Raw genomic sequence first — 70280 nt, 5'->3', positions numbered from 1 at the left:
AGTAATTGGAATGAGTCCGGAGCGTCTGAAACCCACGAGCGTAAATGGGGGGTGACGTTCCTCTCCCTCCCTGCACAGTAAGCTCTAGGGGTGGGGTTCATGGACTGACTTGGGCATATTGGCCACGTGTCTATTCCAGGATCCCAGGGCATGGGGGCGCTGCAGGGAAAGGACATCGCTTTCCCACCCATCCCATCGAGACACATGCCTGTTTAGTCTTTTTAGTCTTTTCTGGTTGCCAGCTTTGCAACCTCGCTGCAGACCTGATTGTTGTGGCATGATGTGGCCTATCTGCTGCTGTGCCATCCAGTCTAGAACTGTGTGTGTCCTTGCCTGGAAAATGATGGGTTGCCTCTCTAGAAGAGTGACAGCTTGGGTACCAAAGAGTTGATCTCTCCCATCGTGTTGTCGGTCAGCAATGCCGTGACCTTCTATTCTGTCTGGAAACCCTGGTTGCTCCCTCCTGCAAGTCTGAAGGTTCCAAGGGAACTCTTCTTTGGCCGTTACTTCAAACCTTCTATTTAGACTAAAAAGCATGTGAAGTCTCAAAACATGGAGCCCATTAAAACAGGGCTTAGCACATCCAGCTCTGTCCATGCTGGTCTCCTGCAGAACCCATCAGCCTAGGGAGCTTCAGCGTGGGAATCCAGTTGGCTTTGCTTGTCTTAGAGCAGGAGTTCTCCAGCCTGGGTTGCCAGAGGTCATTTGAATTCAACTTCCACCATCCCCTGCCACAGTGGCCTTCAGAGGTGATGATGGGAGTTGTAGTCCAAGAGCATATGGGGACCCAGTTGGAGAACCTTTGAGAAAGAAAGCAAGTCATGCTTTCCAAAACTACAGTGATTCATTGGGTTGATAGTGGTTCTGACTGGAAGATCTTGCCAGACTCCATAGGTAGAGGAAACGGTCTCTCCCTAGCCATAATGGGCCATTTTCCAGCGTTCTTCTCATTTCTCTCTCCCCCTCCCCTATAGTTTTTAATATTGGCTTCTCTTTTGCGTGTAGTAATTCTACAAAGCTGATGAATCTTTATATACCGCCTCTCAAGTTCCCAAAGCGGTTGACATAGGTATAAATTAAGTTCATTAACTCACTAAAAATAAATTTTATTGATTTACAATAAATATAATGTAGTAATTACACTTTTCTTCAGGTGGCAGGATACGCAGATTTGGATGGTCCAGGGACCGCCTCTGGGAAAGGAACTGTAAGTGGCTCTTAATTACCATCTGGGTGCAGTTTTGGGACAGGAATTGGAAAATCAGCTTGAACTGCTTAATGGTCTCAAGCGACAAAGGTAGCTTTGGACCTTCACGTTTCATTCTTTCTGCTGAGATGCAGAAAGCCCAGTGCATGCTAGATTCCCAGGCTGTATGCAGTGAGCACGTGAGACACGTGGAATAGACCCAGCTGTGACTGCAGGGATTCAAAGCCTCTACGTGGCCCTCCTCTGGACGCACCAAAGCCTTAATTCGACAGTGCTATGACTACAAACACTTATCTACCACCTTTCAATGGGATGCCATTGGGAACATCTGTCTGGCTATTCCAGCAGGTGGTGAAATAGCCACCTGGTGGTGGTGATTCCTGGAACTCTCTTCAACTTGAAATGCAGGTTGGGTAGGAGTGATGACACTGGGCAGATGGGTGTAGAGGAGGCATGGTGTTTCTCTCCCTCAGTCTAGACAACAGCTCCTTCACCCTTCTCAGCAAACAGGGTTTCTCCAGGCTTGGACCTGTCTACTCATCCCTAGGAAGTGGCCCTATCAGACCAGTGGTCCTTCCAGCTCAGTCTTTTCCATCCTGACTGGCAGCAGCTCTCCAAGATTTCAGGCAGGAGTCTTTTCCAGCCGACCCAAGCGGTAATCTTCCCCTGAGCTCCGCCCCCTCCTCCTTCCGGGTCAATATTGTGCCACACCCATCTCACACAGCAAGCATGGATGGTCCCCAGTTTCTGGAAGGACTTGTTATGCCGAATCGATTCTTGCAAGTATAGGTCCGCAAGAAAAGGTTGCAGCATATCCCTGGTATGCCTTGAGGCTGTGCAAGGAGGAAGTTTGAGACCCCCTTTCCCCTCAGAAGCAGAAGGGGTTGTGACTGCTGTGAGGGAGTATTCTGCAAGCGGAGACATTGCCTGCTCTTTCAGTTACAGCCTACTGTTCCCCTCTTTGCCACTGAGCCCCATGAGCTCTGCCCAGCTAGTTGCCTGTCAATTGCCTAGAGTCCATGAACATTCCGCTCCAGGGAGTTAGATTGGGGCAGTTTGGAGGAGTAGCCCCCATCTGGCTTCTTTTCCTTCAGAGTCTGGTGAGACGTATCTGCTGGTTATCTTGAATCCACCTTGCCCACAGGTATCCCAGTTGTGCCTCCATGAGGAGCATTGCATCTCTTTCCTAAACAGATATGTAATACTGCTGCTGCTGAAACGATATTTCTATGCCCCACAGGGCTCATCGAAGCTTGAGAAGCAATTTTAGATCAAGAAAAGGGAACTAGGGAAAAGAACCAAGAGTCAGTGCTTTCGGAAAGAGAAACTGCTGCCAGTCAGAGCTGGGCGGTGCTGGGCGAGACGGAATGTTAGTGTGTCTGCCAATCTGCTGTCTAGTTTGAAATCCCAATTGGGGGACATATACTGTATTTCGCCTAAACTGATTGCAAGTAGGTGACTTTTCCTTCTGTTTTGGCACTGAACACCCAAGCGATACTTCCATTGGAGGTCGCAATGTGGCTAATACTGAACATAAATAGGTATCTGGGATGTCCACAGGCATGTATTTTGTCATGCCACTGATATCCTGCCCTTCCGTCAGGATGGTGTGCACGGTTCTGCCTCCCCACTTCTATTCTGGCAACAATCCTGTGAGGTAGGTTAGGATGAGAGAGACTGAGTATCTGGCCAAAGATCACCCGGTGAGCATTAGGGCTGAGTAGAGGAGGATTTGAACCCAGGTCTCCCCTGATCTCCCCCAGAACTCTCACTATGCCACTGCTCGGGCTCTCAGTATTGGCTGCAGGAGAACAAGGAGGTGGAAATCCTGCTTTTTAGCAGGGCAACAGAGTAGTGGGTTGGCTATGCATTGTTAAGATTGGCTGGCATGAATTTTTAAAGTGTCGAATCTTGCTTCCTCATAGGGGCTTCTGAAAACTGCCTTTCTCCGGGGCCTAGCAGAGCTAGAGAAGGAGGTCCCACTCACTCCTACAGACCCACAGTCTACAGCCCCACAGCCCAGCCAGGTCCCACTCGCTCCTACAGCCCCACAGCCCTACTGCCCCACCCCCCAGCCAGGGACAGCCCTGCCTGCCTCCTCTGCACTGCTTTTCAGGGCTTCTCAATGTGACAGTTGGGACCTTTTCTGAAGGAGATAATGCACCTGAGCCTGACTCTGCCAAAGACGGGGTGCTGAGATTTGGGGGTCTTTGTTTTGGCCCTGAAAAGAGAAGAGGGGAAGAAAAGCATCTGATGCCAAAGTGCTCCAGTGTGGGCGTGCAAGGGGCGAAGTGCTCAAAAGCTGTTTGGCATTTTCAAACAGTAGTCAGGGTGGAAGAAAGCTCCCCCCAACTCCAAACCAGAAGGGCTGCATGGTGTCAGTCCCCTGGAAGAATGTTTTTTATGGCCTTGGTGACATATTGTACAATCAGCCTCAAAGGAGAGAGGAGAGGAAAGCTGGTCTTGTGGTAGCAAGCATGACTTGTCCCCTAAGCTAAGCAGGGTCCACCCTGAATGCATATGAAAGGGAGACTAGAAGTGTGAGCACTGCAAGAGATTCCCCTCAGGGGATGGAGCCGCTCTGGGAAGAGCAAAAGGTATCAAGTTCCCTCCCTGGCTTCTCCAAGATAGGGCTGAGAGAGATTTCTGCCTGCAACCTTGGAGAAGCCGCTGCCAGTCTGTGTAGACAATCCTGAGCTAGATGGACCAATGGTCTGACTCAGTATATGGCAGCTTCCTATGTTCCTATGAGACAGATACTGGAAGGAAATGTTTTTTTAGTCATGGATTGTATTCAAGAACATCAACAACAACAATAATGAATAGTGGTCAGGTCAGATGCAGTTCCATTATAGCAACAGCATATCGATACAAGTAGGAGTAGATGTAAACAAAGGAACAAACAGTAGGTTTGTACCAGTTAAGACTTGGCTATATACGAAGAAGAAATAGATGTAATAACATATCCCAGGCAACAGTTCTGTATCAGCAGGGCCAAGTGCATTTCTGCACGACTCAGATCTGCTCTTCAGTTTTCCAACAGACAAGCCCACGAAAAGAGGCATCAAAGAAGATCGTCATCAAGGCAGCTTGTCAACCTCTGAGGGAAACGCTAAAGAGATTCTAAAAGAGACTGATGGCCAACTAGGATGAAGAAATACAAGGAAAAAGCCTTCCACAGGAGCAATTGCTCTGGACCTACAGGTGCCTTAAATATGGGGAAGAGACCCCAGCAGGAGGTGTTTCCACAGGGCTGAGGTGGTCAAATGCATTTGCATTTTAGCAGCAGCAAATCAATACAAGTAAGAACACAAATACATACACAAAGAGTAGGTTCGCACAAGTTTATATATATCTCATTCCTATGCAATCATAAATTAAGCAAATAATACTAAATAATATAATGAAAATAGTTAAGTTAAGTACAAGTGTCACTATGGCCATCTTCTCCTCCGTTTGATCGTGCAAAAGAGAGAGGAGGAAAGGAATCAGGCCCTGCGGCTGGCCAGGGTTTTCTCTGCAGGCTTCCGCCCATTCAGATCCAGGAAAGCACTGATCCCAACCCCATGGCTTTCAGGCCCGGCCTCAGGCCTAGTTCCCACATCTCCATGGAGCTGACCAACCTGTACCTCTTCCCATGGCGCAGGGTGGGCTCTGCTCAGGTGAACAATTGCTCCCCCATCCGAGAACATTTCCCCCTTGTGGACAAAAGGTGGATCAGGGAGAAGCCACTCCAGAACCCTAGGCCAGAAAGGGAGACTCATCCGGATGCTGGAGGGCATGAACCATCTTGATGCATCGCGGAGGACCCCACAAGAGATTTCTGCCCTGGGCCAAGTGATTTTTTCTGCCTGTGACCCTGCAGAGCTGCTGCTAGTCGTTGATGCCAGTCCTGGTCTGGGAGGACCAAAGCTCCGGCTGTGCTTCAGATCCCCCACCCCACCCCAGCCTTCCTTTCAAGGTGGAGATTTACACATCAGGAAAGCTCTCATGGGAAGCACAGCCACGGTCCACTGATCCAAAGAGTTGCTTCCAGAGGAGGTGAGTGTGGCGGAAGAGCTGAAGGCAGCACACAACACACTTCTCGGAGGACTCTCCCCTGATCTCCTTGGAACGTACCCGGCCTCTCCTGCACTTCAAACAAAGTTACCTTGGGCCTTCTCCTTGATCCTATGGCCTTTTCCTCTTCCTGCTCTTCTTCTAAAGGTAGAAAAGAGAGAGACATGAGGATGTCATCCCAGACAAAGGATTGATGAGTGAAGATAGGTTTTAATGGCTGCACAAGGAGGAGGTCTTCCCTGACCCTGCCCTTTTTCAGAGGAGATCCTTCAGGAAAGACATGCTATCCTGTCTTGCCTCATGTTTCCCACACTGGCCATCTGCTGCCTCTGGGAAGCCCCCAGGCCAGAGGTGAAGGCCTGCCCCCTCCCCTGCCACAGCTCCCCTGCAACTGCTACTCAGGGGCATCCTGCCTCTGAGCCTGGAGGTGGCCTACAGCTGTCCAGACTAGTGGCCATGGATAGGACTGTCCTCTGTGAAATGGCCAGAGACCCCTTTAAAGCCCTCCAAGCTGGTGGCCAGCACCGCATCCCGTGGCAGAGAATTCCCTAGATTCATGATACACTGTGTCCAAAAGGACTCCCTTCTGCTGTTCCTGAATGAGTGGCAATCATTTTCATGAGATGGCCACTGGTTCCAGTCTAATGGGAGGGGAAGAAATTCTTCTCACTCTCCACGTTCTAGACACCAGGCATCATTTGATAAACCTCGATCGTGGCTCCCCTTCGTTGCCTTCTCCCCTCAACTAAAAAGCCCCAGATGTGGAAACTGAGCCGCATAAGGGAGGTCTCCAGCCCCCTGATCCTCTCGGTTTCCTCTTCTGCACCTTTCATACCTCCGGAATGTCCTCTGAGAGATATGGTGACCAGAACTGTACAGAGTATGACTCCAAATGTGGATGTCTCAAGGGGTGATGATATTAGCCGCTCTGTTCTCAGTCCCCTTCCTGGTGATCCTTTGCATGGAAATTGTCTTTTTCACAGCTGCTGCACACCGAGGCGACACTTCCCAAGAGGCGCTTCCTCCACACTTACTCCCTGGTCTTCACCAAGGCATGCAGACTTTAAAAATGCAGCAATCTGCACTTCTGCTTGGAAGGAACTGCTGTCCTCTTCCAAGGGGGCAAGATGTCCCCGAGGTGCCCACCAGACCAGCTCTCACCTCCTCCCCACTTTCCAGAGTGCTGAGGCCCTACTGGGGCCTGCCTTAGATACCCAAACGCTTCAGCAAAGAGGCAAAGCGCAGGGAAAAGCTTGTCCCAGAGAACTTAGTACTCCGTTTGGGGCCCACGTGATTCTGATTTCCTCACCTCATTCCGCTTCCAAAAGCGTTCCAATGTCTCAAACCTTCCTTTCTTTTTAGGGAATGCAGTTGTGGGGTCGAGGCCACAGGTAAAGCAGACATGTTTGGTTTTGGGGCCCTGGTGGAACACACGAAAGTGACACTTTGCAGTGGAGGCTGGTTTCAAGATTTACCAATCAAGAGCATAGTACAGAAGGAAAAACAAAAGCAAGGTGATATTCTCAGAGATTTGGCAGAATTTGAACGATTCATAACTCAAGTGCCGAGCACTTCTTGGGTCTTATATACAAACTGGAGATACGTTCTCCTGGATGGATACAAGGGCAGGAAGAAAGGTGTGAAGAGGGTCTACTGGGATCTACCAGGCAGCCGTGAGCTTCCCAAGCCATGGTGGAACATGAGGATGGACACGTTGGCTTGTAAAAGAGAAGTTGCTAGTACTCTACCCAGTCTAGGCTCACTCGTGCTGGAGGGGCAGTTCTTCCCACAGGGTGGAGGTGGTGTGTTTGTTCCAGCTTGCGCAAGCGCCTCAGGACTTTTTCTCGGCCCACCTGCTGCAAGAGCACTGCTCTCTGGTTTGGCCCACAGGACAGATTGGGGTGGTTAGGGTCTGTCTCCTGGTGGAACAAAAGAGCCATTTGCCAGCCAAGTCAGAGTCAGGTTTACACATCTAATTCATCGTTGTTGTTCTCACCACCACCACCACCACCACCACCACCACTGCAACAACCCTTGAAACCCGGAAACAGGGTTTCTGCTGGAGAAATAGGGGGATGGGGGGGGGGATTCCAAGCACCATCCCACAGGAGTAGAGAGCCCAGGATTCCCTGGAAAGGGAGGGTGCTTACCACAAAGTAGGGTCGGGTCCGTTCAGCCTTGGTTGTGGAAAGGGCTGGAGTTTGCAGTGGAGGCTGGTTTCAAGATTCACCAATCAAGAGCATAGCACAGAAGGAAATACAAAAGCAAGGTGGTATTCACAGAGATTTGGCAGAATTTGAAAGATTAATAACTCAAATGCCGAGCACTTCTTGGATCTTATATGCAAGCTGTTAGTGAAGTTTGGCTGAGTAGGGTGAAACTTGCAGAGTCTGTGCCTGCCTCCCACGGGTGTCTCCCCCTCTTCTCTGATGATTCCTACGTGACTGGGGCTTGGGACTGGCTGAGAGCTTGTCCGACCCAGTTGATGGCCATGATAACAGCTCTCTTGAAGCTCTGCTGGTCCTCCCCAGCTCCGCGATATTAACAATGGCATCATTTCCCAAACTCTACCTCTATGGCTTGAAGTATTCTGTGGGATGAGCTGCTTTGTCTGCCCCATTCTTCGGTGGAGTTTTTTGCAAATACCCATGGTGAGAAGGTTAATGACAACAGGTCAAGTAGTGGCCTATGCAATCCTGCCTTTCCGCACTTTGGGTCAAAGACATCAAGAAAAGGACACAGACCCACTTCTGAAATCTCAGCTCCATCATGGGAATACTCAACGTTCTCTCAGGACTGCTGTTTTCACAGTCCAAATCAGAGACTGAATGGTACAGGAATCCTGTTCTCCTTGGGGGGGTTGTGCATGTTTTTGGTGTTCTCCAAACAGTGTGTGAGTTGAGGGCTGGGTCGTCGGAGGGGAGGGTCCCGTGGGAGGTGGACACAGGCTTTAAAGGCATTTCCTCTGATAGCAATAGCAATAGCAATAGCACTTACATTTATATACCGCTCTATAGCCGGAGCTCTCTAAGCGGTTTACAATGATGTAGCATATTGCCCCCAACATTCTGGGTACTCATTTTACCGACCTCGGAAGGATGGAAGGCTGAGTCAACCTTGAGCCCCTGGTCAGGATCGAACTTGTAACCTTCTGGTTACAGGGCGGCAGTTTTTACCACTGCGCCACCAGGGGCTCTTTATGATCTGGGTTATTTGCTGGCTGAGTGTGCTGGGTAGCATGGCCCTGCCAGAGTCTGTGCCCACCTCCCCCGGGTTCATTTCCCTCTTCTCAGATCTAATTTTTGATGCATACGTGACTTCATAGTGGGCGGGCGCACAGCTCCTGAGACTGGCTGGGAGCTTGTCCTAGCAAGCTAATGGCCATGTTGAGTACAGCTCTGTAGTGTGTTGTCTATTGAACCTTCACAGAAACTCTACCAGAACCCCCTTGCACAAGTGCAATGGGGAAAGATCTAGCACTCCCTACATGGCCCAAGAATGCAGTCCACCCCTCGGTTCCAACCCCCATTCCTCTTCTATAGGAGACTTAAGCCTTGCATAAAATGCATGTGGATAGGTGTTGGCATGAGATGTTCAGATTCCTTAGGTGATGCTCACTCCCATGGCAAGATCTACGCAGTCTTGGGGTGAGCTGAGGCTCTTGGATCTGAGGCAGAAAGGTTCAGCACGGGCTCAGTACCCCGAGGACCAAAAATGCATTTCCGCAGATGGTGGCTGACATTCCGAGCAGGAGGAGAGCACTGGTGGAAAGACGCGGCACAAGGGCACAACTGTTGTGCTAGCCGGCCACTCTAACTAGCCAGCAAGAGATTGAAGCCTGCAGTGGACTTGTCAACACTGCTGAAGCAAGGTCTACCCTGCTGCAGTTTTTCCCTCCAGGGCAACTGTCCCTGCCCAGAGCTATCCAAGGTCCTAATCTGCCTGCTAGAATCTTGCTCAGCTGCCTGTTCTTCAGTGGCACTCCACATCACCCCAATGTGTCAGTCTAGTTCCAACCCTAGCAAATTGTTTCTTGGGCCTGTGTGCAGCTTTGGCTGTGATGCACAGCAGTGTGAAGCCCCACAGGGTGAAAAGGAGAGGTGGGATTCTTTTCTGATTAACTGCCATGTCACATAAGAAGTCCCCATAATTTAGATCCCGATAGCCCCACTTTACCGGTCCCCCTGGCACCAGTGGAATGGGTGGCAGATTTAGCACTCCCACCCGAGCCTGAGGATGCAGGCCATCCCTCGGGTTGCGACCCCCATTCCTCTTCGGTAGGGAATGCATCATACATACGAGCATAGGTCTCATCTTGCCACAGGGAAATTCTTGTGGCCAGTGCTCATGCTCAGGGAGAAATCCACACAGTCCTGGAGCGAGCCAAGGCTCTTGGACCTGCAACAGAAAGGTTCAGCAGAGGCTCGGGATGAAGATCCATGATCTCAGACGGTGGCTGCCATCCGGAGCAGCAGCAGAGCACAATCTGGAAAGATGCTGCACAAACGCAAAACTGTTGTGCTAGACAGCCACCCTAACTAGCCAGCAAGACGTCTAAGCCAGCCATGGGCTCTGGTCTCTCCTTCCGGTTCAATGGTCTCTGCCCGGAGCAACCCAAGGTCCTGATCTTCCTGCCATAATTTGCTCCCCCTCGGAGCTTCCTGAGGCAGTCAGGAAGCATCTTTTGTGTCCGGCCCCATTGACCCCCATGTGACTGTCTAGCCCTGACCCTATCCAATGGTGTATTGGGACGGTGCGCAGCTTCTGCCAAAGCCAAATACTCTGCACAGTCCCTCTGCGCCATGTGCGGATGACCATTCCCATAGTACAGTGCTGCCCTCTGTGCAGGACCAGGCGGTGTTTGTGTGTGCTCTCTTAAGAGAGAAGGAATCCCCTTGAGCCCCTATGCCATCTTGACTTTGTGTCAACTTCTAAAAGAAATCAAGAAAAGGACACAGACCCACTTCTGAAATCTCAGCTAAGTCACAGGAATGATCATGGGACTACTGCACTGACCTTCCCTAGATCTGGCCTAAGGCAGAAGATCACCTCAGCCTGACAAGGCTTCCAGGGCGGGAGGACATGCGAACCAACTGATGCTAGACAGACAGTGCCAGATGCAGCCCCCAGCCCTTGGGTTCGGGCCCCAATTCCTCTTCTGTAAGGAAGGTAAGATTTCATAGAACGTACGCTGAGAGGTCTTCTCATGTGATGGGCAGGTTTTTCTTTTCGCCATTGTCTACATTTAAAGTAACAGTCTGCCTGTGACAGACACTGAGTAAGCCAGGGCTCTTCCACCTGCAAGAGAAAGTTTCGGCACAGGCTCGGTACCCAGAGGGCTGGAAATGCATTTCCTCAGATGGTGGCTGACATTCCGAGCAGCAGTAGAGCACTGGTGGAAAGATGCGGCACAAGGGCACAACTATTGTGCTAGCCGGCCACTCTAACTAGCCAGCAAGAGATGGAAGCCGGCAGTGGGCTTCTCGACATTTCTGAAGCAACGTCTACCCTGCTCTGGTGTCCCGCACCAGTTGGACTGTTCCTGTCTGGAGCTATCCAAGGTCCTGATCTTCCTGCCCGAATCTTGCTCCCCTCAGAGCTGCCTGAAGCAGTGTTCTTCAGCAGCAGGCCTCCTTCACCTTATGTGATTGTCTAGACCTAACCCTGACTAATTATTTGCTGGCTTGCAGCTTCAGCCCAAGCCAAAAACTCTGCACAGTCCCCCTGGACCCATATGTGTGGATGACCTTACCCACTGTGCAGTGCTGCCATATGCACAGGCCACAGTGTTTATATGTGTGTGTGCTCCGCTAAGGAAAAAGGAACCCCCTTGAGCCCCTGTTCTATGTTGGCAGGCATGCTGGAACTTCAGCCTTCCCAGAGAGCTCTTCTAAGAGGGCTCCTTCTCTCTGAAAGGGCCCTGCCAGCACTGAGAAAAGAGCCAGGCCATGCCGAGGTCAGCACAGTGGGGAATGGTTCTCAGGCTGAAGGGTTTCTGCCCCAATGGCCCCTGCTTGGAACAGAGTCAAGGTCACTGCTCTGAGGTCTGGATTCCTCCTGATACTCTGAAGGCATTTCCTCCAACTTTGCTCCTATGCTCCGGGAAAGTACTGGGTAGGATGACACTGTCAGAGTCTGCACACGCCTCCCATGCATTCCTTTCCCTCTTCTCTGATGAGGTTTTTGACTGGTATGTGATTGGCGCTTGGGAGGGTGCAGAGCTCCTGAAAGAGGCTGGGAGCTTGTCCCACCAACTAATAGCCATGAGGACAGCTCTGTGGTGTGTTATCCATTGAAACTTCACAAGGTGCACACAAGTGTTGGCTTCTTGAATAGGGCCCTTAACACAGGCCTGCAGCAGCATCTGGGGGCTGAGCTATACTTCAAGGTGCACCCTTAATTCACAGTGTCTGCATACACTACCCCACTAGCCGACCCATTTGATCACGATTTTGAAAGGCTGCCCTGAAAGGATCACAAGTTCCGACTTAGAAAAGAATACTGACCAATGCATTGATTAGAGCTGAAGAGAACATTCTGGAGAATTATCTTATCCCATCTATTAAATGCATGGGTGAATATTCGATCAACCTATCCGTCATGTTCTTTCCCAAGCTATTTCTGTAATGTCTTGAAAAGAGAGACCTGTCTTACACAGAGTGTATGAATTGCTCCATGACCTGCAGTGGCAATGCTTACACAACCAAACAAAAAAGCTTCCTCGGGAGTGAGGGCGGGGTAGGAGGGCCGTGAAGATTGATCCAACCCAAGTCTGTGGGGTAAACAAGCTCTGATCGCAAGCCTTACACCAGAGTCTGCAAGTAGGCAATGGATAAGCCCAAGGAGCAGAGACATGCTCTGCACTGACAGACCCCATCGCTAGCCTAAGACTGAGGAGTACTTCATCCTGGAAAGTCTTCTACTGAGGGGGTCTATTCGGACCAACTGATGCAAGATGGACAGTGCCAGATGTATCAATGGCTCTCTCCACAGCATCCTTCTGTTGCTTTCCTTGCTGTGCCCTGGCACAGCTGTGATGCCCAGAAGTGGGGGGAGGAGGCATAGCTTCCGTCCTCCTATCCCTGACTCAGTGTTAGGAAGTCCCCAAACCTCAGTTACCGACAGCCCCACTTCAGCGGGACCCCTTGCACAAGGGGAATGGGAGAAAGATCTTCCATCCCTCCATGGCCCAAGGATGTGGCCCACCCCCCATGGGTTCTGACCCCCATTCTTCTGCTGGAGGGAATGTGAAGCTTGCATAAAACTTACGTAAACAGGTCCTGGCATCCGATGTTCAGTTTTTTTTAGAGGGACGCTTACGTAAATGGTGATAGTCCACCCGGACACGCAGATGCTTTCGTACCTGAGACAGAAAGATTCAGAACAGGCTCGGCACCCAGAGGACGCAACATGCATTTCCCCAGACGGTGGCTGACATGCAGAGCAGCAGCAAAGCCTTCCTCGAAGGATGCTGCACAACCACCCTAACTAGCCAGTGGGAGATCAAAGCCTGCATTGGGCTTGTCAACATGGCTGGAGCAACACCACTCCTGCTCTGGTGTCCCTGCCCGGAGATCTGCAAGGTCCTGACCTGCCTGAGGCCGTGTTCTTCAGTTCCTTGCTGCATGCCATGCCCTCCCCTCAGCTGTATCAGAAGGCAGAGACAGAAAGGCCCGCACCACTGAGAGGGGATGCCCCTGCGACACGGGAGTCCTGCGCTTCAAAGGGGTTCACAACTGTCTCTATCAAAGGAATGAAGTGTTCTGTAGCACATGTAGATTGGGCTCCTGTGATGTGGCTCAGCAGAAGGAGATGCTGTGACAATCCAGTGTCTTGGGCCAGACGCATTTCGACAGACACAGTCTTGGTCCACCCGGCATTAAATCGTGTGGCCAATCAGAAGCCTGGTCTTCCCATGTCATTATTTCAAAACAAGCCCTGGCCAGCCGCAGGGACTTATTCCTTTCCTCCTCTCTCCTTTGCAGGGTCAGACTGAGGAGAAGCTGGCCGCAGTTATTTGCTTGATTAGTTTGTTATTTTCTATTCCTACTTGTATTGCTCTGTTGCTACAGTGCAACTGCATTTGGACTAAGCATTGTGGAAACTCCTCCAGCTGTGATCTGCTCCCAAGATCTCAAGCAGCAGAAGCTCCAGAGGGGATTTGCTTCTGCAGGAGGGTTTTCCCTTCTGCTTCTTAATCAAGGTTGACTAGGGCAGAAATGCACTTTGTTCAGCTGATACAGAGTTGTTGCAGTATTGGATGGTCTGTTTGGTTATGACGGAGAATCCTGAACTGTAATCGGTGGTGGTTGCCGTAATGGTAACTTGTCTGTGTTTCTACCACTGGCAACAGGGATTCTGGGCTGGATTTCAATACCTTTGAGCCTGGGCAAGCACACAAGTCTTTCCAGAACGAAACCTGCTTTACTTGCACAGAAAGGATCAGCCTGAGGAGGTGGTCGATCAATGCTCTCCAAGGTGGTCTTTGTGGCTGTGAAGCAAAAAGAGTGAGAAACTGAATTTGTCCCAAGTCTAGGATTGATGTGAAACCTTCTTCATTTCTCAAGACATGCTCATGCCCGGGATATATTGTTACATATTGTTCTTCTTATATATCCAAGTCTTTACTTGTGCAAACCGACTGTTTGTTTGTTTACGTCTATTCCTACTTGTGTTGATATGCTGTTGCTATAACGGAGCTGCGTTTGACCTAAGCGCTGTGAAAAATACCTTCTGCTGCAATCTGTTCACAGTATTTAAAGCAGCAGTAGGTCCAGAGGGCTTGATTTGATCGTGGATTTGCTTGTTAAGGAGAATCCTGAACTGGAATCTGCGGTGGTTGCCCTCATGGTATCTTGCCTACGTTGCTGCCTCTAGCAATGGGCTTTTCTAGGCTGGATTTTAATATCTTTGAGCCTCCGCAACTGCTTCTGCAGAAGGGTTTCTCTGCCCACCCTCCTTGTGAAGCCTGCAAGTAGCACAAGGGGCGGAGCATTCTCTTTCCCCGCCCCATAGGCCACATTCAAAGCCTGCAATGGTCATTTGCGGGACGGGGGGGGGAGGAGATGAGGCTCTACATCCAGTCTAGGTGAAACAGCGCTGGAGGTTGGGTGCTTACCACATCGTCGGTGCTAATGGGTGCGGCCACTGTGCTGGGCGGGGCTGGAGCTATCACTGGAGGCAGAAGCTGTAGTGGGGTGGTGCTGCTGGTCCCAGTCTGGGTGGCGGCGGCAGAACTGGCCTCCGCATAGTCCCCTGGATTAAAGAAGAGGAAGACAGGCGTGCGGAGGGCTCCTTCTGTGCCCTGGACTCCAGAACAACCGGGGGGGGGGATGCCAACCCCTCCCCACTTTCACAAGCGTCAAGACCCTTCTGAGGTCTGCCTTCGAGGGCCCACATGGCTTGACGAAGAGAGTGGGTGGGAGACGACGCTAAGCAGCAGCCTCAGTTTCCAGCCTGGTGTCCATCGGATGCTTGGGGATGGCCCCATGGGGAAAGGAGTCGCTGCTGCTAGTCGAGGCTCACCATTACTGGAGCGGAAGTGCTTGCCACATCATTGGTAGTGCAGGGGGAGGCTGCAGTGATGGCAAGGGGCAGAGACAGTGGGGGCAGGGGCTGCTCACGAGGTAGACATGGTGCTTTGCAGCTGGGACTGGGAGAGGACAGATGGGGAGACACCAATCTGTGCCTGCCCACCCCCAATTCCAACAACCCCCAGGCCAAGGCCCCCTGGGCTCTGCTTTAGACAACACCCCCCCCACACACACACTTCTTTCTTTCCTTATTGCTGGCTCCTGCTGTGTCCCATTGAGTCCAGGGCTCTGTGAAGGGAAAATGTGGGGGTGGGTCAAGATCCCCCTTAACTGCCTGAAGAAACGCCTCTGCACTCATCTTCGGATTGGGAGCTTCCCCTTCCTCTTCTGATGCCCCCTCATGCAACTCTGTCCTGCCTTCCTAATGGCACATACGCCCTCTTGGCTCCCTGTGCAAGACTGGACAGGATTCTGCCCATTTCCAGGGATTGAACCTGGGACCTCCCTGAAACTCTGCTTCCCAGAATAGGTACTGGGAACTGGTAGTAGGGATTAAGGATTTCAGGGTCACCATGCACATTTGGAGAGAAGTACATGAAATGTACATACAATTCTTTTAATAATTTGTTTTCATAATTGTTTTATGCTACTGCTTTTATTTCTGTTTTATGCTACTGCTTTGATTGTTTTGTGTATTTTCACCTGTGCTGATTTTTAAATATTGTGTTGAATTTTGTACACCACCTAGAGATGTACATATCAGGCAGTATAGAAATATGATAAATAAATACATACATAAATAAATAGCACCAGAATGACTCCTTTTGATTTATAATACTAGAACAGTCTGGAAAAGGGTGGGTGGGGGTATTCGTGGTGCTTTAAAGCAAATTTTATAAAACAAAATAATATCTATAGAAAATAAATGGAGTCTACACCAAGTGTGAGATATTAATAGCAGCAACAGAACAAAAAACAAATACACTGAGCTGTACAATTAAGGCTGAAATCCTAGACACACTTACTTGGGAGAAAATCTGATTGAAACCAATGGTACTTACTTCGAAGTAGGCGTGCATAGAACGGATTGCATGATAAAGCCAAAAACCTACGAAAAGGACAATTTCAAATTAATCCAGGGGATTATTAATTCTTACCTAAGAATAGCGGGGGGGGGCATTCTCTTTACAGAGGCCGGCTGCTGCTTCCTTGAGCTTCAGGAAGAGGAAGGCTTACTGTGCGGAAGGGCCACATGGTTTCCGTTGTCTTGTCTGCCCCACTCCGATGCTGTCTGTCAGTGCGAGTGTGTGTGGAACGGAGCAGGTTTCTCTTCATTCTCTTCTAATATTGGATGACATCATTTTCTTTCCCCCTTTGTGACTTGACCTGCTTCACCAGCTTGTCATCAGGAGCAGGTATACCCACCCAAACCCTGTTGCGGTATCACACTTACTTGCAACCTAAGGGGAAGATCACGATAAGATGACAGACCAATATGCTACCATGTTTCCCCGAAAATAAGACAGTGTCTTATATTAATTTTAGCCCAAAAAAATGCACTAGGGCAATTAGCGGTACATCAGAAATTACTGCTAGGTCTTACTTTCGGGGTAGGTCTTACTTTCGGGGAAACAGGGTACGTACATTCTCAGTCAAAAAGTGAGTTTGTTTTGCTCTCGTTGATGCTCACTGCTGTGTAGGACAAAGATTTCTAAATAGCTCTGTGTGTGTGTGTGTGTGTGTGTGTGTGTGTGTGTGTTTCATTAACAGTTGAAAACCCAGGTTACGCCGCCTGGGGCTGAATTGTGGAGCTGCCACCAGGTCGGAAGAGCTGGACTGGAGAGAGATCAGCCGCGCTCCCAGCAGCGGCATGGAGACCTGGTTTTGCTGAGGGATGGGAGGAGAGCTCAGAGCGCCACTGTGGGGAGAGATGGGCGAGTGGGAAGCATGCGGCCATGTCCAGGTGCTGAGGGCAAATCTCCTGCCCTCGGCATGCCTGGGCTCGCTCTCAGGGCCAAGCTCTGGGAGCTTCTTGCGGGTGCTCTGGCAACTGCAGTGAAGTGGATATTGACCTCCCCTTAAGGAGTCATTTAGAACTAGGTTTTGCCTGCTTAGGAACACATGGAGCTGCCACATCCTGAGTCAGATCATTCGTCTCTCTAGCTCAGTTCAGAGACTGGCAGGGGCTTCTCCAAGGTCGCAGGCAGGAGTTTCTCTCAGCCCAATCTTGGAGATGCCGCCAGGGAGGGAACCTGGAACCTTCTGCTCTTCCCACTCACAGAGCTGCTCCATCCATCACACCATTCATGCTTGCTACACCTTGGAAACCTTAGTTTCAAAGAGCTACAGGGATGGAGCCATAACCCAGGGGTCGAGCATCTGCATTGCAGGCAGCAGGTCGCAGGTCCACTCCCTGGCAGTAGCATCTCCTCCACCCAGGGCTCGGAGAGACTCCTGCCTGCAACCTTGGAGAGCCACTGCCTGCCCGAGAAGCTTGACGGATGAATCGGGATGAGGCATCTTCCTAGGTTCCTCTCTAGATCCTGAAGTTTACCACTGCTTGGACAAGCCCCATAAGAAGACAACTTCCTCCTCTGGGATATGAACACCTGTCTGAGTTCACTCCCAGAAGTGCCTCTCCCAAGGCATGGGTGATCTTTCTGCTGGCCATTGGTCCCGCAAGCACAGCACTGACTGCTCTGTCTGGCAGTGGCTCTCAGGCCAAGCCAAGTCCTTCTGGGGCCTGCTTCCTGAAACCCTTTCACGGACAATGCCCGGGATGGACCCTGGCCCCTTCTGCAGAGAAGACACACCATCCGTGATGGAGCCATGGGTTTTCCTGGCCCCGGTGGGAGATGGGGGTGGCCACCTTGCCCTGGAAAAGGAGAAGCTGCTGCTACCAGTATGGGCAGACCAGTGCTGGAGGGGCAGAGCTTCCTGCATGATCCCGGGGAGCGCGAGGGGAGGCTGCAGTGATGGCGAGGGGCAGAGACAGTGGAGGCAGGCAGGGGCTGCTCAATGGATGGAGGTTGGGAGATGGGGGTGGCCACGTAGCAGTAAAGGGGACGGTCCAATGTCCACCTGCCCACCCCCAATTCCAACAGCACGCAAGCCAAGACCCCCTGGGCATGCATGAGACAGCCCACAGGCTTCAGCAAAGAGGATGAGTGCAGGGAAAGGTTGCCCCAGCGCACTTAGTTCTCAGTGGGGTGTGCTTCTGATTTACTCACCAGCTTCCTGAAGCTGGCCAAGATTTTGAATGGGCCCTCTTTCCTACGTTGAAGCCGATGAGCCCTTGGGTCCAGGCTTGGCCACTTCTCTCATTTCCGCGCCTGAAAGGTTCAACGTCTGATCTGTAACTGAAGGATCAAAACTGCATTGACCAATAACACATCAGTCTTTCAGGGAAGGTGAGAAATGGGGAAACCTAATCTCCAGATTGCTCGGTTTTCTATCATCACCCTGATGGTGGAATTCCAGCTACCGCCACAAGGGAGTTGCCAGGGATGAGCTTTGCCTACAAATCCCACCCTCCACTGTGACACCAGACAGGCTACAGGCTACATTATGACATCATGAGGTTCACCACTGAGCATCACTGGAAGCAGAGAGACAAGTTACTCATCCCTCTCTTCAGCCCATTCATTTCAATCCTCCATGCATGGTGTGCAAGGAGCGGACGGAGAGACATTTCCCTCCCTCTCTCACCATACTCGAACCCGGGGGGCCTCCCCTGAAACTGACAGCCAAGAAATGTAGGATGCCACTCCAGGCCTGGGAGTGCCACCCACATGCTGCAGAAGAGCAGGCAGCTGAATGGCGTGCAGGATCGGTGCCACGGTCATCCCCAGGGAGACCGCAGGAAGGCGAGTGGGGGAAACCTGACTGCAGGAGACGGGCCATCTCCCCCCACCCCCCTCGGCTTTTTACCAGGATGGGAAAGAGGGAGGGGCCTTTCCCAATGGGTGGTTCTCCTTCCTGAGCAGGGGTAGAGTGTTGCAGCAGCAAGAAAGTGAGCTGTCTGCCTGGTTTCCAGAACAAGCCCCAGAGAAAGGCTTAAGCTCACTTTCCTTGGGAGACCAACCAAAGAGGCACTTGGGGAGATCAGAATAGAACCGACCGACTCACACACAGGAAACAGAGCCCAGGAACAGGAAGGAGAAGAGAAACTCCTAGCTAGCCCCACCAGCCCAGAGGAAACTACACTGTCCCCTCTGGCTGCAGAGCAATTGCATGATGCAAGCGATGCACAGTGAGTTGGGCCGCAGCTGTCGCATATCCCAGCAGAGAGCAACTGGCCCTATCCATCCCCCGCACAGCATCCCTCCAGTGGCGGCTGATGGTGTCTACCTCCTGTTTCTTTTTGGCTTGTGAGCCCTTTGGGGACTGGGATCCTTCTTTATTTTTTATAATTTATAATTCTCTGTGCAATCCACTTAGACACCTTTTGTTGAAAAGAGGTATATAAATATCCTTAGTAGTAGTAATACACAGAGTAATATAGAGAAATGGGCTTCATTAAGTATAGATAAAAGACAGCCAGAATCTGGATGAACAATAATCAGGCCAGGTCGAAGCACCAGATGAGTGAGTCACGGCCTCGGATGCCAGCAGTCCAAGTCTCTCCCCTCCCAGCTCTCTCTGCCTGCCCTCTTGGGAGTGCCCCCCCTCCAATACCACAGCGCTGGGAGTCCCAGCATCCGTTGAGATGGAGAACGGCCAAAGATGCTTCCAAAGTCAGCGGGACTCAGAGAGCATCTTCTCCCCGGTGCTCCTCCAAGGCAGGCACCTCCCGGTGGCTTTCTCTCTGGAGGCGTTCACACACCTTCCGTGATGAAGCCCATCCTTGCTCTGTTTGGACACATGATTTTTTTTTGCATATTCCAAGAAGACGGGATCTCATAATTGGATCGCTGTCAACCGACAAAGGCCAATGCTGGCAGGAAGGGCCACGTTTGGCAAAGCGGAAGCTGGGGATGGAGGGAGACGCTTGGCGGGAGGTGAAAGGGCTCCCCAGTCAACGGTTTCCACTCACTGAAATCACTGCGGTGTGAAAGACGCAAATGGGAGTCTCTTGGATACCCCTCTTCTCCTTTTAGTCACATGCCAAGCCCATGACTGGCTCCTCTTCATTTTGAATTGTTCTGCATTTTGTATCAGCAGGGAGATCAGTGTTGTGATTTTTCATCTCCAGGGTCCCCTAAATGCCGCCAAATGATCTTTTCCCAACTTGGCTCCTTTGGGACTTGATACGAACCCTGAGGCACCATAGCAAGGCAAGGGCCTCTGGCTTTCCTGATGCTGTGGATTGCATATGGAGGTGAAAGGGCTTTGGGTGGTTATTTGTAAAGAATGTCAAAATCTGGAATAGCTTGAATTGTGTCTATATCGCGAATAAACACTTGCATTAGAGACTGTGTGCTTGGTATTTGTCATTTTATGGAACTAACACAATGACTCATCAGAACAAAGCAAAGTTTCAAAGAGTCCAGCGTAAATCGTAAATTGCTGTCCAGTCCAGCTTTAAATAGTAAATTCTGGTTTGAAATGCACACTGGAGCAGATCAAACATAAAAGAGAACTGACTCAGTCAGAGGAAGGGAAGTAGAACTCGTCCTCCTGCTGGAATGGATGTCTGCTTGCTGCAAAGAAAAGCAGTCATCCCACCTGCGGTGTGTGGAGTTGGGCTACCATCGTCCGTTCTGCCGCAGTCTCCTCCTCCTCCTCCTGCATGTGTGGGGTGCAGCGAGAAGGAGGGAAATGGGGGAGAAGCTTCCTCAAGTGGAATATCCTTTCAGTCCTCCAATTCCGGTCATTTCCATGACTTAGAATTGCCACTTTTAGAAAGACAGCTTGAAGGACATCCCGAAGGGGCAGGGCGGGGCCAAGGAAGTGTCCAGACGGAGAAGAAACACAAGAGGAAAGGTGTGACGGAGCTTCTGTGGCTCACTTGTAAGTCGCAGGAATCCCAGGCCAAGCCCAGTGCCCTGCAGAGGAGGAAGAGCAGCCCAAATGGGTCAATGGCACAGTCCAAATTCTGCAGCTTCTTAATAGCAATAGCACTTACATTTATATATCACTTTATAGCCGGAGCTCTCTAAGCGGTTTACAATGATTTAGCATATTGCCCCCAACATTCTGGGTACTCATTTTACCGACCTCGGAAGGATGGAAGGCTGAGTCAACCTTGAGCCCCTGGTCAGGATCGAACTTGTAACCTTCTGGTTACAGGGCGGCAGTTTTACCACTGTGCCACCAGGGGCTATTGGGCACCAGCTATTGTTGCCATTTGCCAGTGCCTTGGGCGTGTGCATGTGCCTAGGCCTGTGTGTGTATGTAGGCTAGCCAGCATTGTGTAGTGCTTATAGTGTGGAACTTGGACCGGGAGGAATCCCCAAGTTCGAATCCCCATTCAACCATGAAATTGTTTGGGTGACTCTAGGCCAGTCATGCATCTCTCTGCCTAACCTACTGCACAGGCTTGTTGTGAGGATAAAAGTAAGCTTGTACACCGCTCTAAGCTCCTGGGAGGAAGAGTGGGATAGAATTCTAAAATAAAATAAAATTAAATTAAAAATGCCATGAGCCTACAGTGCCCGTATGACAGCAAGAAACTATGGGGAATCATAAGACCTATTTGGTTCCTGGATCAAATGGCCGTTACTGCACAACATAGGACAGGAAGAATCGCATCCTGGAATTCTGTCCAGATACAATACGGCAAGATGAAGTGGGAAGATGTGGAGGATATAAGATTAAAAGAAGCACCCAGAACTGGGGCCAGAAAGCAAACAGGGAGATGACTAGAGAAAGACAGGAGATGCAGAGAGGAGCTGGACCCCTCCCAAGGAACAGGGCTGAACACACATCTTGGTAGACAGGAAGGCGTTGCCAACCCTGGGGCTTTGCCCTTGGAGGATGGAAAAGTGGGAAGCACCCTCTTGTTTCCTCCCGGAGTGCTCAGCCAGCCTCCCAAGGTGGTGCAGTACAGCAGAAGGGGAGGGGCCTTTGCAGCCCCAGGCAGAGAGTGCACAGTGCAGGGGGGAGCAAATTGTCCGGCCCTCCGGCTCTTGTTGAGCTACAACTCCCATCCGGCCCAGCCACAAGCTTTGGATGTGTTTAGAAAACCAACGAAACTCCATTTTTGCCTAGAAGACCTCATTCTAACTTCAAGTATCCTAGCCCAGCTCAGGGACATCACTGCCTCTCATGATTAACGTCATTATCTCTCTCCAGCTAAATTGTATCGAGGAAACTTGTTAACACAGCTAAGGTTCCCAGGCTAGAAAACAGGATCTAGCCAACTAAGGAGTAATCACCCGATGAACAATGAATCAGGCATCATCCGCGTGCGTACTAGATACTTGGACCACCATACTGTGTGTGTCTAGGGCGTCAGCACCATTTAGATTGTCTGTATAAATGTAGGTGCATCTGTAACCAAACTGTAATCGGTTTGAGAGCATGAGCCTACTGTTTACCTAATGCCATCTGCAGAAGCAATAAAGCCTCAATGAATCATTCCCAATCCTTGTGTCTGACTGACTGGTTACGTTGACCCAGGAATGAGACCCATCCACATCAGTATGGTCGCTCAGCAAGAGCTGGAGGGCCAGATTTCCCCTCCCCGGCACAATGTCAGGGCAGAAGAGGCAGAGAGGTGCTTGTGGTCCGGGTCTCCACGGCCCAGGAAGCCTGACGGAGCCCTTGCTTGACATGGCCCCCCTTGCGATGGGTATCTGGAATGCTGAGCGTTGGCCTGAGTGATGGTGGGGATCTTTCTCTCCCAGTTTATCAAGTCCGTTGAGAAAGAGAGAGGTGGGGACATAGGAACATAGAAAACTGCCATATGCTGAGTCAGACCATTGGTCTATCTAGCTTAGTATTGTCTTCACAGACTGGCAGCGGCTTCTCCAAGGTTACAGGCAGGCAGGAAGCCCTATTTTGGAGAAGCCAGGGAGGGAACTTGGAACCTTCTGCTCTTCCCAGAGTGGCTCCATCCCCTGAGGGGAATATCTTGCAGTGCTCACACATCAAGTCTCCCTTTCCTATGCAACCAGGGCAGACCCTGCTTAGCTATGGGGACAAGTCATGCTTGCTACCACAAGACCAGCTCTCCATCGTCCTGCAATGGAGCTCCAAGGCTGACCCACCAGGTGCCTAATGCAGCAGTTTGGCAACTTTGGGAGTTCTGCAGGCTGCAAAACCTTGGCCTCCCGGAATCTCATGTCAGTCCAAATCCTGCGCTGGTAGTCATGGAAGGTGAAGCCTGAGGGAGGAGGGGGAGACCTGGGCAGGAGAGGTGGGGACCACCAGGTGGGGGGTATGAGCCAAGTGGGAGGGGGAGCAGTGGGGGTGGGGGGGCTTGCTTCCGAGGAAGCCTGCCCAGGACTGCCTTCGCCTTTGCTTCCCCTCCCTATTAATTCAGAGTCGAAGGGAAACGTCCTCCGTGCTTTCTTGGTATGGGCAGTTCTGCCAAGTGGCCTCAGGAGAGCTGGCCGTGGTGAGGCGGAAATGAACACAGCCCGAAGGTGCCCTGCTCACCAACGCTACCTTGCAGCTTCTTCCCAGGTGCAGAGGTAGATTCTCGCCGGTCTGACTTGCATGTGCTCTGATGGCCAGAGAATACCGGACCCGGGAAAAGAGCCAGCTTCTCTTTTGGGAAAAGCAGGCCAAGGAGAGGAATGGAATCAGACCGAAGCAATCTGTGGCTTCTGCATAGCTGCAGCGGTTGCTCAGTGTGCGGATCTCTCTTCTTATCAGAGAGGGTCAGTTTTCCATTTCCAGCTCCTCATTAAATTGCACCAACTGGGTTAGGGTGTGTGGTCATCATTAGCTCTCAAGACGTTTTTGCAGAAACCTCCTTGGTGGCGGCCTGTCCCCTAAACTGGGAAAGCATCACCATTCTGAATTGATGGTGTGTCAGGGCTGCTCTTAAAGACACAGGAGCATGGCTAAGAAAAGCAGTTGGCCACCCTGACTGGCAGTGGTTTGCCCGGAGGGCAACTGGTAGGCCTGTGGGTCCTCTGGGCTTCCCCAAAGGTGGGGCACTCTTTGTTAATTTCACCCAACGCTGTGCCAAGACAAGCTGGATTCGGCACCCATATCGATCACACAAAGCCAGTCCATGCCATGCATTTCCTTAGTCTGATTTCAGTGAAAGCATATGAAGTGCCTGAAAACTGTGACAGGTTGCCGAAAGGTGAAAAAGGATGGGGCTCAGCCCTCAGGCTCCACAACTGTTTCAAATGCAAACACACACACATACACACATCCATGAGAGATGGAGTGGTCTCTCTTTCTTCCTCACGATGCCTCTTCTTCAGGCACCCCAAGGCTCCCAGAGTAGCTTTCCTACCCCAGTTCCAGCACCCCAGTCCACAGTCTCTGCTCCCCCAGTCAGCATCTCCCCCCTCCCAGCTGTCTCTGCCTGGCCGGTGCCCATCCCCCCCATAGAACAGAGCTGGGAGTTCCGGCGTCCATGGCAAAAGATGCTCCAGAGGACAGTTGGCCAACTTCAGCCTTACTGACCAGACGCTGAGATGGCCTTCTGCCTCAAGGCACTGGCTGTGGCCATTCAAAGGCCCATCTTCTTGGTTGTGGCCTATGTCTGCAAACCTATTTGGGGTTCCCTGCTGAGGAAGGTAGGAAGGGTCACCTGGTGCCAAGTGGGCCCTGCGGATGAAGGGAGGGCGGGAGCTAAAGGACAGTCAGGGAGTGGCCACCGAGCAAAGGTGTGCTTTAGCAGCCTCACCCCTCCTCTCCATCTTGCTTGCAGGCTCTCTCCTCATCTTTCTGGATGCCCCCAGGGAGGAGCTGTGTGACTTCTGCCTCTCTTTCTAGCAAGGTCTAGCAAGCCCAGCATCCTGTTTCCCAAACAGTGAGAGATCTTTAAGAATGGGGGGTTTCAGAGGGATGGTTGTCCTGACCCAGACATGCATCTACCTAGTGAGGGGAAAGAGAGTCAGCCATGAGGACAGCATTTCCTCCTTTGGATGCCAAGAGGATTGATCTCAAAGAGAAGTCCTCAGGGTCCTGGAAAAGGAGTATGGGCAAAGAGTGGAAGGGGCTAATGCTATATGGGCCAGGTCCAAGGGAAAAGAAGCCGGTCTACTGGCTTTGCCGCAAGAGACAGTGTGAGAGGGAATCTGAGATGGGCTTAGGGGATCCAAGAACCTTGCTGGATCAGGCCCAAGGCCCATCCGGTTCAGCACCCTGTTTCCCGCAGAGGCCCACCCGATGCCTTGGGAAGCTGCCCCCCTCCTGCTGTTGCTCCCCTGCAACTGGTGTTGAGAGGCACTGTGTGAAAAGGTCCTTCCTTGGGTCGGTCCTAAATTTCCTGGCAGTCCGTTTCATGGGAGAACCTCTGGTTCTAGTCCTGGGAGAGAGGGAGAGAGATTTCTCTCTGACCACTCAGCAGGTGGCATCCATAGGATATTTCCCAGGGTGTTCAAGCTGTGCACAGGATGCTGAGGTGTGGCCTCTGGCTGCCATCCAGGGATCTGGGTGTGATGCCATCACCATGCCGAGGACCCCAAGGGGATGGGGCCATAGTTCAGTGCTGGAGCATCAACTTTGCATGCAGAAGCTCCCAGGTTCCATCCCTGTCATCTCCGGCTATGGCTGGGAAAGAAGCTTGGAAAGCGGCCACTGCCAGACTGTGTCGGCAATACGGAGCTAGATGGACCACTGGTCAGACTTGGTAGAAGGCAGCTGGCTATGTCGCAGTGTCCCCAGCTCTCGCTCTCCTTTCCATCTGATTCCAAGGGCTGGAAGTGAGGCTTGAGCAGAGTGGTGGGCTGGCAGCAGGTCTACAGCTCTCGACCGGAGAGAAGTGCTGCTGTCAGTCAAGCCCGTGGGGATGCTAGTGGTGGGGATTGGTGCAAGAGAGCTCCTAGGAACCTGGGGCCTTCTGCACGCTCAACAGCGCTTCTGCCACGGAGTAGGGGCCCAAGGGGAACTGGGATGGTCGAGGCTGAGGTGCCAGGAAATAAGAGCTGTCTTTCTTTCCTTGGTCCATAGGAGCGTATGAAGCCAGACCCCCTGTGGCAGCTGGAGCATCTGGGGGAGCTTGCTCGGAAGGAGGTGAGGAGCATCTTTTATGGCATCGTCCAGCCTAGAGTGGAAGACCACCCAACCCCTTAAGCAAGGGGTTTGGAAAACAAGGTTGCCCTTCTTTGAGCAACCTTTTCGGGGTTTGGTCAAGACACAACACGGAATACTCGTCGGCTTGGTCTCATCCATGCATGAGCAGAAAGCAACTGCAGTTGAGTTGTATTGCTGGTTCAATTTTGGAAAAGGCAGTTGTCGCCAATGGGGAGGCCACTGGCATAGTTAAAGCAAGGGGGTGGGGGAAAGGTTCCAAGAGGATCCTCTTCCCTGCTGGGTCGTTGGCCAGGGTGGAGTTGCAGCAGTCTCAGGGGTCCGGGTGCAGGAAAGGGTGCAAGGAGGAATCCAGACCTCAGAGCAGTGACCTCGACACATTTCCAAGTTGGGGGCATTTGGGCAGAAACCCTTCAGCCTGAGCGCCATTTCCCACGGTTCTGACCTCTGCACAGTTTTACTCTTTCCTCAGTGTTGGGAGGGCCCTTTCCGAGAGATGGAGCCCTCTCTGAAGAGCTCTCTGTGGAGGGCTGCACTTCCCAGTACTCTCTGCAGGCCTAACAAGATGGTGCAGGGAACAACGGGGTCCTTTTTCCCTTCAGGGAGCATCCCCACCCACCTCCAGCCCGGTCCAGATGCCAGCACTGTACCGTGGGGAAGTTCATCCCCAGATGCAGCCAAGAGGACTGTGTAGAGTATTCCACTTTGTCCGAAGCTGCACACAGGCCCAATGAACAAGTTGTCACAGTCAGGACTGGACAGTCACTTAGGCTAAATGGACCTGCCGCCGAAGAACACTACTCGGAGGGGGAGAGAGATTTTGGCAGGAAATTCAGGACCTTGGATAGATCCAGACAGGGACCCTTGAGCTGGTGGGGGAGACCATGGTCCCGGGGACATTGCTTCAGCAATGTTGACAAGCCCAGTGCAGGATTGGATCTTTGGCTGGCTAGTTAGGGTGGCTGACTAGTGCCTCCGTTTTGGACTTCTGCAACCTCCTTCCACCAGCGCTCTGCTGCTGCTCTGGATGGAAGCCACCACCCTCTGAGCAAACGTGTTTCTGGCCCTCCTGGGACTGAGCCTCTGCTGATCCTTTTTGTTGCAGTTCAGAAAACCTTGCTTCGTACGAGCACCTGTGACGTTTCACATTGAATGTGAGATTCAGAGCGAGCAGCCAGGACCTGTCCACGTAAGTTTAATGCAAGCCTTATGTTCCCTATGGACTAAGAATGGGGGCAGGAACCCGAGGTGGGGGCTCCAGCCTTGGGACATGGAGGGAGTGCTAGATTTTCTCCCATCCCACTTGTGTAAAGGGTTCCAGTGAAGTGGAGCCGTCTCCGTCTGAGGTGGCTGTCTAGTGCAACGGTTTTGCACTTGGGCAGCCTCCTCCCAGCAGCGCTCTCCTGCCACTCTGGATTTCAGCCACCATCTAAAGAAATGCATTTTTGGACCTCCGGGTACTGAGCCTTTGCTCAACCTTTCTGTTGCAGGTCCCAGATCCTCAGCTTCCTCCAGGAATGGGAGGTTTTATTCGAAAACCTCCCCATTACAGGCTGAGACCAAAACCCGTATGTATGAGGCAAGTTATTCCCGTACGTTCCCTACGTAAGAGGAAGGGGGGGTCGGGACCCCAGGGAGGGCCTGCATCCTCGGGCTAAGGAGGGAGTGAGAGATCTGCCACCCATTCCACTTGTGCCGGGGTTTCAGTCAAGTGGGGCTATCTGGGTCTAAGATGTGAGGACATTGCTTCATGCAGCTTGGAGGGTGAGCAAGATTCTGGCGGGAAGATCAGGACCATGGGCAGCCCCAGACAATTGAGGTGGAGGGAGAGCCCGCACAAGGTAGATGTTGCCTCAGCAATGTTGATAAGCCCACTGCAGGCTTGGATCATTTGCTGACCAATTAGAGTGGCTGGCTAGTGCAACAGTTTTGCGCGGATGCAGAATCCTTCCAACAGTGTTCTGCTGCTGCTCTGGATGTCAGCTGCCCTCTGAGGAAATGCATCTTCAGCCCTCTGGGTACAAAACCTGACCTGAACTTTTCTGTTGCAGGTTCAAGAGCCTCGGCGCACCCCAGAACCTCGCCGAGAATGGACGTGTCGGCTAGAATCTGTCCAGGTACGTCTTACGCTCCCTATGGAGGAGAAATGGGGGGTAGGAGCCCACGGGGTGTGCTGCGTCCTTGGTCCATGGAGGGAGTGCTGGATCCACTTGTGCATGGGGTTTGGGTGAAGTGAGGCCATCTGAGCTGAGAGGACTTCCTAGCTGGGAGTCGACAGTTCCTGGGTAGTGATCTCTGCTCCCCTTGCCCCTCTTCCTCCTCCCACTGCTGGGCATCACGACTCTTCCAGGGCACGGAAAGAAGAGCAGCAGAAGGATGCTACAGAGAGAGTCACTGCTGCATCTGGCAGGGTCCCTCTAGCTTCAGGTGGTCCAATTATTCCCCCTCCACAGAAGTCTGTTCAGGCTGAGGTACTCCTCACTCTTGAAGTAGCTGAGATTTCAGGGTTGGGTCTGTGTTGTTTTCTGGATTCCTTTTAGAAGTGGAGACAGAGTGTGGCCACGGAGGGACTAAGGGAGCTCCGCAGTTCGGCCTGTAGGATCCTGGAAGCGCTGGAAGCCACACAGGTAATGTTGGATCAAAAACTCCATCAATGCAGAGGGAAAGGAATCCGTGGGAGCAGGGGCATAGCAAGGTTGGAGTGGGCCCAGAGACAAGATTTCAAAAAGGGTCCTTTGCTGATATACACACACAAACACACTTCACAAGATATAGTGCACTCACACTCACATCCCCATTATGAATACGGTGAAGATCTAGTTCACTTTGAATCTAGGTTTTTTTACTCTCTGCTACTGCCGATATCCAAGAGAGTCAACCTAATTCATAGGGGGTGCAACACGGGCGGGCAGGGGGTCATGTGACGTGCCTCTGAGGGTCCCCTCAATAGCAGTGGGGCCCCGAGACGACTGTCTCCCCTTGCCTAATGGTAGTCACGCCCCTGTGTGGGAGGCAGGTGCAGACCCTGACAGACAGAGACCTTTAGACATTTCAGGCTGAGCTACTCCTCAGTCTTAGCTCATCCTACCCAGCATATGGTCTACCCAGCAAATAAGCCAAGTAGGAGAAGTGGGTCTGTGTTCTTTTCTGGCTTGCTTTTAGAAGTGGACATGAAGGTAGGAAATGAAGGTTTGAGTGGGCCACTAATGGGCACGTTGTTAACCTTCTTGCCATAGGAATTCCTTGCAAAAAACCCTACGGCGAGATTCTATGGGCCAGGAAACTTCCATAAGAGAATTATGGAAACCATGAAGGTGATGGAAGCCATGCAGGTGATGTCTGGAAAATGCTAGTAATTATGAACAGAAGATAGGCAGAACCAGCAGAGCTTCACCAGACAGCACACTAAAGAGCTGTTCTCATGGCCATTGACTGGGTAGGACAAGCTGCCAGCCAGTCTCCAGAGCGGTGCGCCCTCCCAAGCCCCAGTCCTGAAGAACACTGTCGCAGGCAGCTCTAAGGGGGAAGAAAATTTTGACAAGAAGATCAGGATCTTGGATAGCCCCGGACAGGGACAGTTGAACTGGGAGGGGACACCAGAGCAGGTTAGTTGTTTCTTAAGCAATGTTGACAAGACCTCTGCAGCCTTAGGTCTCTGGCTGGCTAGTTAGGGTTTCTGGCTAGTGCCATATTTTCACACGTGTGCTGCATCCTTCCAGCAGCGCTCTGCTGCTGCTCTGTATGTCAGCCACCACCAGAGAAAATGCATTCCCAGCCCTCTGGATACCAAGCCTGTGCTGCATCTTTCTGCAGCCAAACCAAGAGCCTTGGAGCATGAAGGGACTGGGGACATCTGATCGCAACTGTGATCCTGGGTCGCTGCCAGTCACAGAAGACATTCAGGTATTGTTTGGGAAACCCATCCTACTGCTTACAGAAGAGGGGGAAGGACCAGCAGAGCTTCAACCGAGGGCACGCTAGCTGCTCTCTTGGCCATCAGCTGGGTGGGACAAGCTCCCAGTCCCTCTCTGCATCTGTGCGCCCTCCCAAGCCCCAATCATGTATGGATCAGAAACTAGATCAGAGAAGAGGGAAAGGAACCTGTGGGAGGTGGGGACAGACACTGACAGGGTCCGGCCACCCAGCACAGCATATGACCCAAGTCGGAGGAAATGCCTCCAGAGTCCGAGAAGGGATCGAGACCTCAGAGCAGTGATCTTGACACTTTCCCAAGCGGGGGCCCTTTTGACAGTACTAAATCAGAAACTAGATCAGAGGAGATGGGGAGGAACCCGTGGGAGGTGGGCGCTGACTCTTGACAGTGTCAGAGGGGGCAGAAGAGTGGGTCAGGTGGTAGTGTCCCAATGGGTGCCTCCTACCACCCAGATTTCAAAGAATTTGGTGAAAGGGGTGATTTTTAAAAGAATTTCTGAAGTTTGCTCATCTTTAAGCTTCCTCTCCATCGGGAATGATGGGGAATTTCAGCAGCCCCATAACTCCACTTGGGGTGCACCAGGGTTGCTTCGAGCGAGTGGTGGTGTAGTGCACATAGGGTTCCAACCATCCCTAAACCCAAAACCCATGAGGCACAGGGGTTTGTTGTATCAGAGCTGTTCTTCTCAGAGTAGATTCTTGGATCGGAATGAGAGTGGATTCAAGGTGGGTCATTCTTTCTGTCCTAAATCAACACATCATATCTAGCAGCAGGAAGAATCCTTCACAGCAAGTAGCCAATCATTCATGCCTTAGCTGGGGAATTGCAGTTTGTTCCACCAGGGTCCGGAGAACACACGTCTGGCAGGTGGAGGGGTCAGATGGATATCACACTGAAAACGAAGGGTGCTGTTTAGCTTAGATTGTGATGAATTTCATGCAGATACCTCATTCGGCCTTGGCTGGTGAATGGCTCTTTTTCCCCACCAGGGTCCAAAGGAAAAGGCTTTGCAGCAACAAAGCATCCTGGACAAATACAGGAAGGAGGGCCGCTTCCAGAGATTAAGGTCCCTCCGGAAGCTGGATGAGGTGAGGAAATCAGAAGCATGTGGGCCCCACACGGAGAACCCAGTTCTCTGGGACACGCTTCCCTCTGCGCTCAGCCCTTTGTGGGTTGTCTTGGGCAGAGGAGGAGGGTCTTGGCCTCAGTGCTGCTGCAGTTGCAAGGGGGCAGGTGGAGATTGGAGCCCCCCCCCCAGTCCAGTGGGAAGCTCTGCCCCTCCAACACTGGTGAGCCGAGACTGGGCAGCCTGCAAGCAGCTTCTCCTTCCCCAAGCCAACGTGGCCATCCCCTGGGATCAGCTGGACTTCAGGCGGAAACGGGAGGGTGCTGCGGAGCGTTATCTCCTGCCCGCTCTCTTGGTCACATCATATGCCAGATGCAGGGGAAGAGCAACTGGCCCTGTCCATCCCCAGCACAGCATCCCTCCAGTGGCAGTTGCTGGGGTCTATCTTATATTTCTTTTTTAGACTGTGAGCCCTTTGGGGACAGGGGCCCGTTTTATTTCTATCTATGTAAACTGCCTGAGGAACCTTTTATTGAAAAGCAGTCAATAAATATGCACTGAATTCTTATTCGTAAGTCGTGCCTCACCTTTTGGAGGGCCAGGATGTAGCAGGCACCCTCCTCACACCTTTCTCCCTGTCCTGGAATCCAGGAGACTCAGCTGCCCACCAGACCCGGGCCAGGAACACCACCGCAGCCCCTGCCTCCAGCGCCAACTCCGGCCCCGCCCAGCACTGCAGGCTCCCCCGAGAGCACCGGAGAGGAGGTAAGCAAGCACTGCCCCTCCCGCACTGCTGAGCCCAGACGGGAAGGAGCGCCCCATCTTTCAAGCCAACGTGGCCAGCCAGAGGTCCCCCCCCCCAGGCCAGAAAAGCCCACGGCTCAGTGGTAGACTGGGTGCCTTCTCTGCAGCAGCTCCCAGCTTCCATCCCTGGCAAAGGGCAGAATCCTGTCCAGTCTCTCCCAGGGACCCATGAAGGCGAATGTGCCGTTTGGAGGGCAAGGCAGAGTTGCAGGCCAGGGTGGGAGACAGAAGAGGAGCAGGGAGCTCCCCACTCAAAGATGAGGGCAGAGGCACCTCTTCCGGCTGTAAAGGGGTCGCCTTGCCTCGCAACTAATTCGGGCTCACGGGCAGTGGGCATAGATATCGTTGATATCTATGTGAATCGCCTGCAGAAATTCTTGTTGACAAGTGGTCAATAAATATTCACCGGATTCTTATTCGTAAGTCGCGCCTCGCCTTTTGGAGGGCCAGGATGCAGCAGGCACCCTCCGCACGCCTCACTTCCTCTTCTTGCATCCAGGAGTCTCAGCCGAGGCCAGGTCTGCCGCTGCCCACCAGACACCACCGCAGCCCCTGCCTCCAGCACCAACTCCGGCCCCACCCAGCACTGCAGGCTCCCCCGAGAGCACCGGAGAGGAGGTAAGCAAGCACTGCCCCTCCCGCACTGCTGAGCCCAGACGGGAAGGAGCGCCCCATCTTCCAAGCAAACGTGGCCGGCCAGAGGTCCACAATCTCAGAAAATGGGAATTAACTGGGCTGCCAGTCGGGAGCCACGAACCATGAAAAATGATCCGACTGTTTCGGAGGAAAGGTTTTCATGATCGTAAAACGGTTCCCCAGAATTCTGGGAATCGTGTGGGTGAAACGATAGCCCTGTCCGGCCATTAGGACACGGCTGACAAGAGGGTAAGAGAGGGACGCAAATGTGTCAAATAAAGAAGTTATATGTGTGTGTGAACATGTAATGTGAATTATACTGAAGTGTGAAGGAGGCCTCGCACACGCTGATTCGCCCCCAGCCCCGGGTCACCCCAGGGGAAGCCTTGCTCACAGGTTCAGCAGTATGCTTCCGATCCGAATCATGCATTTGAGAGGCCTGGACCCAGCGTTACTTTCAGAATGAACACAGGTACAGTCATTCACACAAACACATATACGCGTACTGCCATCTGTACACCCATACAACGTATTGTCTGAAGAGGGTTTATGTGCAAGTACAAGAAATGACATCTGACTGCTTGAGCAGAATGGTGAGAGTTCCAGCTTTCTGTTTTCCTCTTCAAAAAAAGAAGTTTCTAGACCTCATGGTGGAGGCTGCAGCTCGAATTTGGGTGGGATTCTTCTGGGGGGGGGACTGGGGCACTCTCGCTCGCTCTGATATTGATGGCCTTTGGCCTATGGGGCCGGGGCAGCTCTGATGGGGGGGCACTGGGGGGGGGGGCTGAGGATCTCTCTCTCTAGCGCCCTCTCCAGTGAAACAAAAGGCTGAGATCAGCAGCATCATAGAAGAAGCAACAAGGATGTTGACCGAGCACCATCACGGACCAGACACAGGCTCGGGCTGGCCCACAGGCCAACAGGGCAGATTCCCGGGGTGCCCTACCCGTGCGCCCCAACTCTCACCCTTCACCACCGATTCTTCTCCAGATCTGGCGCCCTCCCCACACACATTCTGGAGCCCTCTCAGTGCCCCCCGTCCGGCCCTGACCAGATCTGGCACAAAGACTCCAAGGGAGACGAGAAGGAAAGAGGAAGAAACGGCGGGATGCTAACAAAAGCGGCAACTTTATTAAGATACTCAATTAGGTCACAAGTCGTCACTTAACTTTCTAACTAAAGGAAACAAAACAGGGCAGAATGGAGTAGGCAAAAAAGCTTTCCATCTCGGCCAATCTGTCGGAAAGCCAAAAATTCCTACTCGGCCCCCAACAGGGCGACCAGCAAAGCCCATTCTGCCCCTGGGAGGGAAGGGGAGGGAGGGAGGGAAGGAAGGAAGCCCAGGGTCACAAAGGGAATGGGAGGGCAAACAAAATTGGGGGGAGTCTCAGCCAGCCCCCCACCCCACCCCCCCGCTCCTTGCAGGCACGTTCACTTGGTCTCCTCTTCTGGGGCGGATCGACTGACTCCTCCAGCCGCCCAGCAGCAGCACATGCCTGCAAGAAGCAGAGAGCAGCGTCAGTGGGGTTGCCCTGCTCCTCCTCCCTTTCCGCTCCGGCAGCCCAGCAAGCGGGGATCGGGCGGGGGGGGGGGTTGACGGGGGGGGGCAAGCCAGAGAATTCTGCTTGACCTCAGCTCCCCACTGTGCAGCAAGGGACGGTGTCATGGCCACACCTCCCGCCCCGCTCCGAAGAGGATCTTCTGCTCACTCCCCCCTGCCCGCTGGAGCAAGAGGGGCTCCTCGCTTGCCCAGAGCAGATGGAAGGGAGCAGGGGTGAGTGAGGAAGCGGGAGGTCGAGCCATCGTCCAGCCTGGCCCAAGCACCCTCCCTCGGCCTCCTTGGCAGACCTGGTGGCTGATGCCTCCCTTGCCCCCTCGCCTCTGGGGTGGAGAAGGAGGAGCCCCTTTGGTGTAACAGGGAGGGGAGGGGAGGGGAGGGGATGCACCCCAGACTTGGGGAGGCCAGGGAGGAGAGGCCTGCCGCTGGACGCCTCATCACGTGCTACACAGCAGGGAGCGGGAGGGAGAGGAGGGTTCTCTGGCCTGCCACCAGGCAGCACCAGGGGGCGCGACTGGGGCTGCAGGGGGCCCCCCGAGTCTCCCGGGCTCCTCTGCTGCTGCCCCGGTTTGGGAGGGGGGAGGAGGGAGCGGAGGGGGGAGGGAGGCGTGGCTGCGGGAGGGGAGGGGGGGAGGAGCACACCCTCGGCAGGGGAGGGGGCGGATGCCTGGATGGTGCTTCCCCTGCCAGGGGAAGCCAGGCCGCTGGGGAAGGGGGAGAAAGGTGGAAGGAGGGGGGGGCGCTCCCCGGCCAGCTGGTGGAAATGGAGGGAGGCGGTGACCTTGCCCTCCTGCTGGGGCCACACAGCCTCCCCGGACCCAAGGAGAGCCCAAGAATGGTTCCCAAGGGCCACTTGGGGGCAGGGTGGTCCTGTAGCCTCCTCCCACAGCCTGCAGCAGAGGCAAGGGGAGGGGCTTCTGCACCCCGGAGGCGGGGCTTCCTTCAGCCAGGGGAGTGGAGCCTGCTTCCCCCTCACTCCTCAGACAGAACTGCACTTCCCTGCTGCCGTCTTGTGGACAGCTCTTTCTATCCACGGGGTTGGAGGAGGTCTTCTGGCTGGTCCGGATCCACTGCGCTGCATGGTGTTTCTTCAGTCTCCCTTCAGCTGCTGATCTTCCAGGGGAGAGCACGGGGCTGTTGTTCCTGGAAAGAGAGAAGGACATTGGTTCAGAGATTGGGGGTCTTCTCACACTCTCCCCCATGAGACCACCCAGCACCAGGGACTCCTGGCAGAATATCCGTGTCCTCATTTCCCAGAGGGAAGAGAGATCTTTCCTCTTTCCCTTGGGCTACTTGTACAACTGGCCACAAGGGCCGAAGATGGCATTCCAACACGAGGGAGGGCTGCCCAGATTCCTGCCCGCCCTTCCTGCAGCCCCAGCCCCCTCCCTAACCATCGGGGCCCCTTCAAGTCAAGCCCTGCCTTGGTCTGCTCACCAGTCGGTCAGGTGGAGAGATCACCGTACTCTGGCGGGTGTCTCTTCTTCTTACAGCCTGCCCAAAAGCGCTGAACGGCAGCCCGCAACCCGTGCCGGGAGTGGAGGGAAAAGGCCTTCTTCACGATCTTCTCCGTCTTGCAGGCAACTCTCCCGACCTCGGGGTCATGGTCGCCAAGCAAGCTCTCCAGCGCTGGAAGGATGAAGGAGAAACTTCAGCAATGGCATGAAGAGATCACCCCACCCTTCGCCAAGCCCCACCATTTCCACACCAAGAGGGAGCAAGTCCTGACTCTTTCTCCCCTTCACTCTGGGAAACCCTACTGCTGGGCATCCCTGAGGATGCAACCGGGACCTTCCATTTGAGGGTCTGTGGTCCCTAAACCTAGGCCTCTCCCCTCACAGAAACTGCCCCTTCCCACCCAGAAACCTGCACTTACCAGCATGGAAGGTCTCTATGTTCCCTTCAGTGAGGATGCTGCCCTTTTTGTGGACCAGGTGACCTAAAAACAAGGGTGGAAGGAAATGGGACCACAGTTCAGGACCCTGCGCATGGACAGCTCACTTCCCATCATTCAGGAGAGGAAGTCCTCCCCTCTCTGCTCCCTCTGGGACTGACAGATTGAGCCATTCCTCCAGGGACTCTTATGTCACCTTGGGAGGAAATGAAGTCAAGACTCCTAGCTAACGCTCACTGGGCCAGTCCTCCTGGGGAGGGAACAGCTCCTGCCCCCCCACCCTTCTGGAAGTGCACTCAAGGAGAGTGAACCTTTGCCCACCAAGACGACCCACGAAGGGAGACCCAAAGGTCTTGTTTCCCTTACCGATCAGCAGGGCAGCTGTTCTCCTCACTGAAGGCTGCTCGCTGCGGAAGAAGCCCAGGATCTTGGTGGCCTCCACATCCACGGCGTCCTCTGTGCCGAGCTGCCGAATCTGGGATCAAGAGCAAAGACAAATCCCAAGTGAGCAAAGCATCGCCCAAAGGTCCTTGAGCCATTTGAGCCGAGGGACGGACAGGGAGGGGCTGCCCTTACCAGACGCTTGGCGATCTTGTGCAGCAGCTCCTGCAGGCTGTAAGAGTCCCGCGCCAGCAGCTTGCCCTCCAGGTGCCATAGGAGGGCTTCCGCCAGGAGGCTCAGATTGTCCTTTGCAGCCTGCCAATGAAAGACCGGAATGGGAGTGGGAAAGCCTCCCAAGGGATTCCAAGAAACCTCTTAGGGGGCTTCAAGGAGTAGGGGAGATTTTGGACTTTGGTGGCCTCTTGTTGGCTGAAGCACAGCCGAGGACAGCCAGATTTTCCCCATCCCAGGAAGCTTTTCCCCATCCCAGGAAAGAAGGGCCCTGGATGAACTCTGGGAAGAGAAAGTAGAAGGGGGTGGAGAGGTCCATTCCCTGAAAGGTTTCAGAGAGGCCTGGATGGGCCAAGCCACAGCGGGACAGCTGGATGATTCACCACCCCGTGAGGCTAGCTCTGAGGCCTGCCACTGGGCGGCTGGACTTGGGGAAGCCTAAACACCTTTGTAGAGGAGGCAGGAAAAAGTGGGCTCTCACCTGTGCTACCTCCAGGTCCTCATCCTCCACATGCATCAGCACCGCGATGAGGGTCGTGATGTTCTCTTCTGTACTCTCATGATGGTGGTGGCGGTACTGCAGGAGATCCAGATGGGTCTTCATGGCTGCCCTTCGGATCTTAGCCTCCTCCTACAAAAAAACAGGGGTTGTCGTTGGCAGGGAGGAATTCCTCACCTCCATCACCATGAAGAAGAGCTTGCATGGGTCTCTTGCAAGAGGTCTCAAGGGGGTGTCCGGTTTCCCTTCTCCAAGCCGGTCGGAATCTACAGGTTGGCCGGCCCTCATAGAGCCGGGGCGGAGGGCTGGCGTGCAAGTACTCACGTGGTGGAAGAGAGGGCGGCACAGGGCAGCCAGGGCAGCATTCACGGTGGCCTGATGTTCCGATGGGCAGTGCCTCAGCCGCTCCATGAAGGCCAGGACCCCCAAAGTGGCTTCCAGACTGGAGGTCCTGAGCCCTCCCAGGATCCCGGCACTAAAATCCTGGGGTTTCTTTGCCTAGGGTGAAAAAAGGTGGATCCTTGGAGTTCTTTCAAACCCATGCTAGTCCACCCCCTGCTAAACAGACCACAGGCCTCTCGGGGGGCTGATGCCGCTTGGCCTCCATCCACTGTCTTGGGGAGGAGATCACTCAAGCCATGCCGGAGGCACAAAGAGGGGGGAGAAGGCGGCATTGGAGCACGTGGGGAATCAGGGCTCCCACGGAGAGATGCATTTCTGTGCCTTCCCTTCAGGATTTCTCCTTCGTCCTGTGGCAAGGGTTCCACAGGCTCAATCCACCCAACTGGAGAAATCTCCCCATCACACCTGGGGATGCCTAGGAGCACCAGCCTCAGGCAGGGCTCCCCAAAGAGAGGAGTTTCCATGCCCAGAGATGCTCCCGGGGTCGTGGGTCTGGGTCACTCACCGCCTTCAGCTTTCCATAGATTTGGAGAAGTCCCCTTTCGCTCAGGTAGCGGATGTTCTGGCTGGGGTGGACTAGCCACGCTACCAGGAGCGTCCAAGTCTTCTCCAAGGCGGCGAAGTCTTTGTCTTTCAGGAGCAGCTAAAAGAGGGAAAGGAGGAAAACATCCATCAGCCCCTGGGGCCAGACCCTCCTCTCAGGGAAGCCCACGCCGAGGAACTCGCTGCTCACCTCCACAAAGAAGGCCACCTCTGCGAGGGAATGCTGTTCTGGATCTTTGTCCAGGCTGAAGAGGGAAGCCAGGTATGCCTTCAGCCTGGCCACTGTGGAGGATGGTGTCTGTAGGAGAGCCCTGCAACACACCAAAGGACCCTGCTGAGTCCTGGGCGGAAGGCCCGGAAAGAGCAGACCTGACCCAAACCACCCCAGCCCCCAGGCCTCCTGAGAAATCTCCTCTTCACTCCTACTTACCTCACCAAGAGGGCCACACCCTGGAGGCAGCTCTGCGGAGAGCACAGGGATTCCCAGCAGGTCTTCTCTGGGGTCACCTGTGCCACCCTCTCCAGCAGGGTCCGGACAATCTGCGAGGTCTCCCTGCAGAGAAGAGAAGAGGAGGTGGCTGTCCCCAAAGTGTGTGTCTCCTTGCGGGGTGGCGTAGTGTCAGGGGTGGAGGGACTGTCTTGGACCATGGGAGGGAGACCACAGGGGTGAAGTGACTTTCCCCACAGCTGGTTTTTTAACACTGCAGACACAGTTTAAGGCTCTCTGCAGATCCAAGAGGGCTGCAAATTCTGGGGTCTCCTCTGTGTAGCTGAGGGAGGGGACCACCGTGCCAGAGTCACCCCAACAGGCCAGAAATGCTCCTCACCCATCAGAGTGGGACATGGGACAAATGGCCCTAGCCTGTCCTCCCAGAGTGCTGGAAGGAGGACTTGCTGGCCTCGCTTTCCCCAGCGCCATGACTTACTCAGGAGGCAGGTCTTGGCTCTCCCGGTTCCCCACTCCCTCGGTGGTGTTCTGCAGGCCGGTGAGGATCTTGTTCACCAGGCCCACCAGGAGTTCGGGGAACCTCTCCTCCACCTCACTGGCATACTCCACGCACCGGATGACGTCCCCGATCTTCTTTGTTGCTCTCCCCTGAGGAGAAGGGGAGGGCCGGGCCTCAGCACACAGTCCGAGGGACAGTTATGGGTCAGGAGAATCCCCGGGGCCAGGCCAGTGCCATGGGTGTCTGCACGCACATCTGGGCCTGGAGGGTGCTGCCTCTGGCTCAGGGAGCATGAGGTCCACTGCAAGGGAAAGACATCCCCAAGGGGGAAGGGCAAGTCCCCGCCTCCCGTGTAAACAGTGGCTGCCATCCAAGCCGCCATGCTGCGTAGTGCAGGAAAGGAAGGGCGGAGGGGTGGAGGGAAGTCACCCTTGGTTTCTGCCCCTTACCTCTCCCAGATGGACCGAGGAGAACCAGTCTGGGGCCAGCTGTCCTCTTCCTTCTTCGCCGCCGCCAATGTTCCTGAGAGAGGAGAGGAGAGAGAAAAGCTGCTCAAAGGTCTGTCCTGTTGGAGATGGCAGCCAGCTGGAGAAGAACACGAGCACCCAAAGAGATGCTGAGCAAGGATCTCGCCTCCCTTGGGAGGTGGCTGGCAGGGGAACTTCACCAGGCCAGAGATCTCCCAAGTCCAGCCTTTCGTGCCCCACTGAGAAGCCCTGGGAAGTGTTCAGAGAGGGCATCGAGACAGGAGCCCTCCCCTGCTCCTTCTCCCGAAAACACCCCATCATGCCAACAGCATGGGGGTCTCGGAGCTCCCTCTGCTAACAGCCAGCAATAGACTTGCTGGTGTCTGTCTCGCACCTGCTGCCAATCGGCTTCCTCAGGTGAACTCCCCCTCCAGAGTCCTCAGAGGGCAAGGAGGAGGAAACATCCCTCTGTGGGGCTCAGACATGGGGGAGCTGCCCCTGTCCCCTGCAGCCTTCTGCTGGCTACGCTAAAAGCCCCCCCCCCCCCCCCGCTCCCTACTGGCTCCTAAGGCCCTTCAGCTGAGAGGAGGGTAGCTACCTGGCCGAACCGGGGGCCGGTGGAGAGTCCCACACCTCGTCCTCGATGCTGCTCACCTCATACATGGTGTCGTCCTCGTCCGTAGAGGAGCACTGGGGAGGAGAGAGAAGAGAAATGGGATTGTTCCAGGGCTTGCATTGACCTTGCGAGGCTTCTGAGAGGAGGAACTAAGCCCAAGGGACTTAGCGTTGAGTCCAGGCAGCACCCTGTTCCTGCTGAGTAGGGCTTGACCACACTTTCCAGAGGAGCAGGTAGTTTGGGGTCATCCATCATGCTGTAAGGGGCACTGAGGGTTCCAATGAACGGATGACCCTCTAAAACAGGGCTGCACAACTTCGGCCCTCCAGACATGGTTGGACTACAACTCCCATCATCCCCAGCCACAGTGGCCCATAGTCGGGGATTATGGGAGTTGTAGGCCAACATCTGCAGGAGGCCCAAGGTTGTGCAGCCATGCTCTAAAACCAGACGTGCCTCTTAGAACAAAGGCATTTGGCATCTCTGCCCAGAAGAGCCTTCCACCGCATTTCCAACCCCTTCCCAGTGCCTCAACGGGAGCCCTGCATTTTCTTCCCACCCCACTCATCCAAATCCCTCCCACCCTGCGGCATCTAGAACTGGAACTGTTCCAGGTTCTGTCTCCTATCGGGGAACAGGGGACACACACACACACAACCCAGAGCCCATCCACCTGAAAAAATGGATGAGCATTCCTGACCTCTGCCGAGGATGAGTCTTCTACTACTTCAGTGTTCAGCAGCCTCTTGATTAGCCACTTCTTTGGCTTTGGGACTCTGAGAGAAGAAAGGAGAGACGGGGCATAAGAACATCCATGCATGCCAAGAGCCCTGTGGGTCAGGTGAAAGACACGTGTAGCCCAACAGTGGACAGCCAGATGCCTATTTAGTTGGTTGTGAACCACTTGAGACCTGGTTATATGTGGCATCAAAATGTGTTTATTCACACACACACACACACACACACACACACACACACACACACACACACACCCCTGCAGATTCTGAAGTTCCTTGGCTATCATGGGTAATAGTCTGCAATTGGCTTCTCCTCCATGAACGTGTCTAATCATTTGCTGGACCTAGTGGCCAAAAGCCCATCCTGGGGTTGTGAATTCCATAGCTTTCAATGTGTGGTGTGTGGGGTGAGAGGGAGAAAATGCATTTTCTGGGCTCTGTGCTGCACCCAATGCCAGTCTACTCCTTGTGTTGAGCTCCTGTCCTCGTGCAGTGAGGGGGGTTAGGGAAATACCCCTCCAAGGTGCTCAGGCCTTTCAGAAACGCTCATCTCACCCTGCAGGCTTCTTTTGGCTAAACTGAGACGCTCAGGGGCGTAGCTGGGGGAGAGGGGGCCCGTGTTCATCCCTCTCTCTGGCGGCCCCCCGGAGTGAGGGAGATAATGAAGGAAATAGGGAGGGATGGAGCTGGAGGGCCCTTGGGAGCTGGGGGCCCGTGTTCTTTGGACCCTTTCGCTCAATTATAGCGACGCCCCACCCCAGGCTCCCAGGGAAGTTGATCTGCCTCTATGATCCCAGGAGCTGCCCTTCAGCTGAGAAAGGTACCTGGGGGAACTGGTGTCACCGTCCCCTTCCGACCCCTCGTCCTCCACGCTGGCTTGCGGAGTCTCGGCCCCCGGGAAGGAAGAACTCTGTGAAGGAGAGAGGAGGGAGAAATGGCTGCTCTGGCCCTCGCGTTGAGCTTTCCAGGCTTCAGCAGGGAAAAGGCCAGCCGGGCACCTCCCAGCGGACATCGCCAGGTGAGCTGGATACAGGAAGTGGGCCGGAAGTGGACCTTTGATGTCCCAGAAGAGCTACAGGGGAGGCCAATTCTGCACCACAGCATGGCCATTTCGGAGGTTTAAGCAAACTCTTGTCAGAAGGTGGCCACCCACCCTGCAGCTTCTCAAACTGGAGCCATTCCACATTCTCTCTACTCCTGGGCAACACGGGGGACCCACAAGCCCAACCCTCAGTCCTTCCAAGGGAGGGACTGGATGTTGATGCTTTCTGACCTCTCCAAGGGATGGCTCTTCGTCAGCAGCAGCGTTGTGCAGCCTCCTCTGTACGGTGCTTGGCCTCTGGACGCTAAGAAAAGAAAGAAAGAAGACACGTGAGATCAGAAGAGCAGTGCTTAGAAAGAGCTCTGCTTGATGAGAAGAATGAGACATGCAGCCCAGCACCCTGTTTCCAGGAGTGGACAGCCAGATGCCTGCAGGAAGCCCACAGGCTGGGCATGGAGACCCCTGTCCCCTTGTGGAAAGAGGAGGAGACAAACAACTCTCCAAGATGCTCAGAGCTTCTGCCCACCCCCGGCTTCTTGCTAAACTAACCACCTCCCCCAGCCCCAGGATGGGCTCTTAAGGAAAGTCTTCTGCTTCCATGAGCTCTGGATCTGCCCCTCCAGCTAGTACCTCTGGGAACTGATGAAACTCTCCACGTCCAGCTCCTGATCCCTTGTGTTGACCTCTGGGATCTCGGCCTCTTCGATGTCGGCACCCTGCAAATGAGAGAAAAAGGAGAGCAATGCGTGAAGTTGTGCTCACTCTGATCTCCCTAGGGCCTTGGGGTTTAGGTTTTCTCCCTTCATTTTCTTTGAATTCATGTTTATTTCTTTAGATTATTTTGATTTTTAAATTAAAAAGTCTTATTAAAAAAAATAAACAATGTGCTCTAACATTAACTGTTATTGGGAGTGCCAGGGCACAGCCACCACATGCTTGTGGCCATTTTCTTTCATGGTTTGCCCAACAATGAACCTCCACTGTGATATGAGTTTTGCTGTGGTCAACAAATTGGCCACCACCCTTCAAAATAGCCGCCACCCTTCAAAATGGACATTGGAATCAGTTGGCTGCACTCTGGAGCTCTGGTCCGAAGACAGCATGTCAGGTAGGTCTCTGAGATCTCTTTCTTTACCCAAAGAAAGCAGTCCTTAACAGAAAGGTCAGTGCATAGGAGCTCTAGAATTAAATGCTAATTTCTTGTTGTCATTTCTTGCCATTTTTTTCTGCATTCCTTTCATGGGGAATGGAAACAAATGCGAATGGGACCCCCTGGTATTTATAGTTTGGGAGATGCAATCTCCCCTCACTCCTCAACCATCCCATCCACAAAAGTGACAGGAATGGTGTCCTTACCTCACAAGACCATGCGGTGGCAATGGTCTGCAGGAACCACCCATCGTCCTCAACCGTGAAGACACTGCAGGAAGAAATAAAATGGCATGAGTACCTCGGAAAAGCCTTGCTGGGTCAGACCAAAGATGCATCTAGCCCAGCACTCTGCCTCCAATAGGGGACAGCCGAATGCCTCCAGGAAGCTGTCCCCTGTGACCTTCAAGCTAGTGGACATCACCACCACATCTTCTAGGACTGAATTCTTCTACAAAATGTATGAAGACATCATTTCTGTAGGTCCTGCACCTCTTGCCAGTCAGCTGCACTGGATCCATCCCAGATCCAGGCCGGCTGTGGGACAGAAAATCTTCCCTACACAACATTTCAAGAAGAAACTCTACCTCCTCTGGGAACTGCTGGCAACCGCTTCATCCAGGATCCCGTTCCCACTCTTGACATGCTGGATCCTGGAGCCGTCCGAGAATGACTTCTGTGAAGGAGAGAGGAGAGAGGAATGGGTGCTCTGACGCCCACTTGATCTTTCCAGGGCGTCTGGGAGCCAAACGTCACACCTCCTTCAAAGGGACCTTAACAGATGCGCTTAAAGCAGAAAGTGGCTCCTTTGCACCTCAAAACGGTGCTGGGGACGCTCCCCCACAGAACTGGGCCCCTGCAGTTGCATTGCTGACTAAAAGAGACACTTCCTGTTCTCATATTGCTTTTCTTGATGATGCATCTAAGCTACTATTTAGAGTCTTGCAATATATATCTATAGCTATCTCATTGAAACTTGATTTTTTAAAATTTTTGTCTTCATATTTTCTTTTCATTCAGCTGATTTATATATGTGTATGTGTGTGCGTGTGTGTGTTTATTTTAGTCTATTTTTGCACTCATTGGTTTTGGTTTCTCTTTCCCCACCACAAAGAGAGTGCATCCTTCCTGAAGTACCGGGTCTGAATGGAAGCTCCAGCGCGTGGGACCTTCCTTAAAAAACAAGGCCCTGCCCTGCCAGAATGTCATGGGTGGCAGAATGGAGGGCAATGCCTTTGGGGAAGAGATGGCTGCCCCTTCGGTCTCCGATAGAGATCGACCGGCCTTGAGTGGGAGCCCAGGTACACCACAAGAAGCCAGTCCTAAAACCAATGTCAGCGAATGGGACCTACAAACTGGACACACTTTCATGGCCATTTATTTCATGGGTGCCATTGTGTCAGAGCGAATGGAAACACATAGGAATGGTATCCGTTTCCATTCATTCAAAAAATAAATGCTCAGAGAGGAACCAAACCCCAAAATCTACTGAAGCCCAGAGATCAGCCTCCCCCCCCCACCCCCCATTCCTGGGGAGTTGGGTGAGATCCTAGGTATTAGACCATTTGGAGTCACAGGATCCCGGATGAGAGTCAGGCCTCTTGCTGTAAGGGACACTATGGTTTCACATTCAGGGGAGGTGCTTTTAGATCAGAGAAGCCTAGCTAGGTTTGCCTCTTTGCTGGGAAGAGCTACTGGCCGTCTGATGCAGCCTCGTCTTTTGAGGGCCCTTCTGATGCTCAACTACATGCTAAGCCAAGCCGGAAAGGGGGTGATGTGGAGCCGAGCAGGGGCAGAGGGGAAGGAGTGCCCAATCTGCCCCAAGGAAGACTTCCCCACTCTAGTTCCCCTCCAGACTGCTCCCTTTCTGGACATGTTTTGTGCTTGGTAGTCCAGAAGAAAATCAGTCTGGAACCCTGCGGGGAGGGAGTGATTTGGGGCAGGAGAGCGGAATGAAGAAGCGAGGGGTGGAAGGCAGGTAGAGACACCCCTCTTCCCACTCAGCACTTCCCATCCCCCAATTTCCCATGCTACTTCCTCCATAGGGAGGGGCGTCCACCTTGGCACGAGTGACTTGTAGTTGAGCCCCGATGGTCACTCATCCCACCCACCCAATTCACGGCTACTACCACTGCAAATTTCGAAGCCTATGGCTTTGCAAGACAAGTTCTCAAAACGTTCCTCCCACCTGCTCAGACTGGGTCTCCCGCACTCCCTCTAGACTCGCTTCAAATGGGGTCTCTCCCACCCCCTCCCAGCCCTGCCATGTACGGACTGGATTTCCATCCCTTACCAGTGACCATTTGCTGGTTTCGGTCACGGAGCGCTGTTCGTTAATCTCCTGTGGCTGGAAGTCACTGAGAGGAGAAAAAAGACAAAAGACACAAGGGAGTGAGTGTGTCGAAGGGACCCCGAGTACCCCGTTTCCAACAACGGACAGCCGGATGCCTCGTGGCAGGGCGTGGAGGCAAGAACCCTCCCCCTCCCTGCAACATTCATGGACTTTGTTTAGTTTAATCTAACTGATATATCGCCAGGGGTGTAACTACTATTAGGCAAGGGGAGGCGGTTGCCTGGGGGCCCCAGAGACTCCTCGCATGACTCCCCATTGCCCCCTGCCCAGCCCCAGGTCCCCTCGGCCACTTGCCCTGCTTGCCCGCCTCTCTCCTGCTTGTCCTCCTGGCCGGCAATCGAGGCACCAGACCAGCTGCCTGCCAAGAGCTGCTTTTCTCCCGGGCGCCTCTCAGCTGACCGGCGGGTGGGCGAGGCTTGCAGGGAGGCCTCCGTGTAGGCCCCAGTGAAGCCTGAACTGGAGTAGACATGGAGGGAGGCCCCAAGCAAGCAAGGAGGCAGGCAGGCAGGCAGGCAGGCAGGGTGGCCCCCAGAGCTCTCTGCAGCAGACCCTCCGCCCAGCCCAGCATTTGCCAGGTAGAACCTGAACTCCTTTTTGTGGTCACCGCCACCCCCCCCCCCGCCCATATATAGGGATCTGCTTGCCATAGGGCTTTGATATGGGGGGGGGGGGAGAGACTGAGAAGTCTCTGAATATTTAATTTAAAACAGCTTGGAAATTTTGCTGGCTTAAAAAAAAAGCCCTATAAGTGGCTTGTTTCATGGCAGAAAATTTTAAAAACTTCTGGAACAAACAATATTATATTTATTCATTCATTCATTCATTCAAAGAGCTAAAGTGTGCGCCCATGTCTCTGCGCCCATGTCTTTCTTGGGCATTCTGGGCATGCGCAGAGTGCATGCTCAGAGCGCCCGAGAAAGATACGGCCGCAGGGACACGGGTGGCCATGTTGTCTCCCTGGTCAAAAGAAGAAGAAGCGGGGAAGGAGAAAAAGTGGGAGCCGGGGTGGGCAGAGGCGGCAGCGGCGAGGGAGAGCAAGCGGGAACCGGGATAACAGAGAACAAGCAGGAACCGGGGAGGGCAGAGGCGGCAGCGGCGAGGGAGAGCAAGCGGGAACCGGGATAACAGAGAACAAGCGGGAGCCGGGGAGGGCAGAGGCGGCAGCGGCGAGGGAGAGCAAGCGGGAACCGGGATAACAGAGAACAAGTGGGAGCCGGGGAGGGCAGAGGCGGTAGCGGCGAGGGAGAGCAAGCGGGAACCGGGATAACAGAGAACAAGCGGGAACCGGGGAGAACTCTTTGCGGCGGCGGCAGCGGAACTCTCCACCTAGCCGCCCACAGCGACGGCGGCACTGTAGGCCCGGCCACCCAGCCGCCCGCGGCCTCGGTGGCACTCTCGAAAAGAGAAAGAAAACCGCAAGGAGGGAGAGGGAGATAGAAGAAAGGAAGGAAAAGAAAGAGAGAAAGAGGGAGAGAAAAGGAAGGAATGAGAGAGAGAGAGAGAGAGAGAGAGAGAGAGAGAGAGAGGAAGGAAGGAAAGGAGGGCGAGAGAGAGGGAGAAGGAAAAAAGGAAACCAAAAATAAGAAAAAAGGTTCTAGTGCCCATTATTTTAACGGGCTAAAAAATACTAGTTCATTCATAAATGCACTGATGCTCAAGTTGTTTTACAACCCAGAAAGTCTGAGTGAGAACTGTGAAGCATGTGTGGTGCATTTATTTTATTTTATTTTATTTTATTTTATTTTGTGTGTGTGTGAACTGCTCCCCAAGAACTCGCAGGGACTTCAGGGTCAATCTGGCCAACATGGGAATGCAGCACCTCCATTCCACAGGAGATGTCTGTTAAAGGGCTTTAAAAGCCTCCTGTGAAAAACCTCCTGCAATCAAACATTACCGAATTTGTTCAAAATTCTGAGAAAACATACATAGGCTCACCCTGCATGGTTGAAAGTCTCCTTTGCTAATCTGCAGCGAGGGTCCCATTTTAATAATTAGTGTTTCTAGAGTGTTCTGGGCATTAAATGTAGCACAAATATATAGTTCTCAATGTTTATCACTATATATTGTGAAGTGTTTGTGTGTGTGCATTCAGTGAAATGTATTTCCAGGCAGCATACTTATTTTGAAATATCAGACTTAAATCCTTGGGGGCCTGGGGTGTGCGGAGGCCCTGGACTTTGAGGGGGGCCCTATTTTAAAATCTGGTCTCTGGGCCCACTCCAACCTTGCTGCACCCCTGTATGTCGCCTAGTGTGAAAACCTCTAAAACGTCTCAGCTCCCCTGGTTGGGGCTTGGAGAGTGGCTGCTGGTCAGAGTAGACCACCATGAAGCGAGTAGAGCAATGGTCTGACTCAGCACCACCTGTTCCGAGGGGCTGCCACGACCTCCTCCTCTGCCCCCCAGAGGGGCTTCCACTGCTCCCCACCCCAACTGCTCCCTTTCCCCTGCTGCCACTCAAGGAGGCACCAGGGGATCCAGCCCTGAAGAAGCAGCCAGCCACACCCTGGCTCCAGTCTCCCGCTCTGGGTGGCTGCAGGGCTCACCTGGAATCCAGGCACTGAGAAATGGTGGGCCAGGCACACCAGCCCATGGGGCCTCTCAGCCCCCCAGTCCTGGCAGAGCAGGCTAGGGGAACCTTCCCCATTGGAAACCCTAGAGAGCTCCATGTGCATGAGAGCCCTGCCTCGCCTCCTGTGCCTGAACCCCTGGAGCCTCCCCCAAAGCCCAGGTAGTTCAGACTGATGGGCTTTGGAGACCCCTTGGCCTGCCCTTGCTGTCATTCCTTTCTGTCTGGTGCTTCTTGTGAACAGGGACCTCTTTGGGGGGGGGCAACTTATGAAACCCTGGCCGGGGCCATGTTTCTTGAAAGGGTCCCAAGTGGTCTTCAAATCCATGGTGCCACCAATCAAGACTGGGCCCGGATAACCCAGGAGGAGCAGGAGAACGTACCTGAGTGGAGCCACAGGAGTAGCCCCATCAAGGCTGCCCACGCCGCGGAGTAAGGGGCCTCCTTCTCCCTTGTCCTGTCCAGGAGAGAGGAGAGCAGGAGTGAGGATGGGCTGGGCCAGTCTGTTCAGACACACCGGGGTCAGCCCAAAGGGACCAGGAGGGACTCACTTCCAAGATTTCTCACCATGACCCAAACCGCTTTGAGAACTTTGGTGGTCGCCCCCCCCCCATTGACCCTGTTTGAGGCAGGGTGGTGAGCCCTCCCGCTGATCCCCTTGCCAGAGGAGGCCACGTTCAGCACTCCCTGGTGGCCCCAAATGGACAACCTTTGGCATGAGCAGCAGGAGAGACCGCAACGCCCTCCTGTCACCAGTCCGGTCCAGAGGCTCCCAGGGCAGCAGCGGAACCTCCATCCCCATCAGGATCGTCGGAACCCCAGCGCCATGGCAACCAGGTCAAGATACCCAGCCCTGGGATACAGCTCAGCAACGGCCACTTTTTGAATCTAAGCAAGGACTTCTGCGGCTACGCATATTTCTAGACCACTCTCCAACCAAAAGACTCCAAGCGGATGACAGGCACAGAGAAAGGAACCGAGAACACCTGAATGAGATGATGTCCTGTCCCCAAAGGGCTCTCAGTCCAAAAAGAAACCTCAAGCCGATGGCAGCAACACCACGGGAGGGATGCTGTGCTGGGGCTGGAGAGGGCCAGTTGCTCCCCCCCTGCTCAATAGGAGAGTCTCACCACTTGGGAAGGTGCCCCCTCTCTAACTCATCCTGCTCCTGTGACTTCTGAAGGGGGAAGCTGCCTGCCGGGAGCTCGGAGAGGCCAGGAGTCCTTCCCCTGCTCTGTACAGGTGGCTCCATTCTGTGCTTCCTCGCGGGAAGATAGAGGTCCTGGAGGAGGGAGGGGGCTGAGGGAGCTCTGAGCCATCCATGGGGGGCTTGTGCTCCATGAAGACCCAGTGAAGGTGCCCTGGGCCAGTTCATTCATGCCCACATGGGTCAGCCCAAAGGGGCCAAGAGGGACTTCCTAAATGTCTCCACCTTGACCCAGATCTGACCCCTGGGGGTCACCTGCCACCACATGAACCTATTTGGGGCCGGGCGGTGGACACTCACTCTGGACTCCTTGCCCGAGGCCTTGCTCTGCACTCCCTCGCGGCCAAAATGGGACGGAAATTTGCCGTGAGCAGCAGGAGAGGCCAGAAAGTCCTCCTGCCAACGGTCGAGTCCAGACAGTTTGAAGGCAGCAGCGGAACCTCCAGCCCCATGGCGACCGGTAAACACTCCCGGCCGAGGACCCCCCCCCCAGCAACTGCCATATTTGGATCTAAACAAGGATGGCGGAACTCCCAGGCCCAGTGGTGGGCACGAGGCACCAACATCTGCAGGGTTGCCAACTCTCTATCTGGTCCTGCTCCTGTGACATCAGCAGACGCCTGACATTCAGTGCTTAAGCTAGTGAATCCGTTTCCCATCCCTTTCGGCTAGGAATGGCTTCACCTGCTCAAACTGGTCAAGCTTTTGCTCCGAGCAGAGGAGCCAGGCTACATCAAGAGGGGGCAATTCCCATCCTCCACAAAGTGCCACTTGGCACATCTTGCCGTTTCTACCTCCCCTCCATCCCCCTCCACAACGTTTCATTTCTTTTATATCCTAGTTTTAGCTTAACAATATCAAAGAGGCTTACAAACAATGAAACTCGTATTTTCTCATTCTAAGCTACCGAGGAAGAGGCCTTCCAAAACAAGGAGGTCATCATCACCATCGATCCAAAGAGGGAGGGAGGGAGAAGGCCTCTCTGCAGGGGTGTTGCTGGAGACTTAAAGTGTTCCCGAGCCTGACCCCTTTGGAGCATCCAATGCAGGCATACCCGGCAGCTCCCAAGAATGACCAATGTTTTTTTAAAGCCACCTAATGGCCCAGCAAGGAAGCAACCTGCCTAGAGAGCAGGAGGCTGTTGGTTTGAATCCCTGCTGGTGTGTTTCCAGACAATGAGAAACCCCTATATTGGGCAGCAGCTCAGAGAGGTCAGGAGCTCCTTCTCCAGCTCTCTGCAGGTGGCTCCACTCTGTGCTTCCTTGCTGGAAGAGGTCCTGGAGGAGGAGGGGGGGCTGACCCATCGATGAGGGGCCGGTGCTCCATGAAGACCCTGTGAAGATGGGCTGGGCCAATCCCTTCCTGCCCACCATGGTCAGCCCAAAGGGGCCAGGACAGTGTCGCTTCCTAAATGTCTCCACCTTGACCCAAATCCGACACCTGGGGGTCACCTGCCACCACATGAACCTATTTGGGGCCGGGCGGTGGACACTCACTCTGGACTCCTTGCCCGAGGCCATCTTCTGCGCTCCCTTGCGGTCAAAATGGGACGGAAATTTGCCGTGAGCAGCAGGAGAGGCCAGAAAGTCCTCCTGCCAACGGTCGAGTCCAGACAGTTTGAAGGCAGCAGCGGAACCTCCAGCCCCATGGCAACCGGTAAACACTCCTGGCCGGGGACGACCCCCCCCCCCCCCCAGCAACTGCCATATTTGGATCTAAACAAGGATGGCGGAACTCCCAGGCCCAGTGGTGGGCACGAGGCACCCACAGGCAGGGTTGCCAACTCTCTACCTGGTCCTGCTCCTGTGACTTCAGCAGACGCCTGACATGCAGAGCTTAAGCTAGTGAAGCAGTTTCCCATCTCTTTTGGCTGGGAATGGCTTCACCTGCTCAAACTGGTCAAGCTTTTGCTCCGAGCAGAGGAGCCAGGCTACATCAAGAGGGGGCAATTCCCATCCTCCACATAAGTGCCACTTGGCAGCACTGGCCCTTTCTATCCTCCCTCCATCTCCCACCCCACCCCCAGTGCAGAATTCTCAGGGCCTAGTGGTGGGCATGGGGCACAAGCACCCAGGGTTGCCAACTCTCTAACCAATCCTGCTCTTGTTCCTTTAGAAGATACCTGGTTACAGAAATTAAATTGCCAAAGCTTTTCCCATGTTTGCATTTCCATGACAGCAAAAGCTTCAGCTAGGGATGTGCGGTTCGGTCCGGATCCGGACCGGTTCGTCCCGAACCGGTCCGGATCCGGTGGCTCGATCCCGGACCAAATCGGGCCCTTCTGGGACCTAGCCGGACCGAATTCAAGCCGCTTCGGTACCGAACCGGCTCGGGTTTCCCGAACCGGTCCGGGAGTGCCATTGAGTCTCTGGAGTGTCTCTTGAAACTTTAAAGTGTGTCCTCCATTTTGTGTCTCCTTCCCGAAACTTTTGCTCCTCCTTGCATCCATTTTGTGATGCTATTTCCAGGCATTGTATTGGCTGCGCTATTGATCCTTGATTGGCCAGAATGAGTCCTTTGGTCTGGTAGGCTGCTTGGCTGTTGCACTGTTGAGAGCTGGCACCCTGTTGGCCGTGGGGGGGGGGGGTGCAAAGGTGGGGGCTCCCAAAGGAGGGAATTTCAAACCTATATAAACCCAAGCCTCTTCTCTGGAAACTTCTCTTGGCTGCAGTTGTGGGATCATCTGTGAGACCTTGCTTGCTCTTTTGCTGCTGGTGTCTGCTGTGAGTCCCTGACTGTGTGTCACATTAGTGTGTGTCTGTCTCTCTGCTCTCTCTGTGTGTTGTTGTGTGCCACCTTGTCCATCTGCCCTCTGTCTGTCTCTGTCCAAACCTCTTTAATACTTTCCCCTCAACTTTTTCCAACTTTCCCTGTTGTGTTTTCTGTTCTCTTCACCCTTTCTCTCTCAACCCTTCTCCCAAAGTTTTGGCTTGCCCTCCCCCCCCCCATCTTCTGCATTGCTTTCCTGTTTTTGTGCCTTGCCTGACTTTTGTTCCACTTTTTGAGTTTCATTCAATTATTGCTTCTGTGTAAATTTATATATTTGCTGATTTTGGTTTTTAATTAATAACTTCTGCTATTGTTATTGCTGGCTGCCTGTCTGAGTTGTGTTCCTGAGGATTTAGGTTATATTATTGCTGCAATTGGATTCCTTGTGTTCTGATTTTGATTGTTAATTTGTTCCCCTCTGGCCCTGCTCCTAGCTTCCCCCCTCCCTCCCTCCCTCCCTCCCTCCCACCCAGATAAGATTGTTTCCCTCCTGTGCTGCTGCCTGTTGAGTCTTGCATTCTTTGGATTTCTTTGTGGAATTAGGTTCTGGTTTTGGTTTTGCTCCCTGTGTGTGTCCCACCCACTCCCCCAGTCCCTCCCCCTGGTAGTTGTTACCCCCCCCCCCCCCCGCCCTGAGACTTTCTGGCCGGCCTTTGGTTTCCTTTTTTTTTACTTTGTGTATAAATTCTTTTGATTCAAATTTGATTGTTCCCCTGTGTGGCCCTCTGCTCCCAGCTTCCCCCTCCCTCCCCTCCAGAAACCCACTCCCCCCACTGCCACCTCCTCCTCCTCCACTCCTGCCCTGCCTGCCCCCTCCCACCCAGACTGAGTGTTGTTCCCCATCCTCCCAGGTGCTGCTGCTGCCTGTTGAGTCCTGTCTTAGTTACTTTGGTTTTTTGTGTGAAATCAATTAGCTTCTTTTGGTTCTGGTTTTGCTGTGTGTGTGTGTGTGTGTGTCCCATTCCTCCCTGCTGGTTGTTGTTGGTTCCTCCCCCCCCCCCAGACTTTCTGCCCATTGGTCACAGGTTTTTGTTTGTTTTGACTTTTTTTGTTTTGACTTTTTTTAAATATTGTTTGGTTTGCTTTGATTGATTCATTGATTGTTCCCCTCTCTGTGTGGCCCTCTGCTCTGCTCCCAGCTTCCCCCCTCCCTCCCCTCCAGAAACCCACTCCCCCCACTGCCACCTCCTCCTCCTCCACTCCTGCCCTGCCTGCCCCCTCCCACCCAGATTCATCCCCCTTTACGCATACTAATCCCCCAAAAAAACACACCCTGCCCTCTGGTCTCTCCCCCTCTTGCCCCCCAACTCCCTGCTACATAACCAGGGAGTTATGTAGCAGGGAGACCCAGACCCCCTGAAACAGACCCAGACCCCCTGAAACAGACCCCCTGAAACAGACCCCCTGAAACAGACCCCCTGAAACAGACCCCCTGAAACAGACCCAGACCCCCTGAAACACACTCCACCTCCCAAACACCCTCTGGTCTCTCCCCCTCTTGCCCCCCTGACTCCCCGCTACATAACCCAGACCCCCTGAAACACACTCCACCTCCCAAACACCCTCTGGTCTCTCCCCCTCTTTCCCCCCTGACTCCCCGCTACATACCCATGACCCCCTGAAACACACTCCACCTCCCAAACACCCTCTGTTGGTCTCTCCCCCTCTTGCCCCCCTGACTCCCCGCTACATACCCCAGACCCCCTGAAACACACTCCACCTCCCAAACACCCTCTGTTGGTCTCTCCCCCTCTTGCCCCCCTGACTCCCCGCTACATACCCCAGACCCCCTGAAACACACTCCACCTCCCAAACACCCTCTGGTCTCTCCCCCTCTTTCCCCCCTGACTCCCCGCTACATACCCCAGACCCCCTGAAACACACTCCACCTCCCAAACACCCTCTGGTCTCTCCCCCTCTTTCCCCCCTGACTCCCCGCTACATACCCCAGACCCCCTGAAACACACTCCACCTCCCAAACACCCTCTGTTGGTCTCTCCCCCTCTTGCCCCCCTGACTCCCCGCTACATACCCCAGACCCCCTGAAACACACTCCACCTCCCAAACACCCTCTGTTGGTCTCTCCCCCTCTTTCCCCCCTGACTCCCCGCTACATACCCCAGACCCCCTGAAACACACTCCACCTCCCAAACACCCTCTGTTGGTCTCTCCCCCTCTTGCCCCCCTGACTCCCCGCTACATACCCCAGACCCCCTGAAACACACTCCACCTCCCAAACACCCTCTGTTGGTCTCTCCCCCTCTTGGGACCGTCACTGCTGCTGCTGCTGTTCTCCTCCCACACCCGAATCCCCCTCCCTGCTGCTACATTACAGCTCCTCCTCTCTTCTTCCTCTCTCTCTCTCTTTCTCTCTCCTCATCCCTTCACTTCTTCTTCCTCCCACAGCTGCAGCCACACAGTATCCTACCTCCGACCTCACCTGGAGGTCCCCGCCATCGGTTTTTTTTTCTTTTGAAAGTTGTTTTATTTCATTTGTCTCTGCTTGGGGGTGAGTTGAGCAACAACACATAAATAGTGTTGTCTCCTCACTTCTGCCCCTCCATCGTTGAACTACCCCGGTTGCCTGTGCCTCGTGCGGCCGCCCTGTTGTGTCCCAGCCCAGGGGGTTGGCTGGCGGCGGCGCATCCGTGACCAGCAGTGAGCGGCAGGAGAAGGACCGGAAGAAGAGGGGTTAGTGCGTGTGCAATTGTGCACCTTTTGTTGCCCCCTTTCTCTCCCTAGCTGGCGGTTTTAAATAGGGACACCCCTATCTTGAAATGCATTTGGGTGTGGGGAGGAGGGAGAGGAGATGTACCGTTGCAACTTGTGTCTTCATGCCCAATAAAGAAATTGCTGCTCTGTGTTGCGTTGCATTGCATGCGTCTTGCAGGTGGTTTTTGAACAGGTGCCTTCTTCCAGAGTATTTCCTTGCCTCTGGGGCAGTCTGAGTGGGGTCAGGGGATCGGATGCTGCCACTACATGCTGGGCCCATGCCACGCCAGAGTGCTTCCTTGCCTCTGGGGCAGTCTGAGTGGGGTCCTGGGTTCTGATGCTGCCACTACATGCTGGGCCCATGCCATGCCAGAGTGCTTCCTTGCCTCTGGGGCAGTCTGAGTGGGGTCCTGGGCTCTGATGCTGCCACTACATGCTGGGCCAATACACACATATGATGATGATCATGATGTTCAATCCATGAGGCTGCCATCAAGTGTTTGCTGCTGCTTGCTTGCCATGGCATTGGGTGGGCAGAATCACAGAGTGGGTGGGTTCAACCTCTTTGTAGGTGTGACTGGGTTCTGGTTTTGGTTGTGTGCAATTTAGAGTCACTAAATAGGCTGCATTGAGTTTGATGCTCCCCCCACAGGAGCATTACTTGAGAACCACCCCCCAGAACCCACACTTTGTGTTCCAGTTCACTAAATAAGGGTTTCCTCCTTTGATCTGCAGGTTCCCAAGCATTGACTGCGTCCCTCCCCCACCCCCGGTAGGTGCTGTGCCCTCCCCCCATCCATCCCCCCCCAAGAAAGTTAAAAACTTGCCACCCACACCACAACTACTCCACCCAACTGCCCGTGCCACCCTCCCACACCGGGGGTCCACCCTTTAACCCCCTATTTTTAAAAAAAAAACCCTCCCAGACCCATCTCCCCAATTGGCTTGGTGGTTGACTCCCAAATTCTAAAAGGACACCCTCCCCCTCACTTCGATTGGCTTCCCCCCCCATATCAAAAAGTCTTCCTTTCCCCCCAATTGGCTTCCTTTTTTGAAAACAAACTTCCCCCCCGCCGCCTCCAAATCAGCTGGCTTTTTTTTGGCCCCTAAGCCCCTCCAAATTATTTTTTTGACCGTGTCTGGCCTTCCTCCTAAAGTCTCCCTCCTTCTGACCTAGCAGCATGTCTGAGCGCCGTGTGGCGGGCAGGGCTCGCTCAAGGCTGGCAGGCAGAGGTGGGAGAGGCCAGGTGCGGGGTGCGCCTGCGGCACGGGGAGGGAGAGGACGCGGGGAGCCTGAGGACACCCCAGTTCTCCCCATTGGAGAATTCTTTGCTCCGGCCCCATCTTGGGTGCGCAGGATTCAGTTCCCCACGCCTGCTGCCGCCAATCGCGGCAGAGGCAGAGGCACCGTTAGGGCTGTGGTGGGTCCCTCCTCGCCGGCGGCACCAGGTGCTGCTGAGGTACCGCCAGTTGTTGAGGTGGAGGAGACTGTGGAGTTGGAAGAGCAGGTAGAGGGCAGTGAGGACCGTGCGGCTGGCAGCGATGCAGCCAGGTTCTCCCTCCCTCTGGGGCCCCTTCCCCCTATCCTTTTGCCGCTCAGTGGGGCCCCCCCTCGTGAAGCCCGACACTCTGGTGGGGAGCGGTCTGGCGAGGTGGTGGAGGAGAGGCCTGCCTCTCCGATGCCAGTTGAGCCAGGCCCTTCCTCCACTGTGGAGGGCGGAAGGGGCAGGTTGGGTGGCAGCAGTGGGCAGGCAGCGGTGGCCGCCCCCCCCCCAGGACTGCAGCCACCCTGCGAGAAACGGCCTAGGACGGCGCCCAGGGCGCAGGAGGCCAAGGGCAGTGGTGCATGGGTGCATTTTGAGGTCCCTCAAGATGCCCCATTCCACGCCCGCTGTTTCCACTGCAGGATGCTTGTCAGCCGTGGAAGGGACCCTGCGCACCTGGGTACGACGCCTATGTGGAGACACCTAGAGCGTCACCACCCAGGTCTCAGGGGACAGGCTGGCAGCGCTAGTGCGCCTTGTGCATCTGCCACTAGGGCGGGCAGCGGCAGTGTGCCAGCCAGCAGGCAGGCTACACTGCCCGTCCAGCGGTGGACGCAGTCCTCGGGCAGCCAGCGTATTGTTCGCATGGACCATCATCACCTCACCCGCCTCATAGGGGAGATGATTTCCACCGATGACCAGCCGTTTCAGGTGGTCGAGAACAACGGCTTCTGCCGGATTCTCCAATACCTGGCTCCCGAATACGTCATCCCCTCAAGGACCACGTTCAGCCGGAACGTGGTCCCCTCCCTGTACCGCCGGTGCAGGGAGCTCGTGTCGGCCAAGCTGCGTGCAGCTCCGGCCGGGACAAGCGTGCATTTCACGACTGACCTCTGGACCAGTGTCAGTGGGATGCACGCTTCTTTCCTGGCCCTCACTGCCCACTGGTGGGGACCGGAGAGTGAGGGGACCTCCGCGGGCGATGCTTCCGGGTCCAGCGCGGCTCCTGCTGCACTACGGCACAGGTGGGCCGTCCTGCACGTGGAGACGATGGACACGAGGCACACCGCGGAGGAGGTGGCGGCCGTACTCGACCGCCAGATAGAGGAGTGGATTGGCGGGTGTCCACACCTCTCCCGCGGCTTCATTGTCACCGACAATGGAGCCAACGTTACCGCCGCTGTCGAGACAGTCATGGACTGTGTGAACATACGGTGTATGGCACACACGCTCCATCTGACCGTCAGGGACGCCCTTGGCCTTAAGGAGCTGAAGGCGTCCCAGGAGAAGGGGGCCCGCCCCATCCCAGCTGCTGTTGCTGCCACGGCCATGCTTGTGGATAAGTCTCGCAAGCTGGCCGCCCACTTCCACCGCAGCGAGAAGTCCAGGAGACTGCTTCGCCAGAAGCAGGATGACCTTGGCCTTCCTCGCCATCTCATCCCTACGGATGTGGAGACGCGGTGGAACTCCACCTTCCTCCTGTTCCAGCGCCTGTTGGAGCAGGAGAGAGCCCTTGTCGCCCTGGCGAGGGACGAGTCCTTGGATGTCTGCGACTTCTCGAACGCAGAGTGGAAGCAGATGTCCGAGGCGGTGTCGGCACTCGAGCCCTTCCAGCTTGCCACGAAGGGCTTGTGTGGCGACACCACTCCCTTGAGCCAGGCGCTGCCCACAGCTGTTGGTCTCGAGAAGCTGATGGGTGGACTCCATATCTCTCTGACCACACCAGAGGGTCGTGCTCTGGCTGGGAGGCTGAGGTCTGGGGTTGACAAGCGGCTCGTTGATGTGCTGGGAGACAGGGAGGAGTATGTCCTCGCTTGTCTCTGTCACCCAGCCCTCAAGGGCAATGCTGTGAGTGCCGATGAATTGCCCAGGTGGAAGGGCATCCTGGTCAAGAAGGTTAGGGAGGAGGAGGCCGCTAGGGCCCGCAGAGACCAGGGTGTTGGTAGTGGTGCGGGGGCAGCCCTCGCGGCCCAACCCGCACCCAGCAGCAGCATGGGCGGCCAGCCGGCGTCAGCTTCCCCTTCCCCTCCCTCTTCCCAGTCCAGCAGCGCGGCATCCCAGGCGGCGCCATCGCAGCAGCCACTTGCTACCGACTCGAGATCCGCCCAGTGGTTTCAGCGAGATCCGCCCAGTGGCGCCATGTTGATGTTGGCTGATGGCAAAAAACCCAAAACCATCAGAATAGCAATGAACTGGCTGCCAACACAACATATTGATTGATAACTGTGTGCAGGGGGGGAATTGGGTCTGTGTGTGTGTGTGTGTGTGGTGCAGGCTCAGTCTGTCTCTTCCTGTTGTGTGTCTGTCTGTCTGTCTGTCTGTGTGAATGGATGCCTAGCACTGTCTCTGTGTGTGGATGCTTTCTGTGTGTAGTGTGGTGTGTGTCAGTCTACATGTTTTTTTTCCTCCCCCCAACTCCCTCCCCCCCATGCCTCCCTCCATTCTTCCCCTCTCATCCTCTCCCCTTCCTCTTCACCACCTTCCATCCTCCCTCCCTTCCAGCCCACCACCGCCTCACCTGCCCCCAACCCCGGTCTGGCAGATGATGAGAGTCTGGTCTCTCCCACCGAAGCACACACGTGAGCACGTGTGTGCACAAATATGTGGCTGACCAACTCTGAGCCAGACCCTCCCCCCTTCAATCCCCTCTACATCCCTCTCCCCCTCCCCTTTCCTCCCCCCTGCCTCCCTGCCTCCCTGCCTCCCTCCCTCCCCCCTCCTAGCTAGCAGCGCACACATACACACACAAAACACCTGTGGTGGCAAACACCACCAGCACACATGCACTCACACTGGTGCCACCACCTCTGCCTTGGGCCTCTGTGTCCTTGAGCAGATATGTGGTGGTGGACCAGAGAAGCATTTCTTTCCAGCAAGGCAAAAGGCATGCACTCACTGCACACACACACACACACACACACACACACACACACACACGAAGAGGTGAAAAGACGAGAAGAGGCAACTTCTAGAACCAGCAGCAGCAGGTGAGTGTCGTGTAATTGTGTTGCTTCCCAAGGCCACTGCCCATGCTCAATGCTCAGTCTGCTGAAACTAAAGAACTAGCTACAATCATCCTTCCTCACACGCAGCTCAGCTCAGCTCAGCTGCACAGCACACTGACTAACTAGACACTACAGCTGGTGGTAGAAAAAACAGAAGTCTAGATTCTAGAAGATGTCCTGGTGGATTTTAAACTTTCAAATCTGTGCTAGGATTGCCTTGCCTCCTCCTCCTCCTCCTGCCTGTAATTGTGCCCTCTCCCCTTGCAGTTGCGCCGTCGTGATGGGTTGGTGATGTGCGTGCGCCGTCTACTTAGCTCTCTCCTCCTCATGTTGGCTGGGCTTGCCAGGCACTGGCTGGCAGCAGCTGTTGGCTGTGTGCTAGGCTCAGGCTGTGGCGCGCGTGACTGGACTGGGAATGTTATTGTAGCGGCAACACTGGTTGTGGTGGTAGCAGTAGTAGCTGTTGCTGTTGCTGGGCTGGTGGCTGCTGGCCTGTGCTGACTCTGCGCACTTGGTCTGGTCTGGTAATTTGGATGCAGATGTAGGGTGTGTGTGCATCATCCATGGGGAGCAGCAGAGCAGAGCAGAGCAGGTTGGCTGGCTTCTGTCTGTCGGGCCTAGTCAGTGGCAGGCACTGAGTGAGGCGGTGGTTTCTTTGGGCATCACATCACCCATCATGCAGAGCGGCAGGTCTGCTGCTCTGCTGCTCCGCCTCCTGCTTCTTCTCTGTGTGTGCTGCTCTTGTGCTTAGTGTGCTGCTCCGCTGCTGCTGCTGTGCTGGCAGGCAGCACAGCAGTGGCCTTTTTGTTAGATCAGAGAGTGGGTGTTGTCTCTCTGAGTGTCCTCCTCTTACTTGCTTGGATAGGAGTGGTGGTAGTAGGTAGGCATTAAGATGGACTGACTAGGTGTTACGTGTTAGGGCGCCCAGAGAGAGGGGCCAAAAAGATGGGGTGGCAATTGTTGGGTTGCTCCTAGTATTATTGGTGAATTTTTGAAGAAAAATTTTTTTCAATTGGCTAGAATGGGGGTTTGGGGCTGCCCCAGACCCGCCTCTGTGGGGTGGCAGCACCCCCAAAGTGGGTCCGGGGCCATGGCAAAAATGCCCTCAGTCCCTCCCAGCAATCCCCGTAGAGATAGGAGTGATGGTTCTGTTGTTTTTCTGAGGTGTTCTGAGTGTAGATTCTATGATAGCTAATGAGATTTCCAATGAGACACCATGAATCCACTCTCATTTGCTATCACAGAATCCACACTCACTCAGAACACCTCAGAAAAACAACAGAACCATCACTCCTATCTCTACGGGGATTGCTGGGAGGGACTGAGGGCATTTTTGCCATGGCCCCGGACCCACTTTGGGGGTGCTGCCACCCCACAGAGGTGGGTCGGGGGCAGCCCTAAACCCCCATTCTAGCCAATGGAAAAAAAATTCTTCAAAAATTCACCAATAATACTAGGAGCCACCAATTGCCTTGGGATTTTTGGGGTGGAGGACACCCATGGGTGGCTACCACCCACCCCAGCTTTTTTGCCCCTAAGGGCTCCACATTGTGAGTTATGGGCAAAAATTAATTTTTAAAAAAAAATTGTAAAAAATCAGAGGAAGGTCCAATCGACTTGAAATTTGGGTGGCAGGTAGAACACAATGTCCCCTTCAAAACCAGCCACTTTTTGTGATCCGAACCGGTTCGGTTCAGATCCGAACCGGTTCGAAACCGAACCGGACCGGGGGGTGGTCCGGCAAAACCAAAACCGAACTACCCCGGTCCGGTCCGGACCCGGTTCAGACCCGAACCGAACCGGGAGAACCGGTTTTATGCACATCCCTACTCCTGAGACTGGGTGGGAGCTTGTCCTACGCAGCTGATGGTGTTCTTCCACGGCAGGCCCCATCAATCCTATGTGCCTTTAAAGCCCTGCCGCCGCCTCCATGGTTCCGTGCACATCCCTTGGTTCCTTCTCTCTGAAAGGGCCCTCCCCACACTGAGAAAAGTGCAGGACGGTGCAGAGGTCAGCACAGAGGGAAATGGCTCTCACGCTGAAGGGTCTTCGCCCAAATGCCCCCGCTTGGAAAAGAGTCAAGATGACTGCTCAGAGGTCTAGACTCCTCCGGGGACTCTGAAGGTATTTTCTTCTACTTTGGTTATTTGCTGGGTAGACCACATGCTGGGTAGGATGACCTCAGACTGAAGAGTAAATCAGCCTGTAAAGGGTCAGGGTCTCAGGCTGTCAGAATCTGCACCCATCTCCCACAGATTCCTTTCCCTCTTCATTGATGAAGTTTTTGATTCAACATTACCTGTGTGGCTTCCAGCGCTTGCAGGATTCAGTAGGCAGAACTGCGGAGCTCACCCAATCCCTGCATGGCCACACTCTTGTGTCCACTTCTAAAAGGAATCCAGAAAACAAGACAGAGCCAACTCTGAAATCTCAGCTACATCCCAGGAATACTGCCCTGATGGTCCCTAGGATTGGCCAAAGATTGAGGAGTACCTCAGCCTGACCAGACTTCCGTGGAGGGGGAAAAATTGGACGACCTGAAGCTAGAGGGACACTGCCAGATGCAGCAGTGACGCTCTCTGTAGCATCCTTCTGCTGCTCTTCTTTCTGTGCCCTGGAAGAGTCATGATGCGCAGCAGTGGGAGGAGGAAGAGGGAGAGGGGGAACAAAGCTCTCTTCCCAGGAATTGTCTTTTCCCTGACTCAGAGCTAGGAAGTCCCCTCAGCTCAGATGGCCCCACTTCACCAGATCCCCTTGCACAAGTGCATCCAGCCCTCCCTCCATGGCCCAAGCGTTCAGCACACCCCTTGGGCTCCTACCCCCCATTTCTCTTCCATAGGGAACGTAAGGCTTGCATCAAAGGTACATGGACAGATTCTGCCATGCGATATGTAGGTTCTTTCTGTCAGTGCTGATATTCACAGCAAAATCCAACTAGCCATTGGGCACGCCGAGGCTCTGGAAGCTGTAGCAGAAAGGTTCAGGTCAGGTTTGGTACCCAGAAGGCGGAAAATGCATTTCTTCAGATGCTGGCTGACATCCAGAGTGGCAGGAGAGCACTGCTGGGAGGAGGCTGCCCAAGTGCAAAACCGTTGCACTAGCCAGCCACCCTAACTGGCCAGGCAAAGATCAAATCCTTCAGCAGGCTTGTCAACATTGCTGAAAGAACCTCTACCCTGCTCCGGTGTCCCTCTCGAGTTCAACTGTCCCTGCCCGCAGATATCCAAGTTCCTGGTCTTCTTGACAGAATCTTTCTCCCATCAGAGCCGATCCTCAGCGGCAGGCTCCTTGAACTCTTGGTGCCTGACAAGCCCTAAGTCTGACCAATTGTTGATTGGGCTTGTGTGCAGATTCAGCAAAAGCTGAAAACCCTGGAACGACCATCCCCGCAGGATAGTGCTGCCATCTGTGCAGGCCCGAAGGTGTAGGCTCCCTTAAGGAGAACAGATTCCTCTTGAGCCCCTGCACTGTCTGGGAAGGCCTGCAGAGAGGGCTGGGAAGGGCAGCCCTTCCCGGAGAGCTCTTCAGAGAGGGCTTCCTCTCTCTGCAACGGCCCTCCACGAACTGAGACAAGCACAGGACTGTGCAGGGAAATGGCTGTGCAGGGAAATGGCTCTCACGGAGAAAGGTCTCTGCCCAAATCGACCCTACTTGGAAAAGAGTCAAGATCACTGCTCTGAGTTCTGGATTGCTCCTGAGACTTGAAAGTTATTTCCTCCCCCTTGGGTAATATACTGGGTAGGATGAGACTGTCAGAGTCTGTGTCCACCTCCCACGGCTTCATTTCACTCTTCTCTGATCTAGTTTTTGATTCATACATGACTCAGTCTTGGAAAGGTGCACAGCTCCTGAGACAGGTTTGGGAGCTTGTCCAATCAAGTGAATGGCCATGAGAAGAGCTCTGTAGTGTGTTGTCTATTGAATCTTCATAAGGGACACAACAAAAGTGTTGCTTTTTGAATAGGGGTCTTAACACAGGCCTGCAGCAGGATTTCTCCTGCTCCCCGAGGAAAGAGAGGGGAGGAAAAATCTGGAGGCTGTGCAATACTTCAGGCTTCATGATTAACTCACTGTGCCTGCATACACCAGCACATTAGCCTATCCATTTTCTCTTGAAGAGAGAGTTTGAAAGTATGCCCTGCAAGTGTAACAGCCCACAACTTGGAAAAGAATATTCATCAATGCATTGATTAGAAATGAAGAGAATATTTCGGAGACTAATAATAATAATAATAATTACTACTACTACTACTACTACTACTACATTTATATCCTGCTCTTCCTCCAAGGAGCCCTGAGTGGTGTACCACATACTTGAGTTTCTACTCACAACAACCCTGTGAAGTAGGTTAGGCTGAGAGAGAAGTGACTGGCCCAGAGTCACCCAGCTAGTTTCATGGCTGAATGGGGATTTGAACTTGGGTCTCCCCGGTCCTAGTCCAGTACTCTAACCACTACACCACACTGGCTCTCTATTCTCTCAAGAGAATTCTTTTTTCTATTCTATCCAATGCATTGGCGAATATTCTTTCCAGACCTGTAAATCATGTTCTTTTCCAAGCGATTTCTGTAATGTTGTCAAAGGAGAGATCTGTCTTCTTTACATTGTATGAATTGCTGCTTGACATCCAGTGGCAATGCAAAGAAAACACAATAAAAGTTTGATCCGGGGGATGGCGGGAGATTCAACCCATTGAAGTGTATAGGGTAGACAAGCTCCAATCGCAAGCCTTACGCAGACATATGCAGGAGGGCATGGGATGAGCAAAAGAAAGAGAGTCATGCTCGGCACTGACGGTTCTCCTAGCTGGCCTAAGGCTGAGGCGTCCCTCAGCCTGAAAAGGCTGATACTGAGGTGGGATATTTGGACCAAGTCATGCTAGACGGAGAGTACCAGATGCGGCAGTGATTCACCTTGAAGCATCCCTCTCTTGCTTTTCTTTCTGGCCCTGGAACAGTCGTGATACCAAGCAGTGGGGGGAGGAGGAAGAGAAGGAAAGATCTCTTCCAAGTCACTGTCCTATCCCTGACTTATGAAGTCCCCATGCTCAGACGGAGAAGGCTCCACTTCACTAGAACCCTTTACACAAGTGGGATGGGAGAAAAATCTAGCGCTCCCTCCATGGCCCAAGGATGGAGCCCCCACCTCGGGTTCCAGCCCCCATTCTTAGTCCATAGGGAACATAAGGCTTGCATTAAACTTACGTGGACAGGTCCTGGCTGCTCGGTCTGCATCTCACATTCAATGTGAAACGTCACAGGTGCTCGTACGAAGCAAGGTTTTCTGAACTGCAACAAAAAGGATCAGCACAGGCTCAGTACCAGGAGGGCCAGAAACACATTTGCTCAGAGGGTGGTGGCTTCCTTCCAGAGCAGCAGCAGAGCGCTGGTGGAAGGAGGTTGTAGAAGTCCAAAACTGAGGCACTAGCCAGCCACCCTAACTAGCCAGCCAAAGATCCAATCCTGCACTGGACTTGTCAACATTGCTGAAGCAATGTCTACACTGCTCTGATCTCCCCCACAGGCTCAAGGGTCCCTGTCTGGAGCTATCCAAGGTCCTGAACCTCCTGCCAAAATCTTGCTCCCCCACGGAGTAGTGTTCTTTGGCGGCAGGCCCATTTAGCCTAAGTGGCTGTCCAGTCCTGACTGTGACAGAGTTTTCATTGGGCCTGTGTGCAGCTTCGGACAAAGCGGAATCCTCTACACAGTCCCCCAGGCACCATGTGGTCATGGCATTCTACTTACAGAGGCCGGCTGCTGCTTCCTGGAGTTTCAGGAAGGAGGAAGAGGAATTCTTCCTTTGCAGAAGGGCCACATGGTTTCCGTTGTCTTGTCTGCCCCACTCTGATACTGTGTGTCAGTGTGAGTGTTTGTGGAACGGAGCAGGTTTCTCTTCTTTCTCTTCTCATATTTGATGCCATCATTTTCTTTCCCCCTTTGTGACTTGACCTGCTTCACCAGCTTGTCATCAGGAGCAGGTATACCCACCCAAACCCTGTTGCGGTATCACACTTACTTACAACCTAAGGGGAAGGGGAAGATCACAATAAGATGACAGACCAATATGCTACGTACATTCTCAGTCAAAAAGTGAGTTTGTTTTGCTCTCGTTGATGCTCACTGATGTGTAGGACAAAGATTTCTAAATAGCTCTCTCTCTCTGTGTGTGTTTCATTAACAGTTGAAAACCCAGTTTCTTAAAGAGGAATTAATCCTTCGCCCCTGCTAACTGGGCAAAGAGGTACCTTCTTAACATGGTGATTCTGATTTATTGAGAAGTAAATGGTCCTCTCCACCCCCAGCACAGTACTTCCAGTGACTGTTGCTGGTGTCTGTCTTATGTTTCTTTTTAGATTGTGAGCCCTTTGGAGACAGAAATCCATCTTTTTTATTTATTATTTCTGCATGTAAACTGCTTTGGAAACATTTTTTGAAAAGCAGTATATAAATATTTTGTTGTTGTTGTTGTATTGAAAGGAGAGATTTTCCGCATGCATTATTTGGTCAGGTCTGTGATCTATATGGCTTAATTTTCAAATCACATAAACTACATGTTGCATAGAATTCAGGCTGCATCCAGAGTTGATAGAAACCCATGTTTGTTTGTTTTTTAATTTAAAAAAATCTGATTTTTTCCATTTAAACTGGATTGTGTTTTATTTTTCTTTAACCAGTTTATTTTCCAAAAGAACACAGGTCAAAGATATCATCATCACCATGAATGTTAATCATAACTCCTAATGATATTCTGTGAATTTTTTTATCAGCCGTATATGGGGATGAGAGAGAACAGGCCTGATCCTATTCTGCAGGTGGTGAATATACAGCACTCACATACACAGTCAAGCTCTTGTGGGTGTCTGGGTGTTTCTCTCAAAGTGCAAAGACATTAGGCCCATTCACACATGATGTTCAACACTCATACAATGAGTATACACACAGGTACAATTCTGTGCACAGGTACAGTCATTCCCATGTTATGTTGAACACAGGTACAGTGTAATTCCGATCTGTACAATGCATTTGAAGGTCCTGTAACGAGGTTCAATTTTGTAATGAACCCCGGTACAGTAATTCACACCAACATGTGTTCAAGTTGTACAGCATAATGTCTGAATCGGCCTAAAGAAGGACAAGGAATGACTAGAGGATTGAGGGGCATGGGATAGGTCTGAACAAGGAGCAGGAACATGGAGGATGCCTTTCCAAAGTCGTAAGAGGGATGTCTCTCACTGGAAACTGAGGACAGGTGTAGCCTCAGAGGAAATGTCCGTCAGCTGCTCCTCTGGAGCTCCGTACAGGAAGCTCCCCACTCTGGGGAAAAGAAACAGAAAAGCAGAGCATCAGTCCCGATACGCTGGGCTGAAATAAGCCGCCCATCTTTTGGGGAACCGGTTCAGATGGGGGTCCCCAGCTAGTGCTGAACCAGATGTTGTTGAACTACGATTCCCATCACCCCCATGCTACAATTCATGGTTGTGGAGGATGGGATTTGTCGTTCAGCGACACCTGGAGTAACATGGCTGGGAACCTCTGCACTGTTAAGAAGAGACTTCCTTTCGCCCACTAGGAGCACTGAGGCCTGGCAGTGCTGAGGTAAAATGAAGGGAGAGGCCACTGCCCGCTGGGAGGGACGCGGGAGGAGGCCATGGAGCCCAGGCCTCTGTGAGTGAGCCAGTCTCCCTCGTCACCTCAGAGACGTGAGGGACATCATCACTCCAGCGCCAGAATGGCCGCCCTTCCCTGGCCAAGAGCTTTCTCCATCCCTGGGGGGCGGGTGGGGCAGATCTCACCAGCCCCGTCAGAAATTCTTCCCAGCGGTTTCTGAGGAAAAAGTCTTTAAAGAAGCAAGAAACAGCTCCCCGCTCCCTCCCTTTCTTCTCACAGCCACACTACCATTTCTGCAAGGGGGAGAAAAATGGAAAATAACCCCCCCTGCCCCCCATACCGGCACACCATGCAGGAGGGTAATATTTTGGGGCTGGGAGAGTTTATTTTGCGTCCTAGAACCAGCTCCAGCTACACGGACCTCGTGGTCTTCTTCTCTCCCCTGCAGCGTGACCTTCTGGGCCAGCATAGAAACTTGGGATGGGTCCTGCAGGGAGGTCCAGAGGGCAGGTTTCCTGCATGTCCTTTTCCAAACCACTTCCCAGCCCTCATGGCAAAGCAAGTCCGCACCATTCAGCCAGGCCTCTCCCGTCATGGAAATCCCCTCAGCCCAGGGGAGAGCGTTTGGGCTCTGCCAGGGAAATGCACATCATCTTTTTAAAACAAGTTCTTAAAACAGGAGGCTTGGTGGGGGAAGCACAACCCTGCCTAACGGGGAGCTGCTGAATGGATTGGAAGAGCCAGGGTGCAGCCATTTTGGCCCTCCCCTGGATGTAAGGCCACTAAGTCATCCGAGGGCTTGAACTGCCAGCTTAGCTTAGCCTTCTGCTTGCAACAAATTCACCATGACTCCCTGTATGAATCACCTCTGTTTCCCCTGCGAAAGAAGGAAGAAAATGGTTCTTTCTTCCTGGTTCTTGGTTCTGTAACTGCCAGAGATCAATGCAAAGCAGGTTAGGCTAAGAGGGCAGAGGGATCCTGGATGTTCAAGCATGTTTGCCTGACTAGCAGAAAGGGAGGAGGACTAGCGGAGTGCGATGTGTGGCTTTTCCTATATAACGCTGAGGCTGAATGTGCTGGGTGTGCTTTTTGCTTTGGAAATGATTCCCTTGAGGACCATTTATTCTGCAGAATAAAAGCTGATTTCGAGATCTCCACCCTGGCTGTGTTTTATTGGCTCAACACACGCCAGGCAAGGACCCAGTTCTGGGACAACCGATTCACCCCACTGAAAATGCTCTATGACATCCAGGAGAAGCCTTTGAGCTGGAAATTGGCACAAGCTCTGACATTTGGGGGTAGGATGTGAAATGCAGAGGGAGTCCGTTGTGTGCATGGACCCAGAATCACGTAGCCTCCCCGAATCCCCTTCCCTCAAAAGCAGCCCAAGCCCAACCGCCCATCCAAGAATGGCACCATGAGCTACGCCGCTTGGGGCTGAACTGTCGAACTGCTGCCGGGTCGGAAGAGCTGGACTGGAGAGACATTGGCCGTGGAGGCCTGGTTTTGTGAGGGACGGGAGGAGAGCTTCAGAGCGCCACTGTGGGGAGAGATGGGCGAGTGGGAAACATGCGGCCATGTCCAGGTGCTGGGTGCACATCTCCTGCCCTCGGCATGCCTGGGCTCGCTCTCGGGGCCAAGCTCTGGGAGCTGCTTGCGGGTGCTCTGGCAACTGCAGTGAAGTGGATATTGACCTCCCCTTAAGGAGTCATTTAGAACAAGGTTTTGCCTGCTTAGGAACACATGGAGCTGCCATATCCTGAGTCAGACCTTTGCTTTATCTAGCTCAGTATTGTCTTCACAGACTGGCAGGGGCTACTCCAGGGTTGGAGGCAGAAATCTCCATCAGCCTAATCTTGGAGATGCCGCCAGGGAGGGAACCTGGCCCCTTCTGTAGAGAAGGCACACCATCCACGACCGAGCCGTGGGCTGTCCTGGCACCGGTGTGAGATGGGGTGGCCACGTAGCCGTGGAGGGTAGGGCACCAATGTCCGCCTGCCCATCCCCAATTCCAACAGCACCTAGGCCAAGACCCCCAGGCCATGCATGAGACAGCCCACAGGCTTCAGCAAAGGGGATGAGCGCCGTGGTAAGGCAGAAATGAACACAGCCAGAAGGTGCCCTGCTCACCAACCCCCCCCCCCTTGCAGCTTCTTCCCATGTGCAGAGGCAGATTCTTGCAGGTCTTGCATGTGCTCTGATGGCCAGAGAATACAGGACCCGGGGAATGAGCCAACTTCTCTTTTCCGACTGGCAAAGCACTGTGTGGGAGGGGCTTGCCACATCCGGCCTTAGCCTTATAGACAGATTTTCAAACCTCATTTTCCTACAGTATCTCTCTCCTTTGAGGTGTTATACTACTGTACGTCACTAGGGCCATACAAAACATTCTCCTGATGGACCTGCAAGATGTAGCCCATCAGGTTTGGGGCTGGGGTGACCTTTCATCCACGCTGAAGTGATCCACACCTGGTGGCTGTTGAATCATGGCCTCCAAATCCAAGCGCCCAATCGTTGGCAGAGTAATGCTCAGATGCATTATCTTCAGAAAGGTTCCCAATGGTGACATTGAGAAGCCCAGAAAAGCAGTGCAGAGATTGCAGCAGGGCCGTCCCGGGGGGATGTGGGGCTGTGCACCAATTGGAACATGTGGGACCTCCTTCTCTAGCTTTTGTTTGGCCCCAAGCAAGACCACTTTCCAGGAGCTCCTAAGATGAAGCAAGATTCAACTGCTTAAAAGTGTATGCCAGCCAATCTTAACAACATGTAGCCAACACACTACCCTGTTTCCCTGCTAAAATGAGGGAATTCCATCTCCTTGTTTTCCTGCAGCCAATACCCCACACAACTGAGAGTCCGTGGGGGGTGGGGGTAGTTAGAGGGCTGGATGAGACCTGGGTGCAAATCTTTCTCTATGCAGCCCTAACGCTCACTGGGTGACCTTCGGCCACTACACTCTCTCTCTCTCATCCTCATCCTCACCCTCCTTACAAGACTGTTGTCAGAATAAATGTGGGGAGGCAGAACTGTGTACACCATCCTGAAGGAAGGGCAGGATATCAGGGGCCTAAGAAAATACACATCTGTACACATGCCATCTACTGATTTATGTTGAGTATTAGCCAATGGAAGCATTACATGTGCTGTGCATGCCAAAACAGAAGGAAAAGTCACCTATTTGCAATCAGGCCAAAGATATCTATTTCCCCCAATTGGGATTTCAAACTAGACAGCAGAGTGGCAGATTTCAAACTAGACAGCAGAGTGGCAGACACGCCAACATTCCGTCTCACCCAGCACCGCCCAGCTCTGGCTGGCAGCAGTTTCCCTTTCCTCAAGCAATGACTCTTGGATCTTTTCCCGAGTTCCCTTTTCTTGATCTAAAATTGCCCCTCAAGCTTTGATGAGCCCTGTGGGGCACAGAAATAGAGTTTCAGGAACAGCATCTCAGATCTATTTCTGAAAGAGATGGAATCTCTTATGGAGGCAGAACCAGAACACCTGTGGGCAAGGTGGACTCAGAATTACCAGTAGATAAATTGGTTTCACAAACCTGTGAAGGAAAAGAATCCAAAGGGGGCAATTCACCCCAAACTGCCCAATGGAACTCCATGGAGCGGAATGTTCATGGACTCCAAGAGCAGTTTATAGGCAACCAGCTGGGCAGAGCTAATGGGACTCAGTATTCTAAGTAAACTTTCTTTCCCAGTTTATTAAGTCCCTTGAGAAAGAGAGAGGTGGGGATCCTTCGTCCTGCAATGAAGCTC

General features: G+C 53.5%; 1 protein-coding gene across 1 annotated transcript; it reads right to left on the bottom strand.

Moving 5' to 3' along the window:
- Positions 1–39079: 39079 nt before the first annotated feature.
- On the bottom strand, positions 39080–46261 carry LOC128350551 (uncharacterized). The gene is made up of 11 exons (XM_053308959.1): positions 45456–46261; positions 45102–45165; positions 43396–43484; positions 43016–43079; positions 42290–42375; positions 41891–41963; positions 41442–41527; positions 40581–40656; positions 39863–39954; positions 39287–39319; positions 39080–39098 (listed from the first exon to the last, which is right to left on the bottom strand). The coding sequence occupies exons 1-11, from the start codon at positions 45806–45808 to the stop codon at positions 39080–39082; spliced, it is 1035 nt and encodes a 344-aa protein (XP_053164934.1). The 5' UTR covers positions 45809–46261.
- Between the last annotated feature and the right edge of the window lie 24019 nt (positions 46262–70280).

Source organism: Hemicordylus capensis, chromosome 3 (genome assembly GCF_027244095.1).
Source record: "Hemicordylus capensis ecotype Gifberg chromosome 3, rHemCap1.1.pri, whole genome shotgun sequence".
Classification (NCBI taxonomy): Eukaryota; Metazoa; Chordata; class Lepidosauria; order Squamata; family Cordylidae; genus Hemicordylus; species Hemicordylus capensis.
This window is presented reverse-complemented; position numbering and strand designations above follow the sequence as displayed.

Bases quoted from the DNA above. Each gene is read 5' to 3' on its own strand.
- LOC128350551 (XM_053308959.1), bottom strand. From the start codon at position 45,808: ATGGCAAGCAGATCCCTATATATGGGCGGGGGGGGGGGTGGCGGTGAC. The intron at 45,166-45,455 runs GCAAGTGGCCGA...TTCTCCTCTCAG, and splicing joins GAGAGAGGCGGGCAAGCAGG to TGACTTCCAGCCACAGGAGA. The intron at 40,657-41,441 runs GTACCTTTCTCA...TTCTTCTCTCAG, and splicing joins GGTGACACCAGTTCCCCCAG to AGTCCCAAAGCCAAAGAAGT.